The sequence below is a fragment of the Polypterus senegalus genome, chromosome 16 (assembly GCF_016835505.1).
Source record: "Polypterus senegalus isolate Bchr_013 chromosome 16, ASM1683550v1, whole genome shotgun sequence".
In the NCBI taxonomy this organism is placed as follows: domain Eukaryota; kingdom Metazoa; phylum Chordata; class Cladistia; order Polypteriformes; family Polypteridae; genus Polypterus; species Polypterus senegalus.
Genome location: NC_053169.1, coordinates 32,394,349 through 32,461,979, shown reverse-complemented (window position 1 = coordinate 32,461,979; position 67,631 = coordinate 32,394,349). Strand labels below are relative to the sequence as shown.

Genomic DNA, 67,631 nt, shown 5'->3' with positions numbered 1-67,631 from the left:
CAAGCCCCTCATTCCAGGTAATTCATTGCACCATATAATTTGGCATCAGAAATCAGTTTTCTAGTATCAAGTTCAGCGAAAATGCTGTCTCAACAATTTAGGATCAAACAAAACCAGAGACATTTAGCACAAACACTTAAAAAATGCCTCAGTCTTTGATGGGGCTTTGACAAACTATTTCAATAAACCAAAGTTAACGTAAAGCAGTGTCAGCAGGACTTTATCTGGATACACCAAGCTAGGTCTGATAATGCTTTTACCACTTACCTGTAGATTTTTTTCTAGTTGACCATTCCCTCTGAACCCAATGTCAGTTCTTAGCTCACACTTGCCTGCCCCACTCACAGAAGTGGGCTTCTAACAGCTTCAAATACTGGAACTCATCACTGTGTTCAATTCCAGCTATATTCTTATCCCATTATTGAATATTTTTTTTTGCTTTAAACATTTACTTTAATATTAGAAAATGTTAAACTCAAACCATATATCATTAAAACTTTGATGTTTATGGTGGTGCAGTGGCGCAGTGGGTAGCGCTGCTGCCTCGCAGTTAGGAGACCCGGGTCCTCCCTGCGTGGAGTTTGCATGGTCTCCTTGTGTCTGCGTGGGTTTCCATCGGGTACTCCGGTTTCCTCCCACAGTCCAAAGACATGCAGGTTAGCTGCATTGGTGATTCTAAATTGTCCCTAGTGTGTGCTTGGTGTGTGGGTGTGTGTGTGCGCCCTGCGGTGGGCTGGCGTCCTGCCCGGGGTTTGTTCCTGCCTTGTGCCTTGTATTTAAATCGCATATTAATCAGATCACTAGGACAGCATTTTTTCACTTAAGAAACATAGCAAAAGTTAGACCTCTTATGTCACTGAAAGATGCTGAGAAATTAATTCACGCTTTTGTTTTCAGCAGACTAGATTACTGTAACGCACTCCTCTCAGGACTACCCAAAAAAGACATCAATCACTTGCAACGAGTGCAGAATGCAGCTGCTAGAATCCTAACTAGGAAAAGAAAATCCGAACACATTTCTCCAGTTTTGATGTCACTACACTGGTTACCTGTGTCATTCAGAATTGACTTTAAAATACTGCTTATGGTTTATAAAGCCTTAAATAATCTCGCCCCATCTTACATATCGGAATGCCTGACACGTTATATTCCAAATCGTAACCTCAGATCCTCAAATGAGTGTCTCCTTAGAATTCCAAAAGCTAAACTTAAAAGAAGTGGTGAGGCGGCCTTCTGCTGCTATGCACCTAAAATCTGGAATAGCCTGGCAATAGGAATTCGCCAGCCTAGTACAGTAGAGCACTTTAAAAAACTGCTGAAAACATATTACTTTAACATGGCCTTTTTATAACTTTACTTTAACTTAATACTGATACTCTGTATGTTCAATTCATCATAATAACTATTCATAATGGCTCTAAAATCCGTACTGATCCCAACTCTCTCTTCTGTTTCTTTTTCCGGTTTCTGTGTGGTGGCGGCCTGCGCCACCACCACCTACTCAAAGCATCATGATGCACCAACATTGATGGACTGAAAGCCAGAAGTCTACTTGACCATCATCATCAGGTCCTTCCATGAGAACCCTAAATCCAAAGAGGACTGTTTGACTTATGTTAGGTAGATTGCCCAGAGGGGACTGGGCAGTCTCGTGGTCTGGAACCCCTACAGATTTTATTTTTTTTCTCCAGCCTTTGGAGTTTTTTTGTTTTTTCTGTCCACCCTGGCCATCGGACCTTACTCTTATTCTATGTTCATTAATGTTGATTTATTTTTATTTTTTATTGTGTCTTCTATTTTTCTATTCTTCTTTTTGTAAAGCACTTTGAGCTACAATTTTTTTGTATGAAAATGTGCTATATAAATAAATGTTGTTGTTGTTGTTGCCTGGGATTGGCTCCAGCAGACCCCCAAGACCCTGTAGTTAGGATATAGCAGGTTGGATAATGGATGGGTACTGATGTTTAATGCATTATTTGGGTTGGTATGGTGGCGCTGCTTCACAGTAAGGAAAAAAACTTCTTAAAACTTCTACAACAAACTATGTATAAATAAAGAAAAAGAGAATTTGAAACAAGCTTTTTGTGACACTGCATTGAACGCAGCACACTTCTAGAATAAACTAACCAAGTCAAAGGTTCGAAAACATGTGTGTCCCTGTTGGTCTCATTTTTCTCACTTTACCTGAATGGAAAAAAAAAATCTACTCAAAATAAGGTTGTAAGAATGAAAATTTTATTTTAAAAAGCCAAGATTTAGTGTGCGAATAACACTGCATAAAGTGCCATTGAATATAAGAATGAGCCTTACGATTTACGAAAGAGATTAGTCTGAATAAAGAATTCCAAAGTTTATTAGTGCTGTCAGATCACTCTTTTAATTTTAGTACATTTAATCTTTGTTTGTCTACTTGATGCAAGAAGCAGAAGTTGTCAGCGCTGTTGCTCACGAGCATTCTTCTTTCTCAATGGTAATGAGTGGGATCCAAGGGCGAGTCCAAATTTCAAATCTGCAGGTTAGTTTCTAAAGTAAAAATGGAATAGCTTTTAGTGTTACTTATTGCATAAAGTACATTTAATGTTTTACAATAAAAATAACTAAATCCAACCTAATAACCACAAAGTATTGTTCCTACTAAATAGGTTGTAAGTGAGACTGACCTACTAAATTCTTACAGAATGCTAAATGATTGAAACACATTTAAGACCACCCAGGATGAACTGGCTAAACAGGTGAAACAAAGAAAGAAAATATGGATAACTACATTTCCCCCCCATTTACACCCACTTTGTTGTTCTTAATCTTATTCCCAGCAATTACATAATTTACATGTATAGAACTGCCTTCTGTCAACAATGTGCCACCCAACTGCAACTTCACAAGAAGTCACCAGCTCAGTGCGACCTCCTGCAGCGAGGAAACAGAACCACAAAGTAAAGATGCAAGTCCATACGAGCAGGCGACATTACAAATCAGGCAATCCAAAAACATGTTGAGTTTGCAAGTAAGTTATAACACAAGGCAGACATCAAAAAGAGAGGCAAGGACAGAATTGTAAAGGCATACAGGCAGAAATGGGCACGTTGACAAATTGTGTTACCCATTCATACATTAGAAGAAGGAATTTTTTAATTTTTTTTTTTTAAAAGCAAAGACTTCTGGGAACGGTTTCCTACCTAGTGACGTGTTACTGACATGCTGTTTCTCAAAGGGAGGTTTCCTGAAAGACGTCTGCATAGGATGGTATCACCTGACACCCTGGCCAGTGGTTGAAGTTGTTTGCTCCAGCATTTGAAGTCGTATATAGAGCTCATTCTTTTGCACTTCTATTGTACTTTCCTGACTTTGGGCAAGACTTGAAGAAAATGCCTAAACTCTATTTCCTAATATGTAACGTGTGTCAGAGAAGCACACTTTTCTCAGTGCTCAACACAGACAGCTTAGCACGACAAGATATGAACTGCAACATCACACGCTACTGAGTGTATGGCAGCTTGTGGATTTTTACTGTTTTAATCTTGAAGCAGACTACCCTTTTATCCCTTCCATCACTCCACTTATCCTGATGAAGTTTCCAGCAGCAACATGCTAAGCAAAACAGACCGAGTCACTCTATCCCCAACAACTTCTGTAAACTCCTCTTTTAAAGTGCTTAGTGTGCGTTTGTTTTGTTTTTTTTATAAACTATGGGGCTTGATAAATAATGCATGTTTATTTATAAGTCTATCCATCCATTATCCAACCCGCTATATCCTAACTACAGGGTCACGGGGGTCTGCTGGAGCCAATCCCAGCCAACACGGGGCTCAAGGCAGGAAACAAACCCCGGGCAGGGCGCCAGCCCACTGCATTATTTATAAGTCCTTAAATGATAAACAGTTTAACTGTGAAGACAAATCTTTAAGTTTGGATGATCCATACACCAACTAAGGGATACAAAATAACACCATGTGCCACCGTGCCTCCAACCCCTGCCATCTCACTCCCCCACTTCCTACCCAGAAAATCAACTTTAATTGAAAGAGGATTGTAAATAATAAAATCAATCTTAATTACAAACCTTTGCCATCTCGGGAGCATCATGGGTAGCGCATTCATCCAATGTATTTTCTACCATTTCGCTTCCTTTTCTGCAGGTGGTACGTTCAATCTCGGCTTCTATGTAATACTTTAATCCAGCTACCACCTGGAAAACAAGATCAAAGAAATGTTTGGCAAACATTGTTTACTGCAGATTAATTTCATTTAAGGATCAAGGAAATGGTAAATATTATTATAATGTACATTTCAATCATTCAAATTTAGTAGTAAATACACTAAGATATAAAAAAAGTAAACTTACTACAGTATAAGTCGCAATTCTTGCTTATCTACTCTTTATTATTAGACTGCTTTAAGACTGAAGGTGTAAATAATTTCTTAGATTGGGATGTATTTATTCTGCGGGACAAACGGGACTCTGGGCCGGGGCCCTAACGGAAAGGGGCCCCTTCACGCTTGATTTTTTTTGGCATGTGGGGACCCGGGGGAAGGCAGAGGGGCCCACACGTACCCAGTTCTCTGGAGCCCAAATATTTCTGGCGGCGGGCCTGACGACGCACGATTCTATCTTTCCTCAAGTCACTGAAATGGAATTGATGGTGCAAAGGATAAGCAGGTTTATTTATTAAAAGAGTCCCCAAAGCTTTTTAGGACAAAGTCTGCATTTCAACAGAGGCGGTCTGATAAATCTCACTTTCCCTCTGTTTGTCGAGCTAATCATCTGCTCGCTGCAAAACAAAACGTTAAACAGCCTTTCACACATTAATGTGCAGAGAATTACAAATGAAAAGATAACATTTAGAAGTAATAATGGCAAGTTACTACTGCTTTGTTGTCCATAATACAGTTTCAAGCTCCACACTCATCATGGAGAAAGCACAAAATAAAATGTATTTGTATTGTACAAAAAGGCCAACTCCAATGTTAAGACGAAAAGGAGGCGATTAAGCAGATATGAGGATGTAATAATATAAAGAAAAACAAGCACTTGTGACGATTTTTTTGGTTCAGTACAGAGGGAGAACTGTCAGATGATATATACTTTGTTTGTCTTATACAGGTTGATGATTATTATTTTTTTTTTTTTTGAGCAAAGAGAATTGCATCTTAAAAAGGCCATATCGCACAGAAGTAAACATAAACTGATAAGGTTAACATTAGTTTATCCTTTTCATATTTTTTTATGCCCAGCGCTGCCCAGGATGGAATAAATTTTGGCCCAAAAATCAAAATCTAACCAATTAAATCCACCAGGACGAACAGAAAGTCCCCAGAATGACTCCTAGGGGCCCTTCCCTAATACAGCACACATAAGGTCACTAAAGAAATTTCCCCAGGAGAGAACATTTTTTAGAATGAAGCGTAGTCGCTGCTCTTCGTCTCTACAAATATGGAATCTGTGCAAAATCTGGAAATGTTGTGGATCTGCATACAGGACAAGCACATATTCACCTTTACATATTAGAGAAGATGACCAGTTCTAATCTGGACTTTCCCTCCCTGTGTGAAAAACACAAACATTCACATACTGTCAATACGTAAGACTTGCACGTTACAACAATAAATACATATCTAAGTGTGCACATCCTTTATGAAGTTTAAGTCACCAGCAGTCATTGTTACACAATCTTTCACTGTTAAAATATGACACATCAACTCTTCCCATTATGAAAAAAGCTAATGGCTGATCTTTGAAGGTGTGCCTAAACTTTTGCAATACGGCAAAGAGTACCATATCCCTGATCCAGCAAGAGTGCAAAGGAGGTGGTGACTTTTTTTCACACTATAAGAATAAGGCTGCATGCTAGCAAAATATCAAAGGTCATAAAACCAGCCTGCTCTTATGATAATTGTACTGCAATTGGCTGAAGAGCACAGGATACACCCCAAAGAGCCTGGTGTGTTTATTTATTTGGTGTACAGATTATCTACTTCAGGATTAATTTTTTACTAATTTAATTTTGCATATATGCAGGTGATGCAGTAACTCAGACCAAATCAAGAGAGCTATGCGCAAATAGCAGACATGCAAACTCTACGTAATGTAGACATCCAAGCATTTTCTGGTATGTTAAATTCAGATACCTCTTCCATGCATCTCTCATTGTATCTAGATATGGGGAGGGGAACAAGCACATGACACTTTACATTTCAGAGACATCTCGCCTGTTAGTTAAAAGGATGTTCCTTTGACTGGTCAAGTGGTAAGGGGGGCAAAGCAGTCAATTGTGAAAACTAATTTGAAATCACGTGCCTGATTTGCAGGACGTGAAAGAAATGAGTTTTAAAATGTACAGTTTTTCTAGGTATACATGTTGAAATCCATCTCATGTTTTTATTATTATGCTTATGTATAAGTATTTCAGTAACTCAAGACTTGCTAAAAATCATGTAATTGTTGGGACAAATAACTGCATAGTTTGCGTATTTAGTTCATGCAGGTATGTTTTATGGTGTGACATGCCCAAACACTATATTACAAAAATTGTTCTGCCATACAACTCTGATCAATGTCAACGTCAGTTCTCTTAACATCACGTGATGGACTTCCTGATTTGAACTTCCACTCAAGAAGAACAAATTAAAATCCAGATACAGTGTGAGTGTTGAAATTGGAACCTAGATTTCTTGAACTGTGACTCAGTCATTCTAACCACCCTATATGAATCACAAGCGGTTATTCTATCACAATGTCTACATTTACACTATTGCAAGTTGCATTCTCCACTCCTGTACATTATGCAGGTTACCTATTCATTTCTACTATCCTATAAGGTGGCACAGTGGTAATGATGTTTCCTTGCAACAAGGAGACCAGGGTTCAAGTTCTCGAGCTCCATTTGTGGAGTTTGCATGTCCTCCCTGTGTAGAAGTGTGTCCACAGCCTTCCCTGGGTGCTCCAGCTTTTCTGTCAAACACAGGTGGGTTAGGTGGTTCAATGTCTGTGTTCACCCTGCAATGGACTGGTGCCCTTCTTGTTCTGCCTTGTTGCCAGTGCTCTGTATAAGTGGATAGATGGTACTATTCCATAAAGGGATGCAGGAGCAGCCCACTTTTATAAGTATTCTAAACGCAAAAAAAAAAATGGCATTGCAAAGCACCACCTAATATGGGCCAAAAAGTTAACCCTGATATATCGACATTTTCATTACAGCTCTGAGTAGTGTTATTAATTAAATAGAATTGTGTACGATAAACAGAGCGCGTGATTTTTCACTTTCGGAATGTCAGTATAACCCCGAGCTTACACCACGAAAACCAAATTCCACCTCTGACAAGTTACTTCCTCCATTGCTTGTTCCGTTATTTATCCACTATGCGGCCGGACTGTCTAATCAACATTTTCAACTGACTAAAGGGCTACACATCACGGGCTACAAAAAAACTCGGCCACACAGTTATTCTAAGAATGTTTTAAAATACAAACCTGAGTTTGAGCGCTGACAATCCTGGAGACTTTGTGGAAGTACATATCATTGGATTTTTTGTTGTGCTCAGAAACAGCGAAATCCAACATGCTTGCAACTTGTGCATTGTCGGTACTTGCAGGTCTGAGGCCTCCAGTCATCCTCCCGCGTGGAGGCCGAGCAACGTCCCGGGCTGATGCCACAGCAACAATCGCGCACATGAAGCCTAGGAGGCAAGCTACAGTCTTCCACTGTCTGGCCATTTTTCCACAGTGAGTAAAGTGCGAGTCACTGCGCTGTATTATAAACACCGACCTCACCCACGCAAGCTCCGCCCCTCTGAGTCTGCGCGTGGGAGGAATAGGCTGGCAGTCTGGCACCTGATGTGCTGCGCCCAAAACAAAGAACGTTAATGAAGCTTACTTAGCGTCACTGAAATAAACTGAGCATAATCGGGCTAGATTTTCAAGCGTTTTTATCTCTCTAAAGTACCATTATTTATATTTTGTTTTTCTATACTTTTTTTAATATAGATAATTACTTTAATTGTAATTTTAATAATAATTCACTTACACCAACATTAAGTGTATAGTACCAAAGCTATATTACAATGATATGTAATTCCTGAACAGTTTTTATCCTTATACCTTAATAATATGTAACATTATAATGTTTAACAATTTTAGAAAGGTTAATTAAAAGATTCACAATTTCGGTACAGTTTGTAAATTCTTTATCAAATACTATCTTTACTGTTATTGGTGGAATTGGAATAAATGTCACTTTTAAATATGTTCCTTCTACTATAAAAACACAATCTCTCCCCCAAATCCCTGCTGGCAGTCACACATATAACAAAACCCATAAACAAAAACAAACACGATAAACACAAAGTCCAATGCACTGTCCAAATAAACGGCAACCGATGAAGGGAAATGAAGACAAAAAAAAATGACGATCCAGGGAGCTTACTGTAAGTAAGTAAGTAAGTAAGAATCCTGATGAGGTGAGGTCTGGTGAGATTTGGGAGCACTTCCTCCGACGAAGTACAACGACCAGTCCGACTCACGACTCGCACGACAGGCAGGCACAAGCCAGCCCATACATCTATACAGGTGCGATGACCCAGGACAACGCGATAATCCACGGGTGATGGTAATGTTGACAAGGTAGACGGGTGAACTCGGGTACAAAAAAACACCCCGTCCCACACCTTCATAAAAGTGATTAAGTGAAATACGTGCAGTATTTGTTACCTTGTTGAAGATGAAATAAGAGATTCACAAATTAAATTTACATTGTGAAATGAAGATCAGACACTGTTGCTGCTGCCTCCGGTGAGAACAGAAGATCAGTGATTTCTGAATATAATTTACAGCCCCCAATCCCCAAATTCTTAATAAGATACATAAGATGACAGGCTGTGAAATGTGAAATAAAAGATTCATATATATTATAAGGACAGTGAAGACAAGAATTCACCCCTAACTTAATCTTTCAAAAGACATTATGATTCTCAACTCGTATTGCATCTGCAAGCGAAGCACGGGTCACTCTTGGGCAATTTTATTACAAACGCACCATCCCTATACCTTCATAAGGATTTGAGGGGTAAAACATTTGACAAATTAAATATTGTGAAGCCAATAAAGTTAGCATTTCAAAAGGAATAATAACGACGTAGCATATCCAAATCTCCAGTGCCATAAGAAAAGAGGTGTAATACAAAAACTATTTGAAACAAAAAAAAAAATGATATATTAAATGCATGTTGTGATTTAAAGAGCAGGCTCCAAAGTTGCAGTTTTATAAAGAAAATGATAAAGATGAATTCTGTTGACTTGTTAACTTCTACAGCTTGAGAAAAACTAAATACCTGTAAAAGACTTGCAAATTTACTGCAAGTTGTGATTTGATTATCAGGCATCAAAGTTAGATAGATAGATAGATAGATAGATAGATAGATAGATAGATAGATAGATAGATAGATAGATAGATAGATATTAACTTTAGTGTAGTAGGCAGGATAGATAGATAGATAGATAGATAGATAGATAGATAGATAGATAGATAGATAGATAGATAGATAGATAGATAGATAGATAGATAGATAGATAGATAGATAGATAGAAAAGGCACAATGTAATAGATAGATAGTGAGGTGTATATTTGCTGTTTGTGATGAGTCTGTCAAGACAGAATGCAGAAATCTGGTGTCTTTTGCTTGAACATTTAAGGGTCTTATAGATATTTGAGCTGTGAAAGGCACATTTAGCACTGACTTTAAAAAACAGTTTTTGGATTGTGGTCTGTTTTAGCTGCTAAACCAAGACTTGGCATTATTAATAAGATATTAAAAATAATCAGATATACTGTATTCACAAAAATACCAAGGCTGTAAATAAATGTTCAGTATATATTCTACACTTTAGTGAAGATTTTAAGTGTGCATTGTATTAAAATGTGTTGTTTTGAAAGAGACTTTTCATTTTTAAGAAAACAGCAAGATTTCCTAGAGAAAATAATGCTTGTAAATAAATTCATGTTTTGCATTATTATGTTCACACCTTGAATAATTTTATCATGTGGGTCTGGGAGATAACGGATCATCTAACTGCGAATATCAGATGGATATCGAGCGTATATGTTTTATAAAGTATGATTTGTATCACTAAACCTGATCTTCTTCTTCTTCTCGTGATTATTCAGAAGCTGACTGGACTGATCCCATAATTAAAGGTTTTGGCTAAACTTTTAAGGCTCGATTTATCCATGCTTGGGACAGGCCGCAGTTTGGCTGGTTTGCCCCCTTGGCGACTGGATTGTCATTAAACTTGACCAGCTGCAATTGCTGTTGAACTTTGTCCCGCCTCACCTAGAAAATTCATTGACAACATTTGCACAATTCCAGGTCTATCATACCAAGCTGTGGTATTGGTACTCCAAAAGGCTAAACTCTGTTTTTATCACACTTACTTTCACAGACGTTTACGACATGTGGGACTCCTGTGTTAAAGTACAGTTGAGTTTTGCTTGGCCTAACGCGGGTACATATAGCCGAATTCACTGGCTAACTTGGCACACTCTAGTATACATCCATCCATCCATTAGCCAACCCACTATATCCTAACTACAGGGTCACGGGGGTCTGCCGGAGCCAATCCCAGCCAACACAGGGCACAAGGCAGGAAACAAACCCTGGGCAGGGCGCCAGCCCACCGCAGCGCTAATGTACAACACTGGCATAAATAACTGTGATGTGTACTGATCACTCTAAAGCAGGGGTGTCGAACTCCAGTCCTGGAGGGCTGCAGTTGCTGCAGGTTTTCATTCTAACCATCTTCTTAATTGGTGACAAGTTTTGTTGCTAATTGCTTATTTTAATTAACTTGACTCAGGCCCCTTAGTTATTTCTTTTTCCTTAATTAGCAGCCAAACAATAATGAGACACAACACAAGCCTCTACTTGACCAGCTCACCTGTGCCCATCACACAATATCTGAAAATAAAGAAAGGTGAAGGTCTCAGTAAGGCTGATCTCTCAACTCACCAAAACACTTTGACAATGTTTTTATGAAAAACAGAAAATCAACAAATTTGGAAATGTCTGCTGTGGCAGAACGAGAGCAGCAACAAGCCATGGAATTAAATAACGGGTTTAATTAACAGCAACAATCAGCTTCTCATTAAGAAACTGGTTGGAGTTTGAAGCCCCAGTTTAGCTGGTCATCTGTTGGCTTGTTTCATGTCTTATTTCTGTTTGTCTACCATGTAATGAGGAAATGAATCAATTCAGAGGACTGAATCCTTCTAACAGGGCTATTAAAATGAAGGGAAAAAAAAGTGAATTAGCAGTGAAAACTGGGCACTGATTAGGAAAAGGGTTAGAATGAAAACCTGCAGCCACTGCGGACCTCCAGGCCTGGAGTTTGACACCCGTGCTTTAAGGGGTCACTCACATTAAGCCACAGATTCAAGATTTTCGTCAAAATAGATTTGTGTGTTAAACGGTCCGACCTAATTGAGCTCACTCATCAAATGTAAAAAAAAAATTGCATTAGAAAATAATATTTAACAAATACTCTTAAGGGTTGAAAGGAATCTCAGCTTACATGTAACGGTCCTTATTAACACATAATGTAAATACGGGCTGCCGCAGGAGGCCATGAGTTGTTACAATGGTGGGTGGTCGCAGTGGGTCGCATAAAGCCGCGGCTCTGACAATTGTGCTCAATCCCCTAACACATATACACACACCCCAGCTATGACCATCGTCATATAGATTTACAAAGGATGACCCCACACTCCCCATGCTTGCTCGCAAAGACACTTAACATGGGAAAATGTAATTCACAACGTCAAAACCGGTCAAGAAAGACTGTTTTAACATAAACTAATGTTTTTGTTTCACATCACTACCAATGTAACAGTGTATCATGTATGCCAATGAAATTCATAATTGTGTACCCTCTTTTGGCTGGGGGAATATCACCTTCAATTTAGCAGAGGAGCCCCTCTTCGTGAAAAATGTAAAAATAAAAGTGCTCAAATGTGATTAAACTCTTTGAAGCACCCTTCAAATCTTGTAGTTCTTCCTGAACAGTACAGCAGATGTTAGAGCCTGCCAAGTGTGGTAGTGGCGTAAATCCAAAGAGGACTGCTTCATTTATGTTAGGTAGAATGCCCAGAGGGGACTGGGCGGTCTCATGGTCTGGAATCCCTACAGAATTTATTTTTTCTCCAGCCGTCTGGAGTTTTTTTTGTTTTTTCTGTCCCCCTGGCCATTGAACCTTACTCTTATTTGATGTTAATTAATGTTGATTTTTTTTGTTTTATTATTGTGTCTTTTATTTTTCTATTCTTTAAGATGTAAAGCACTTTGAGCTACTGTTTGTATGAAAATGTGCTATATAAATAAATGTTGTTGTTGTTGTTATACCCATGATATCTCAAGGCAGGCATTTCTCATGTTGTGAAATTATGAAAATGAAAAGCAGCCAACTCGATTGAATTGTTTAAAGTTCATAAAAATATTCAAATCCAGCGCTATATACATGGGGGAATGGCAGATGTGTCAATGAGTTTGTAGTCTGCTGCGCTGTCCTGGGCAAAACCGGACCTACAATTTTAGCCCAGGCGTGCATCTGATCACAAATCTGTAAAAAATAATTCTCAGCAGCGACAGTTCCACGACATATTCGGCAGATGTTCGAGTCTGACAACTTTGCCATTGAATTTTATTGGTGTATACTATACTTGCATTCAGCTGAGCGAGTCTAACCTATGGGGTCACCGACCTTGCAGAAAAACTACGATAATAAATGTGGCCGAACCTTTTTATAAGTGCCTTTTACATATAATATAAATTGTTCAGTCCTATTCATGCAGCGGATTGGAGCCTGTGATGTTTGCCGGGCAGTTTAATTAGTTTGCTTGTATCGAGGCTGGCAAATTCACACGCAGGCAAAATATGGACTTTTTATTTTTCAAATTAATAAGCAAGCTTAATGACGCAAATCTACACCTTTTTACAACATCGTTATCTTGTAAAGTCGTACAATGTAAAATACAGACGAGAGAATAACTGGACTGCGAATATGGAGTCTGTAATTAAGTGAATCCTCGTGGTTAACGGCGCTTTTGGCATTGTGTTTTGTGATCGACTAGCGCCCTCTTTACGATAGATTTGTGACTTGCACCCAAGCAAGAATTTAAATGGATAGACAACAATAAAGCTGAAGGACTATGGTTGAATGTCTCGGACAAAAATAATAAATACGGAAAAATAAAGTATTATGGAATGTGCCAATAAATAATTAATAACAACCTGAAACGTTAGTATAAACAATTAAATATTACAAAATATTTTCATAATTAAATATTACAAAATATTTTTGCCACTTACTCATTTTTGTATTTATTTAATTATTTCTTCATGTATTTATTTCACTGACACACACGCACCCTAAAATAAGTCCTGAAACGAAAAAAGATTCGCTCGTCAACGCTGAGAGGGTGGACACTAGCAAGTACTGTTTTTTAATTAGTGAATACCTGTATTCCGTACAAGTAGAGCGGACGTACATAAAGAAATAAGCAACGAAAATACACTTAAACAGTTTAATTTTGCTCATACTGAGAACTCCACTCCTACCACGCCACCGCCCTCTTTTTGAGAGCGTCTCTCCTCTCCTCTACTTCGACATACCCTATCGTTATAGTTTTTATGTTAATACCGAATGACAACTTCAACACAATGAAACACAACACCTGAAAAACGATTCGATATCGTATTCCTGGCAATCCTCAACTCTGGCAGATCAGTTAGGGAAATTGCCTTTTATAGTCAAAAGCCACTTAAAGTCTCATAGGAAGATTCAGTGCCATCAGCCCTTTTAAAGCCGAAGCGAATTTGAGCGCATTTACTGAGACTGCCAGCAGGGGGCACCATTGATTTCGGAGCTCCACATTTCCCTTAACAAGCCAGTTAAAATAGCAGCAGTGTTGTCGCTTAAACTCTTCAAGAAACTATAAAATCACGTTTATTTTTCTTAAATAAGACTAGTTGATCATAAAAAATATAATATGAGCTAATACATTATCTGTAGACAAAATTAGAAAAGACATGCACATGCTGAAATATAGCAAAGTACAGATAGTGGCCCAGAGCCTTGGCCTGCCGCAGAACAATCAGGACAGGCAGACAGCAGAGTTTGCAGAGTCACTATGAGCAGGAGGATGTGAAGATAACGATGTATGCTGTTCATGTCCTTCTCGAAATACTAGAAATCAGCAATGTAAGATGGACAGATGTTTTGAAATATAGCAGTGCTGTACTCACTCATCAAAGAGTGGTGACATGTTGCATGTTGATTGATTATATACAAGTAAGCATTTCATTGTACTCTGTACATGTGACAAAATGTACCTTATAAATCTATAAAATACCTCACTAAACTGTACAAATTCAATCAAAGAACTCTACTGTTTAAATAATACAAAGAAGTTTCAATTTTTATAAGGGGAGTGTGGGAGGGCACCCTACAATTAACCACTGCCCTCACTGAGGTTAGTCCTTGTCTAGCATTCAGTGTTAAGTCAAAGCCCGGATCTGAACCCGAAAAAGTTCTGCATGGACAATTCAACATCAGAGTCTGTTAGACAGTTATAGAAAAATGCCAACTTGGGAGGTAATACTGGGTGTTAGAGACAAGGGTGCACCATTTTTCCATAAATTATTGCAAAGTCATTTTTTTATTGTTATTTTTTAATTACATTATTTTATCTAAAGATACTGTTTAAATGAAGATCAAATCTTGACATGTCCACATATCTTCTTTCCTATGTCTCCATATCATGTGATGTTACTTACTTTTTCACTTGACTTTAGGTTCTTGAGTGGGTTTGAAGTGTGTAGCAAATATAGTCAATAATTAGTATGTGATTTTGATATATTCTTTAAATTTTAATGCAGACAGAGACTATATGTGATTTTGTATTATATTTCCATATTTGCGAAGAGATTTACCTTCCATTTATCTACATATACTAAAGCTTGCACAAGGCCCCTTTGAAATATACACACTTAAAAACAAACAAGGAAACAAGATTAGGGATAAAGGTCACCCACAAATCCTGTCGTATAGGTAAAAATTTGATGGAATACTATCCTTACAGAGAAAAAGGGCCATGTATGGAATTGTATTGTTTATTGGGCTAATGTTGGTAAGTAACATTTAAACTCACAACCCCAGGGATTGAAGTCCAATGGCTTAACCACTACACCACGCTGCCTACCTTTTGTGGATTTCCCTTTGGGATTAATAAAGTATTTATCTATCTATCTGTTGTGGAGACTGGCCCGAACACAGACAGGCGGACACATTCAACTCACCCAAAACACGTTTATTGAACATATTCACAGTGCACATCAACCCCAAAGTCCTGGCCACAACTCAAATGCCTTTCTTTCTCTTCAGGCCGCCTCCTCCCCTCCTCCAGCAAGCTCAGTCCACTCCGCTCCCGACTCTCGCCATTGTCTGAAGGGAGGCGGCCCCTTTTATAGCACCCGGATGTGCTTCAGGTGGTTCCGGAAATCTTCCACGGACACGCCCCCATGTGGTGGGAGTCCCGGCTGCATCCCCGGAAGCACTCCGGGTGTCCCCTCTCTTCTCCCCCCCAGCACTTCCGGGTGTGGCGGAAGTGCTGAGGTTCAGGGCTCCAAAGGCATTAGGCGCCCCCTGGCGGTGACCACGGGCCCCTTCAGGGTTGAGCTTCAAAGCTCTGTACCCGTGGCCCCCAAGGAACTAGGGCAGTCGCCCCCACATGGTCTGGGGAAAGCGTAATCCCTCCTCTGGTCTTTCTAGGCGTCCCGGCCAGGTCGCCTCCCCAGCCATCTCTGACGCTATCTATCTATCTATCTATCTATCTATCTATCTATCTATCTATCTATCTATCTATCTATCTATCTATCTATCTTTTGTTCAAAATAACAGCACCAGCCATTTCCATTGTTTTTTGCAATCGCATATTATTACATCCTATTGCAATGGCAGTGTTCGTCCCTTTAGTTATTTAGTTAAAATTAACTTGCTTTTAAAGAATGCCACTTAGACTGTGTGTCCCTCACTAAAAGTATGGTCCCAAGGCAGCCACCTGTATAATTTATTCTACAGTGCCACATATCCCATAAATTTTGGTTATTTTTATTTTATAACAGGACTTATTATATGCTGTAATTCTGTAAAAATAAGTGAAAAAATATCGTGAAGAGTTGGGGAGTAATTGAGTACCCCGTTTAAAAAAATGAAGTCAAACAAAATAAAATAAATACAACAATAAAGACATCCTGAGCCCTTGTGAGTCGCAGTCAGAAAATGGTTCTCCATCACAAAGTTTGTAATTCTAAGAGAGTGTGGCCTAAATTGGGGCCAATTTCTGGTACCTTCAATGTTTAAGTAGCTCCCAGACCTCCAGAGTCATACTGCAAGTGAGATTACAGTCCATCTTGGGGCTCGTCCTCTAGTGTGGGGAAGAGAGAAGAGTTGGTTAGCAATCACGTTTGCTCCATTCCTGTGGTCAAATGTTTTGCTTTGAAAGAGCCACTTAGATATTCAGAAAAAAGGTAGCTTTGCCTATGCAGTAATCTTCTGCCATCACTGTTCTGTACTTCATTCCTGTTTACCGATCAGACATGCTAACATGCTTTTGTTAGGTTATATAGCGCCCTGATGTGTGGAGTACAAGTCCAAGGAGATTCTGCTCAACCTTTATAATGCACTGGTGAGGCCTCATCTTGAGTACTGTGTGCAGTTTTGGTCTCCAGGCTACACAAAGGACATAGCAGCACAAGAAAAGGTCCAGAGAAGAGTGACTAGGCTGATTCCAGGTCTACAGGGGTTGAATTATGAGGAAAGATTAAAAGAGCTGAGCCTTTACAGTTTAAACAAAAGAAGATTAAGAGGTGACATGATTGAAGTGTTTAAAATTATGAAGGGAATTAGTACAGTGGATCGAGACTGTTATTTTAAAATGAGTTCATCAAAAACACAGGGACACAGTTGGATACTTGTTAAGGGTAAATTTCACACAAAGATTAGGACGTTTTTCTTTACACAAAGAATAATAGACACTTGGAATAAGCTACCAAGTAGTGTGATAGACAGTAAGACGTTAGGGACTTTCAAAAGTCGATGTTTTTTTGGAAAAAGTAAGTGGATAGGACTGGCAAGCTTTGTTGGGCTGAATGGCCTTTTCTCGTCTCGAGTGTTCTAATGTTCTAACCATGTTGCTGCCTGAGATGCTATGTGAAAGACTGATTAAGACATTTTTCCAACACTCTAGTAGAGTGACTGGACATTGTAAAGGTACTTTATTACAAATACTTGAGTGAATGTCTTTAAGAGTTCTTTTAAAAACAGGTCCACAATGAAGAACATCCCCTAATCAGTTAAACCTCAGCTGCTCAAAATTTACTGTGTCTGCTCTGATTGCACTTCATGAAGATCCTCCCTGAGGCCAGTCACTTGCAGCTGTTGGTGATGGAAGAGGACCAAAGCAGGTTGTCAAAGGCCAAACTGGTCTCCTCTAAGTTGTGGTTGTAGCCAGGAAGGGTATGGGTGTCTTTGTTTCATATCACTTGATTGTAAATGTGAAAGACTAAATCAAAAACGGCTCCTGTGGGGTCATCTCATGTCTCAATGTTCTTAAGGTCATGATTTCTCCGAATGTGTTTTTCTCTTGTGTGCTTGAGGTTTAAGTGAAAACCAAGGTTTGATCTCATCAAGACTTTTATTTAGAGTGATTTATACTGAACAAAACCCTTTGGTCACAAACTAGGCCACACAAAAGATCATGCGGTCACAGAAAAGTGATTTGTGGTTACACATCAGCAAGACACAAACAATTCCTGAAAGTGTTTGCTGCTGACGCCACATCTTAGTCAGAGCCACATGTGTGAGCTCCTCAAGTGCTGTTGGCAGACTTAAAATCGCCATGACACTGCCAAAAGCCATAGCGCCACTGTTGCTAATGTGCTCTCAGTTTAAAGTTCTTAATGCTACCATTAATCGTTTTTGCAATTGTTAAAGAAAAGTATGTCATTTTTTGGATCCTGTTTCCTGATAGACCCAGCTGTCTCGGTTCAAATTCTATGCCAACTGGTTAGAGTCTGCATGTTGTCCCAATATCTGGGTCTACTCCCATTTTCATCTGTGACAGATAGGTGGTGCTGTTGTTAACTTGAACCCATGGATCAAACGCCAGACACCAGATAAAAGTCCAATAATTATTCGTACAATACAGTGCACAAAGCACCCTCCACTCCACAATACTCATAAACAATAAATCAGTACAATAATTCAATAAACCTCCACTCCCAGAAGCGTTGTCACCCTTCCTCCCGACTCAGCTTAACCCGCTGGGGTTTCCCATAGTCCTTTTATATCTCTTAACCCGGAAGTGATTCAGATCCCTCAGTCCACGTGATTCCCCAGCACTTCCGGGTCAGGTGAAAAGTCCTCTTTTTTCTTCAACCCAGAAGTACGTCATTTCCTCTGTTCTTGTGACTAGTACGTACTTCTGGGTTATAGGGGAAATGTAAGTCTTTGAGCCTCCCTGTAGCGTCCCCTGGCGGCCCCCATGTTATCCAGCAGGGCTGTGATGAAAGACTCCAATTTCCATGACTCCCTGCTGGAATTCGGAGCCCCTCCATGTTGCAGGGATGGCTCCACCTGGCGGCCTGGGGGTATTGGCCAGGATGAACGGCCAACCATATGCCACACATCCTATTTACAAAAGTCATGCCCTGAATCAGAGGAAGCAATAGGGTAGGAGGAGGCTGCAGTGGCTACAGGGCTTTGTTTCAACACAATGTCTTTGTTAAAAGCAACTTTTGCTCAAGTATTTTATCATGTTAGTGCATCAACAGTGGTGTTCACCGGATATTCAAGGTCCCAATATAAACTCTTAGGTTCTTTTCTTAATGGGGAATATAGAAAGCAATGTCAAAAACAACTTTAAAACTGTTTGTTATAACCTCTTACCTGTTTGGTCATCTGTATTGTACCCCTCAAATTCAACTCTAGAGACCACTAATAGCAGGGTACTCTGACTGAGATTATTTTCACTCCTTTACTTTATCCCGGTAGAGGACTACGGTACACAAAGCAACCTTCATGCCCTTTAGGGTCCGCGGCTAGACAAGTTAAGATCAGTGCAGCAATCAGCATCGCTAATAATCAATAATTGGACAGACACATTGAGTTTAAGAGTTACTTAAAAAGATATATTTATTTGCATAACAACCATCCATCCATCCATTATCCAACCCGCTATATCCTAACTACAGGGTCACGGGGGTCTGCTGGAGCCAATCCCAGCCAACACAGGGCACAAGGCAGGAAACAAACCCCGGGCAGGCCACCAGCCCACCGCAAGGCATACATACACACACACACACCAAGCACACACTAGGGACAATTTAGAATCGCCAATGCACTTAACCTGCGTGTCTTTGGACTGTAGGAGGAAACCCACACAGACACAGGGAGAATATGCAAACTCCACGCAGGGAGGACATGGGAAGCAAACCCGGGTCTCCTAACTGCGAAGCAGCAGCGCTACCCACTGCGCCACCGTGCCACCCCACATAACAACCAATAGAAGCAAATATAAGTAATACAAATAATTATAAAACATGGGTGGGTTCATGAGTCTTCTTCAGTACCAGATGATAGTTCCCAGATTTAATTATTGATTATATGTCCTTAATCAAAAAAATGAAAAGAACGTTTTCATTCCGGAGACAGAGATCTTTTTCAAGGGTCCAGCAGATAATTAGATAGTAAGCTCCATTTAAATGCTTGTGGCTCCTCTCAAAGTGTCAGAAAGGCAGTAACTGAATCTCTTTATTTTTGCGAAAAAACACAAACTAAACTAAAAAATAAACTAAAAAACTCTTTTTGAAAAACGTTCTAATGAAAGGCAGTCACACTCTCTCCCCACTTCTTGCACAAATTAAGCACACACGGTGATACAGCATGTCCGGCATCTGTGATGGATCAGAGAAGTGCAGGATTTGTTTTAAAAATAGTGCAGACCAATGGTGGGGCAATCGCTGTGGCTTTTCAACGACAGATCAGCCCTGGTGAGCTGCAGAACATAAGCAATCATGGGTTCCAGGGGTCCAGAGAGCTGACACAAAGGGTGACCCAGGCTCAATGTGTCCCTGCAGGCACAGAAGGAGGTGGCTATGATGGGAGTTGGATTAACAATCATGTTCATCAATGTCTCAGTTTGGATGAGCAATCCTCAAGTGTAAGCAGGGGAGATGAGAGGGAGACAGAGAGGGAGTGGGAGAGGGGAGCACTGGGGACAAGATGGAAGGTAGCAGATTAAGAGTACTTCTGGTGCCAGGTCATTGTCCATAGGAAGTACTTCTGGGTCAGGTGAAAGCCCCACAAAGTAGAGATTATGAATCCCGGCAGCACCCCCTGGCAACATCCACAGAACACAACAAGGCTCCCCCATGGGACTTTATGGGACTACTGCCAGCAGCCATACCACATGCACTTCAGAAGAGGTCATCCACTTGAAGCTAATCATGTTTCGACCTGGCCAGTACTTGGATTGGAGATTATCTAGGAAAAAAGCTTGGGATGCTGCTGTAGGAGGTGTTGGTGAGGCCAGCAGGGGGTGCAATGTGGATCCCAATGCCCCAGTGCAGTGACGGGGACACTGTGCTGTTAAAATGGCGCCGTCCTGCAGATGAGATGTAAAACCGAAGTCGGGACTCTCTGTGGTCATAAAAGATCCCTGGGCATCCTTTGCAAAAAGAAGGGTGTATCCCAATGTCAAGGCAGAATAGTCTTCCATGGCTTAGTCACTCTGGTCCCCTAATCATCCCCTGTTTTTAATTGGCTATCTCTCTCTAACCACTTCACCACCTACAGTAATACCTAATGTGTGGAGAGTGTACTGGTGCAAACATGGTTGGCGTTGCATCATCCAGGTGGATGCTACACATTAGTAGTGGTTGAAGTTGCCCCACGCTCACTATGAATAGAAAGAATTATTATTATTATTATTAATACTGTTCCCAGCCTGCCCTGTGAGTATCCATATAAGTATCAGGGATGCTTCCATTTAGAGTGCCAGAGGAGTAAACAGTCTGAGTAGGTTGTCTTTCCCTGTACCTCCATTATACTGGCCTCCTGGCCAGGTAAGAATCCTGGAATCATCCCAGCAAAGATGGCAGCACATCCACTTCTGTATGGACACCAGAAGCAGAGCATTTTCTGCTTTTTTTCTTGCCCCTTCAGTAGCTTGGCCTACCAGCCAGGTAAGATATCTTGACCTATCCTAGCTGGGATGTCTGCCCAGGCTTGCTGATCATTACAATATACATACAGAGTAGGACCAACATCTTGCATAGTATCCTGATTTGTCGTCTTTGTCAACTACATACATTTCTTATACTGTATACTCGCTGGAGTCCGGACAGCCTTTGTAATCTATTGCCAAAATGAACCAGGTAACAACAGGAATTTAGTATGAAGCATTTTTTTTTCCCTAACAAGACCATTACAGATCAGATGTTAATGCTGTACATGTGGGGACTTCAGCCATATTTAACTCACATTTTTCAATCTTCCATATGAATTCCAGCTCCATCTGTTTTCCAAGTCTGTTTTCTTTACCTATGTCTCTTCGGTGTAAATCAGGCAGCTTTTTTTTTTGCTGTTACACATTTTTGAGCCAAATTTGAAGTATGCTATTTAACCCTAATCAACCATAACCTGGTCAAACTCACCCAGGGGTGTTAGGGGTCTGAGCCAATCAGAGCTGGCAGTACAGAACACCAGTTCAAGGCAGGGTCCATTCATACACACTGGGACCAGTTACAGTTGTTAAGTAAGCTTACCTACGCATAGCTTTGTGGTTGTGAGAGGAAAGACAGCACAAACTCCACAAGGATATGGGATTTGAACCTATAATGCTGGATCCATGAGGAAGTCAAACTACACACTGTGTCACAGCCCAGCTACTGTTTAGTTTCTCATTTTATTATTCAAAGCAATATTCAATACATCCATCTTTAACCCGCCAATCGAGTTTGTGATCTCCAGTGTCTATTTCAACAGAACTGGCACAGTGCAAATAAAATTTGGTGTGTAAAATATAAGTTGTATTTTCTCAGCTGCCTTCCAATACTCTTTGTGCTCCTGTTTAATGAGCTGCAGACAGATGCCACTCCAATTTTGCTGTTGCGATATCGGGTGTCAGATTTGTGGTTAATCACTTTTCCTTTGTCAGCTGTAACAGATTCAGTGTTGTGCTCTCTCGTCTGTCATTATCGCTTTCTTCAATGTTTGTCTGGAAGATAGCACACCTAAATATGGGACCTCACAGATTCCCTTAGGACCACTTGAACCTTAATTGCTTCAGAGTCTGATCTAAGTTAAAGAGAGGGATCTTCAGGTCACTTTGCCATGTTGAGACCGATCAAAGCAGAGCTCATCTTGTCAGACGTACGTCTGCTTACGAGTAGCGAAAGGAGCTTCCTCATCTCACAGCATGATGGAAAGAGCATTAAGGATAATTGGTTTAAGTCAGCTTTAGCATTACTCTTGTTTTTGTTGGTTTTTTTTTATCTAGAAGCAGAATACAGAGTGGGGCACATTTTTAACTTCAATTTACAAATAAAAAAGTGAATAAATGTATCTAATCATCCCTAACCTAATCTAGTTTTTAGGGTCACAAGGAGCTGCTGCCTATCCAGACAACATCATCATCATTCTGGATCAGAATGAGGCACCAAGCAGATCACAGTGTACTGTCTGCAATTTATTTCTTTTTAAAGAAGAATGTTTTCTAGTTCTTTTTTACCTAATCTCTGATTGCATACATAACATTTTTTTTATTTTTTATTTATTAATCAGACCTTACATTTTGTATTTAATTTAATTCCTAATGAACACCAACATCCCTAAAGTTGTATTAAGTGAGTTCATTAAACAAATTGTGAAGGGAATGACAAATAGCCAACAGTCTCTTTTGTAGAACCTGGTACAACTGAGTTATAAATAGCACAAGGTGGCACAGTGGTCATCCTTCCTAACCCACAGGTTCAATGCCCCGTCACTCTCATTGCCAATGTACAGTTTTCATGTTCTACCTATTTTGTCTTAAAATTCCAGAATCTTCCCACATCCCAAAGAAGTGCATGTACGATTAATTGATTGAACCCAACTGGTAGAGGACAAACAAATGACAGTATGTATGCAAGACTAACTTGTGATGGATTGGCATCCCATTCATCTCGTTTCTAATTTGTATACTCTGTTATCTGTATCTTATACAGAAAGTGAATATGCATTGTGAACTAATGCCAGGAGGAAAGGAAAATGATGAAATCTAGATCTTGGGCTATTTTCATTTCCCTTATCCCCTCAAATTAATATTATAATCAATGCCATAGAATTTTCATAATGACTATAAGTGGCACATAAAGAATGGCACAGCAGTGCTAGGTTTTGATGGCTCTTAATCTACTTCAGCCTGGGGCCCTGTCATTATGGAGTCTTCACTCTCCTATGGTATTTCCTCTTTCTATTCATACCCTAAAGATGTGCAGTTATGTTAACTGATGTTTTAAAATTGGCCCTGTATTAATAAGTGTGTATACGAGCTGGTGCTCCATCTAGATGGTTCCCACCTAACTGTGATTGATGGATGTCTGAGGGGTTGGAAATTAAAATCGAAAGTTTATAAGTGATATGATATTCATGTCTATAAGAGTAAAAAATCAAAGCAAGTTATGTAGAAATGTTTGAAAGATGGCTAGTAACATTTTATGCTACGGTGACTAAATGTGTACTCACTATTTCTGTTACGCTGAAAACAACCTCACAGAGGCATGATGGAAACATTAGATAGATAGATAGATAGATAGATAGATAGATAGATAGATAGATAGATAGATAGATAGATAGATAGATAGATAGATAGATAGATAGATACTTTATTAATCCCAAGGGGTAATTCATTATAATGATTCAGTACTTTTCTGACACTACAGTCACCTACAATGGTCCACTATCTATGACATTTGGATGCACCCAACAATTTTAGCTGAGGACAGTTCAACTGCAGTTAGCCCCAGAAACTCCACGTCCAGCAACAACTAACAATAGCACATGAATCTTTTCAATACTTAAGTAGGAATTTCAGGAACATAAAATGGTATTAAACATTTTATATACACTACTAGTACATGTAAATACATTCAATTATCAGGGTTATTTTTGAATATAACTCACTGCTACAAAAATATGTAGTAAACAAAATCGTAATAACAAATGTTTCGATGAAGTGACAAGTCTGTCAGTACTTGGATGGGAGACCATCTAGGAAAAGCTTGGGTTGCTGAAGGAAGAGGTGATGGTGAGACCAACAGGGGGCGCTTACTCTTTGGTCTGTATGTGGATCCCAATGCCCCAGTGCAGTGATGAGGGCACTGTGCTGTAAATATGGTGCCATCCTTCATATGAGATGTAAAACCAAGGACCTGACTCTACATGATGGTCATTAAAGATCTTAAAGGGCATCTTTCTTACAGAGTAGGGTGTACCCCAATGTCACGGCTATATTGCCATCCATGGCTTAGTCATTCTGGCCCCTAATCATCCCCCGTCTCTAACTGGCTACTTCTCTCTCACCACTTCAATACCTTATAGCTCATGTGTGGCGCAATAATGGCTGGGTGGGTGCTACACCTTGGTGGTGGTTGAAGTGGTTCCCCATTCACTAAAGCACTTTTAGTAGCGAGAAAAGTGCTATATAAATGTAAAGAATTATTATTATTATTGTTATCTCTCTAAATGTATACAGTTTCTAGAATTTGGAATATAAAGCTTCCTTATTTCATTACATAGCACCTTTCCATTTATATTGACTCAGAGTGACGTACAGATTAGAGAAGGAGTGCCCAACTCCAGCTCTTGAGGGTCACAGTGGCTACAGGTTTTCATTCTAACCATTTTCTTAATTAGTGACCATTTTTGCTGAAAATTAACTTCATTTAATTGATTTGCTATTTAAGACTTAGACCCTTTAAATCAGGGGTGAGCAATGTCAGTCCTGGCGGGCAGCAGTGGCTGCAGGTTTTCAGTCTAACCATCTTCTTAATTAGTGAGTCCTCTTTGCTGCTGACTGACTTGTTTTGCCTTAGTTTTAATTGACGTGACTCAGATCCCTTATTTGTTTCTTTTTCCTCAATGAGCAGCCAAACAATAATGAGGCACAAAACAAGCCACCACATGACCATTGACATTGCAGAGCTGAAACACTAACAGGTCATGATATTAAATAAGACCTGTTATTGGCAGGCATTGGTTTCTAATTAAGGATCTAGGTTGGAACAAACACCGGCAGCCACTGCGGCCCTCCAGGACAAATGCCAATCACCTTTGTATAAAAGGATGCAATGCAACTAAATTATAAGTCAAAAATGTATTACAAAAAATGAAATCATTTCAAATCCAAATGTATGTTTGCCTGCGGTGGGCTGGCCCCCTGCCCGGGATTTATTCCTGCCTTGCGCTCTGTGTTGGCTGGGATTGGCTCCAGCAGACCCCCGTGACCCAGTGTTAGGATATAGCGGGTTGGATAATGACTGACTGACTGATGTATGTTTACACATGGTTATTAAGTTTTAAAACTAAGGCCTCTATTTTAATTTGTAAAAAGCACTCTGTGGAAACAAATTGTAAAGGGAGTCATAAGAAAGGGCAATCAAATGAATGCCAGATATACAGTAGAGTGCAAGACTAATTTAATACAATGACTGTATTCTTTAATGCCAGTGCCAGCAGTGATTTCGACAACAAAGGTTTCTCTAAAATATCCATAAAGAAGAGTCAATCAGTTAGCTGTGAATTGAGAAGTTGTGTTTATTTTAGTGTGTTACATGAATAATTTGCACTACAGTATATGACAGAAAATACATTACCTAAAAGCTTATTTTAAGAAAAAAAATATTAGCACCTCATAAACTGGCCCTTTAATATTTAGTTGCAGGGCACTTTAATTTTAGTGACGATAGAATTGTTGCTTCATTATTGGACAGGGCAGACCTCCATCTTGTTAATTAATTAGGCACATTCATTCTTTAAGAGCTGGGTATCTTTAATCCAGGGGCGGGACCAGATTTCAAAAGTGCAGGTATATGTCTGTTGGAAAAGACAAAGAGAGAAGGAAATCTTTATATATTGCATTTCAGAATAAGCATCATTAGGAAGCATTTTATAAAACATCAATAACAGAATCACACGTGCAAGTAAAAAAAATATATATTGTGAATAAAGAAAGCATGGCAGGTCCTGTCATCTTTTCAATTCACTCTGTGCACATTGGACTATAAGTGTAACACCAGGGGGCGGCACGGTGGCGCAGTGGTAGCACTGCTGCCTCACAGTTAGGGGACCTGGGTTCGCTTCCCGGGTCTCCTCTGCGTGGAGTTTGCATGTTCTCCCCGTGTCTGCGTGGGTTTCCTTCCAAAGACATGCTGATTAGGTGGATTGGCGATTCTAAATTGGCCCGTTTGTGTGTGTCCTGTGGTGGGTTGGCACCCTGCCCAGGATTGGTTCCTGTGTTGGCTGGGATTGGCTCCAGCGGACCCCTGTGTTCAGATTCAGCGGGTTGGAAAATGGATGGATGTAACACCAGGTCATGTCACCTGTGGAATTTCTCAGATGATTCTGCACAAGTTCGGTGTATTAACAAGGGTGATGAGACAGAGTACAGGAGTCAGGTTGAGAATTGTCTGCAACTTTTAACTCATCATCAGCAAAACCAAGGAACTGCTTAAGGACTTTCATAGGACCAAAGAGCCTCTATGCTCAGTCACTATTCAGAGAGTTGATGTGGCGGTGGTTCATTGCTACAAGTACTTCTGGATCCATATCAATGACAAGCTGAACTGGTCTTGTAACACTGAGGAACTATGTAAGGAAGGGCAGAGTAGTCTTTTTTCTCACAAGACAGCATTCCTTTCCTTTACACGCTCTATAACTCTGTGACAGCCAGTGCAGTTTTACATAAATAAATACATAGACAGTAGTTTATTTATCGCAAGGAGAAATTATTTTTTACAAAAGCTCAATGAATATAAAACTATTATAACAAACAACAACTATCTTTACAACCACACAAGAAAATATAAAAAATAAGAAAAAAAAAGGCTTTCTACACTGTTGTGTGCTGGAGCTAGTGACATTGTTTCAAGAGAGGTCCACCAAATCCACAAACTAATTAAGAAGGCAGGTTCAATCACAGGATGCACTCTCGATCCCCTGGTCGTAGCAGGGAAGGAAAGAAACAAAGCAATAATAAACTAATTGTCTCTGTTCTTAACTCAATTTTATTTTTTTTTTTCAATTTTTTTTTTTTGTAAAATCTTGATTGCTTTGTATGGATTGTAATAAAATTAATAAAAAAAAAAAAAAAAAAATAAAATAAATAAATAAATAAATAAATAAACTAATTGCCATTATGAACAAGCTGCACATCCTAGCACACACTAGCACTGAGGACTTTTAGCCAATGAATTATTCAGCACAAGTACAGTCATATGAAAAAGTTTGGGAACCCCTCTCAGCCTGCATAATAATTTACTCTACTTTCAACAAAAAAGATAACAGTGGTATGTCTTTCATTTCCTAAGAACACCTGAGTACTGGGGGGTGTTTTCCAAACAAAGATTTTTAGTGAAGCAGTATTTAGTTGTATGAAATTAAATCAAATGTGAAAAACTGGCTGTACAAAAATGTGGGTCCCCTTGTAATTTTGCTGATTTTAATGCATGTAACTACTCAATACTGATTACTTGCAACACCAAATTGGTTGGATTAGCTTGTTAACGTAATAGACAGGTGTGTCCAATCATGAGAAAAGGTATTTAAGGTGGCCAATTGCAAGTTGTGCTTCCCTTTGACTCTCCTCTGAAGAGTGACAGACAGCATGGCATCCTCAAAGCAACTCTCAAAAGATCTGAAAACAAAGATTGTTCAGTCTCATGGTTTAGGGGAAGGCTACAAAAAGCTATCTCAGAGGTTTCAACTGTCAGTTTCAACTGTAAGGAATGGAATCAGGAAATGGAAGGCCACAGGCACAATTGCTATTAAACCTCAGGTCTGGCAGGCCAAGAAAAATACAGGAGCGGCGCATGCGCAGGATTGTGAGAATGGTTACAGACAACCCACAGATCACCTCCAAAGACCTGCAAGAACATCTTGCTGCAGATGGTGTATCTGTACATCGTTCTACAATTCAGCACAATTTGCATAAAGAACATCTGTATGGCAGGGTGATGAGAAAGAAGCCCTTTCTGCACTCACACCACAAACAAAGTCACTTGTTATATGCAAATGCTCATTCAGACAAGCCAGATTCATTTTGGAACAAAGTGCTTTGGACTGATGAGACACAAATTGAGTTATTTGGTCATAACAAAAAGCGTTTTGCATGGCGAAAGAAGAACACCGCATTCCACCGCATAGTGGAGGTTCCATCATGCTGTGAGGCTAGTTCAGGGACTGGGGCCCTTGTTAAAGTCGAGGGTCTGATGAATTCAACCCAATATCAACAAATTCTTCAGGATAGTGTTCAAGCATCAGTCACAAAGTTGAAGTTACGCAGGGGTTGGATATTCCAACAAGACAATGACTCAAAACACAGTTCAAAATCTACAAGGGCATTCATGCAGAGGCAGAAGTACAATGTACTGGAATGGCCGCCACAGTCCCCTGACTTGAATATCATCGAAAATGTATGGGATGATTTGAAGCAGGCTGTCCATGCTCGGCAGGCATCATATGTAACTGAACCGGAGAGATTTTGTATGGAAGAATGGTCAAAAAATACCTCCATCCAGAATCCAGACACTCATCAAAGGCTATAGGAGGCATCTAGAGGCTGTTAGATTAGCAAAAGGAGGCTCAACTAAGTATTGATTTAATATCTCTGTTGGGGTGCCCAAATTTATGCACCTGTCAAATTTTGTTATGATGTATATTGCATATTTTCTGTTAATCCAATAAATTTAATGTCACTGTTGAAATACTACTGTTTCCATAAGCCATGTCATTTATTAAAAGGAAGTTGCTACTTTGAAAGCTCAGCCAATGATAAACAAAAATCCAAAGAATTAAGAGGGGTTCTCAAACCTTTTCACATGACTGTATGTCAAGAAATGGTGCTAGGGCTTCTTCTTGCTTACAGTACACCTTTCAAACGCCTCATTGTAGGTGCTCTCTTAACATTTTAATTCATTTTTATATATATAAATATTTATATAATATGTAGGTATTTTATATATTGCTGCATGTGTGCTAGCAGTGAGCTTCCACAGGTCTAGAGTGAGGTAAGCCTCCCATCCTCAGTATGTGAGGAAACACAGTCGCTAACACCTTTCCAGACCTGAGGATGAGTCCCAAGGACATGACAACATGTCCAGTTTTATCTGACTTGGGAATTTGCTCCTGAAGAGTACAGAACTACAAAGAAGAGTATTATTTGCTGACTAAGTCTGATAGTCTTAGAGCCACAGGCAAGCCCAGGCTGCGCTCAATATGAGACATACACAATATTTCTTATTTTGTCTTCAATAAATGAGGTACCCAGTTAGTCCCCAACTCTTTACATTTTCTTTCAATTGCTCCCTTTACTATATATACAAAATATATATGCTGTGTGTGTATATATATACATATATAGTATAGTATAAAAGTAATTCTTTATGCACAACAAAAAGTAGTAATAGACCCAGGGATTTAAAAGCTCCCTCTGCTCAACAGACCATCTAGTTGTGTGCTGGGAGTAAAAGTGGCTACTGTGGAAGAGGTAAAGGAGTGCCTGTGAGTGTTTTTGTGTGGAAACATGGACCAGCTACTACATAGTGCTGCATTAGCTAGACCTAGAGAGTTTCCAGCCTTTATACCTTTGTGTATTTTGGTATTATTGTCACTCCTTATATTCTACCTAACCCTTACATTTCTGAGTCCAGCTAACAGGGAACTTTAACCTTTCATGTTATATCATACATTCATTCTAAGAACTCCATGGCTACTATTTATGAATGACATATGATAAGAGGAATAATGATGACATTCTGTCATTGTACTAATAAGGAACCCTTGTATGGGCATAAAATACAACTGTCATCCTATGCTCATCATTAGCAGTGTTTTGGCCCAATCAATCCCAGATTGATGCAGTGCCAGCAAGTCTAAAGCGTGCTCTTACCTTCGCTTTTGGATTCTGGTAGAAAGCGCAGTTCTCCAGGCCCTCTGTTTCACCTTTTTTGCAGGATGTTTGACTCATTTCTGCAGTCACAAAGTACTTTAATCCAGAAACCACCTATAAAGGATTAAATTGAATAACAAGACAAATAAATGTGGGCTGGATTTGAATGACTTCAGTCTGTAATGCAAAACCTCATATAAACATGTATGATGGTTCCTTTCTTGCAACCCGATGCTAGTGAAAAACGCTTCATCCCTCCTGGCCCTAAACTGTATTAATCAGGTCTGAGAATAGATGGATGGATGGTACAGACTGTGATAACAGTTTATTACAAGAGATCTCTCGTTTGAGGTTTGGACTCCAGGGTTCTCAGGCTGCACAGCTGAATGGCAGAGGTGGCTTTTTTAAGGATTATTCTGTGTCCTAATCGAAATCTTTCTCTGAATAAGCTTTGTGTCCTGTCTCATCAGGTTCTTTCCATTGTTTTTTATTTAAATCTTCATTATTCCTTTCAGTGTTGCCAATCTTTGGTATGAAGGCACAGGACCACATGGCAAGACATCTTGAACACCAGCAGTTCATGTGAAGTGCCTGTCATTACTCTTCAGGAGAAGTTTAATTTTGTATAACTATTGCAGCATTGCTGAAGAGAAAGTCACCTCACATTCAGCACAGCACCGGGTATGAGACCATTTAAAATATCTTATAAAGAAATTCAGTGTCTCCAAGTAGGTTCAGAAATGGGGAAGTAAGAAGGAGAAATAAAAACATTCTTCAATGAAAGATGCAAACTGAGTCTTGTTAAAGCGACTGGCTACAAAGAAATCCTGAAGATGCTTCATCCCTGAGTAGACTGAGTCTGACACCCTAACCTTAAAGCCACCTAATGAGCCGAGTAAAAGAGAAACAAGAAGTTGAATTAAGGAAGGCTCTGATTATACACTCAGCTGCTGTGGCCATCCAGAAGTCAAATTTGAAACATTCACTGCATAGCTTCACCTGGACTGATATTTCAGACTGAACAATTCATTATTCTTTTCCTTTTCCTTTTTTTTTGCAGGTCACTAGCCTTTTAAATAGCACATTTTATCGACTCACCTGGAGCTGAGCACTGATGACCTTGGACATCCTATGGAAGTAGTCATCATGACTGACCTTGTTGTGCTGGGACACTGCAAATTGCATAACTTTGTCCACCCGCTCTTCATTCAAGTCAGCATCCACTTTATGGCTCACCCGGACACCAGATTTTTCATGTCCACTTCCTGACGCTGCTGCAAAAAGCAGAACCAGAGAAGCAAAAACACTTTTCCAGACTGCATCCATTTCTCAGCTTGTCACTTGCACAATGAGCTTGGGACGTTACGGCCACAGGTAATAAATACTGGAATAATTAAACGGATGATTCACTTCTCCTGCCACTGTTTACGTGTGCGGCCTAAATCTAATTAAACATTTGCTACCTGTTTGGGTTTCACAGGCATGACCACAATTAAAGGTGCTCCTAAGCCAAGCCATGTAGTCTTGGCCTGGCACCTGCTCTCATGCAATTTGACAGAACCCTGTGTTTGGATAAATATCAGCTCGTACCTTAAATGGAATACAAGGTGCATGTCAACAAACGTCATATGGATAAATCAAAAAAATATTGTCTGGTTCAACCAATAGTAAAAACAGAAACAATGCTGCATTGGTGTTAGTGGTAGGATAGTGACAGGAAGAGCCAAAAAGAAATGTATCAACTTGTCCCTACAAGAGGAAATCATCTTCAACACTCCTAGAGGTAGGTTGCCAAGACAGCAGGTGAGAGAAGATGTTCTACTTAAGTGTCCTGCAAGTGTATAATGTATTTAAAGTCTATAGTGGGAAAATCTATTTCTTATCACATCTGCAAAAGATCAGGATTATGGGGCTTTCAATTAGAGGTTTGAACAAAGAGTTAAAGAGAATCACCAGCATAACCAGCTAAGCAAAGAAGGACAGGTGAGAGGTGAAGAGCCCTCAAGAGTTCACCTGGTCCCTCACCCCATGCCAGGAGAACATATCTTCTGCCATATTTCAAGCAATATGGCTGGTTCAGAGGTCCAAAAGATCCAGGCATTCACATAACTGGCATTCTACCACATTCAAAAGAATGGAAGGCCCAGATAGCTGCTATGGTGAGGTGTGAGCCAGAGATCATTACAATTAGGTCATGCTGGTCACATGTTGGAATGCCATGACTATCAGTTAAGGAGCAGCTAGTTCATTAACATGGCTTTGGTCCATATTGCTGATCCTTTGCATCACATAAAAATACTATAATCACTTTGGCTGGGCAAGATATTGCCCACAGAATCTTTAATTATTTGGGTGTGCATGCTCCTTTGAAAAGTTTTCTTTAAAAACCTCAGCTTTACTCTCACTGCATTTCATCCATGGTGCCCAGGGCAAAAATAATAAGACAAGGAAATATTACATAACAGAAAAGTGAGATATCTATGTAAAAATAAACTGAAATCAAATAATACATTGAGATTACCCTTAATATCAGTTTTTCGCCACTCTATTCTAGCTGTACATCTGTCCTAAAATGGTGTGGATCATAATTGAGCTGGTAGAAATGCCACCACTCTGTAGATGCTATGGTAGTCTTTAGAATAATATTTTACACATCTGGTAATACATGAAATTTTGTATATATATATATTATATATATATATATATATATATATATATATATATATATATATATATATATATATATATATATATATATATATATATATATATATATATATATATATATATATATATATATATATATATATATATACAGTATATATATATATATATATACACACACATACTAGGGGTCCCCATGCCACGCGCCAGCCACTTTGCATCTCTACTGCTCCTCCTACCATGCTGTGTGTTCTGCTTCTCACACTATATATAATTGTGATGAATTGACAAATGTTAAATATCTTGTCCACTGGACAAGCAAGAATCCAAATCTAAACTATGTCATGCAGGCAAAAGGAGAATCAGACAGAAAAACTAAGAAGATTAAAACCAAACACGATTTTTCTGTTTTTAATTGCAATCTAACAGGAAGGGGAGTAGTGTTATTTTTCATTTTGGTCAAAACATTGTTCTTAGCTCTATTTCTTTTTTCAATTAATTGTTTTATTGCTTAAAATATGGCACAATTGGGCAGATTCTTTCCTCCATTCTTAATGACAACACATACTAGTATGCTGTTCACATATTTATATGGAAAATACGGCAATACCCTTGACATTCACAATCCAGCAGACAGGGACATGTGGTGTCATGATTGTGGGTGCAGAATGTTATTCTGTCTGTATACATTTTATTATTTTGGATTTGTTCTTGAGATTTGTTCTTGAGATTTAAAATCAGGATAATCAGTATCCACAATGGCCCGTTCGTAAGAAAAACAATATGGTGCCATAGGAGAATACTGCTGATTTCACGTGCTATTGGAGGGATAGTAAATATAAGTTTCTGAACTGGAAATTCCACTTGCTGAACAGAGCTGCAAGTTGGACAATCTGGAAAAATCACATTTACCCAAATTCTCTGAGCTGTGACATAACGCTGTCCTTTCATCTTAATCAATTGTATAAAATAAAACAACATCAACTGGTTAGCGTGACCTGCCCTTTTTTAGATCAAACTGCATTTGAAGTGAAGCAATACACATTTAATAAGTTTAGTTTGTTCTTTATTTACACAAAAAATATACAGTTTATCGTGAATTGCCTTTTTTTACAGATCAAGTAACAAAACAAACTGCAACATTGCATTTCTAAAAATAGTCTGACTGGAAATTCAGTTGAAAACATTGAAATGAAAGGTTAAATGTCTCAACTTTGACCTTTGAATACTCTTATAGTATGTGAATGCAGCATATGACTTATTTTTAACAATGTTTAGCACAGGGAAACAAAAATGAATATAACCACTAAATTTCTAGGCCTCAGAACACAAAATATACTCAAATAATGTAGGCAAAGGAAATATTGAAAGAAAAAAAAAAAATCATAGCCCAGCTCACGACTGGATGTTTCTAAAAGGAATTTGCATCATTTGAGGTCAGCAGGTCACCATTATTTAAGATGGTGGTATGCTTTTTACATTGACCAAGATTTCAGATTGTGATTAAAAATTTTGTGGTGTTAATGAGTGATTATTAAAGAGGACATGAAGGGTTATGACTTTCTTTAGTCAGACATTTCTGACTTTGCATTTTGGTTAATGTATTTGGCTTCTTTTTGTTTGTTTTTCGCTGGCAATGTATGTACTTATAGACTGTGGCCTATAGGAGGCGTAGCAGAGCCTAAAAACCCAAAAACTACTGGACCAAAAACAGCCACAGATGCAAAAGATTTCTTTATTTTTAACAAAATACCATATTGCCGGTTTCTAGTCCTCACAAGAACAAATTATTTTCTCCTTTCTTCCTACAAACCTCCACTCCTTCTCCTCTGCTTTCTCCAACTCTCCCAAGTAATGTGGAGCAGCTGCTTTTGTGCGAGATCCAGTAGTACTTCATGTGGCAGAGCATTGCATTTCATAAGCAATTCTGGGTCAGGCAGAACTGTAATCAACAAGGGAGCCACCATTGAGGTGGTCATTAAGGAACCCAACAAGCCTGCTCTGCAGAACTATGGAGTCATACCAGAGGCACACCACCATCTTCAGTTTTAGAGGAGCATCTGTCTTTGAAAGACCATCTTCCTTTGTCCATCCAGCATTCCTGCTATCCAACTGAGTTAGGGGCAGCATTCACACTGGACAGGACACATGTCCATCCCTAGTTCTGGCCACCCAGCCAAGGAAATTCAAGCATCCAGTAGCTCAAACATATCAGTAAAACGTATTACAAATTATTATAAAAGCAGGGAGAACAAAAACAAACAAAGAAATTAAAAAAATAAGGAACAAAAGAAATAGTAAAAAAAAAAAACTGGGTCAGTTGTTACAGTGTTGAAGGTAAAGTGGTGATCAGGTCATGGATCCCTTGTATTAACAACAGCATTATAAATTCTCACGGCAGTAGGAACAAATGATCTTCTACTGCATTCTGTTATACAGCACAGTGAGAGAAGACCACTGTTACGTTTACTTCTCTGACCCACCAAAATGCTGTGGAGAGGGTGACTGCTATTGTCAAGAATGACCTTTACCTTCTTTCCCATACTGTATACCTTTCCACCACAGTTCCTAGTGAGTCCACAGTCCTAGCCAACTCCGAGCCAGCCTTCTTCCCCAGCTTGTCCAGCCTCTTAGTGTTCTTATCTGTCATACTGCCTCCCCAACAAATGCCAGCAAAAAACAGCACACTGGCAACAACTGTCTGATAGAACACAAACAGCATTTCACTACATACATTGAATGATCTAAGTCTTCTATGGAAAAAGAGGCTGCTCTAAGGACATCTGTGTTCACAGACCAATCAGGTCTGTCATCAAGGTGGGCACCTAGATAATTATAAGTCTGCACCACCTCAATGTCCTCCCTTTTGGATGATGACAGGCTAAAGTGGGGCTTAGACCTGGAGAAATCCACAATCTCCTTGGTCATTGTTGTGTTCAGAACCAGGCAGTTCTTATTGCTCCAGTCACTGAAAGCTCCAATCAGATCCCTATATTCCCCTTCCTGTCGGTTCCTTATACATGTCACCACAGCTGTATCCTCAGAGTACTTCTAAATGTGTCAAAAGTCTGACTCATATTTAAAACTGTGTATAATGTGAACAGGAATGGGGCCAGAACAGTTCCTCGTGGGGCCCCAACGTTGCTCACTACCATTCCGGATACACAGTTCACAATCTGAGAAACTGCAGTCGTCCAGTCAGGTAGTTATGAATCCCGGAGTTGAAGGTAGAATTTATCCCCATCCTCTCAAGTTTATCTTTATGAATGGAGGGCTGGAAGGTGTTGAATGCACTTGAAAAATCAAAAAGTATAATCCTTACATAACTCCCTGGTTCATCCAAAAAGGAGTGGGTCTGGTGTAGCCTGCAGAGGATTGCATCCTCAACACCAGTGTGCTCCTGTTATCCAAACTGCAGGGGATCGAATGCATGTTGAACTTGTGATCTGAAGTGACATAGAAGCAGCCGCTCCAGTGTCTTCATGATGTGTGATGTGAGGGCCACAGGTCTGTAGTCATCTACCTCAGTCGGCCACTCAACTTTGGGAACCAGCACAAGGCATGATGTGTTCCATCATGATGTGTTGTGAAGACTCAGGTTGAACACTATCTGTAGGGGCCCAGCAACCTGATCTACACACTGCTTAAGCATTCTGGGACACATACCAACCTGAACAGTTGCCTTCCCAAGGCATAGTCTCCTCATCTCTGCCCTCATCTCATCTGCTGTGAAGAGCAGGGGAGTGGGACCCCATGTAGCACATGTTTCAGCAATGGTGTCAGGAGAGCAGCAATGGAGTAGCAAAGTCTGTCTCTACAATGGCTGGAGAGGGAACAGGTGCCCCATTTGGCAGCACTGAGCTATTGCTGAACGACATGTCAAACCTGTTGTAAAACAGGTTAATTTCATTGGCCTTGTCCTCATACAGTGTGTTGAGGAAGTTCGACAGGCAGGGACATCACTAAAGGGCGAAAAGAAATTCAGACGGTGAAGAAAAAAGTAACACTCCCCTAGGACCCTATAGAGTAGACCCATTAGGGGCCAAAGATGTCTGACCCTCAAAATAGAAAGAGAGGTCACATGATGTTGACAGGAAGTCACAACACCCCATGGCACTTAGGGGGCAGTCAACCATCCTAGCGCAAAGGAATTGAGAAAAAACCAATTACACACTGCTAAACATTTTCCTAGAGTCCATTAGATGGCCAGTTGGAGGGAGCAGGGCCATGCTGTACTTTAAGAGAGCCAGGCTAGAAGCTGCCTGAGAAAGCAGGCCATTCATAGGCTTTTAAAGTTTTCCTAAGTGCAGGGATATGAGGGGCTACAAGGGTTTAAGGGTTCCCAGGTGGAAAAAAGAGATTCCAGAATTTCAAAAGTGAGAGAAAAGCAACAAGAAATGAAATGCTTACTGGTACTTCTGAGGTAGGTAACTGGGTGAGCTGCCTTACCTGAGAGTCGGGAGTGCAACACCAATTTTAAAAGGCCTACTCTTGTGGGAGAATTTTTTTTTTATCTTTGTTTATTTTCATTTTTATTCTCTTTCTCTTTGTTTCTCTTTCTTTATTCCTTCAGTGTCTGTTTTACTCTAAATAAAAACATAATATATCTGACCTCTTTTGGCATTAAAGTACTTGTATGTATAGGATTGTTAAAAGGGAGCCTCTGTTTAACATATATGTCCATAGTTGCTAGTCCACTAAGAGTTTAGGGGTCACATCCTTCCACGAACGTGAATTAATTATAAACCGCGTGCTGCTAAGGGCCAGACGCAATTGTTTAGTCTGCCTGTGATCTGTGTAAGAGTAGGCTGGATGTGGACTTCAGCACTGAGTCTTCTTATTGTTAAAAGCTTTGTCTGTCCATAACTCTTGGCTCAGTGATACTGCTTATTGTGGTTTTTGTTGATTTTATACTGGAAGATGACAGCGTATTTTGTGGTTATGCATCAGCAAGTTACAAAACAATGAAGTCTGTGATTCTCAAGTTGGGGAGACAACTTTATAATAACCATTTTCTTTCTCTTTATACTTTATGAAGGGGTCCCAGCTGTGACCAGGTTTGCAAACACTTTAGCATTATTCAGGAGAGGAGCCAAGTCTAAAATGCACTGACTGAGAGACCATTAGCATTAGCAACATATACTGTATGACTATGCTAATGGAAAATGGAACAGGACTGTCAACATCGGTGAGTGTTATCTTATATATAAACGTCTATACATGAAAGTGTGTGTGTCTGTCCGGCCCGGAAGTGAGAGGTGGAGTCGGGGTAAGGGCTCCACCTCTGAGGAAACAGAAAGCTCGCCTAGCTGCTAATAACACAAGCGAAGCCGGCAATGCGAGCACATTGGCAAAACGAATCCTCAAGGAGAGAGATCCTTTCAATTACTTGACATCTCTACATTTCAATTTTTTTTCCGATGATTTCAATAGTTTCTAGGACCCTGGGGTTTTTACAGCACGGGTTTAGACAGCTAGTACCTCATAATTATGTAGAGTAGCACCACTATGTGTTATCCTTACACAGAAAGTGGGACGACCAAGAGAGAAAATACAGTATAACCAAGCAGAAATTTGAAACCAAAGGTCTGTTTTATTGAATGAAAATGCCCAAATCTATACCCAAGAATCATTCCAAGTGAAACAAAAGCAAAAGTCGAGAATGGGGAAATCTTAAAAGCACAACTATTACACTGTTATGTTTTAGCCAGGGTTCATGGCTAATATGCATAGTGAAGCGGGGGCCCAAAATAAATACAGTGATTAGGCTCCCCAAAAAGCTAGAAATGGTGCAGGCTGTGAGTCAGTCGTGTTGTTTACTGTTTCATCCCTTAACAATTACATATATTAATAATCTGAGTTGTAAAGTTTGCTAAGCTTTTTCTAAATGGTTTTAATTTCTCATTATTTCCTAACTTCATATTCTGGTAGGGCGGCACGGTGGAGCAGTGGGTAGCGCTGCTGCCTCGCAGTTAGGAGACCCGGGCTCGCTTCCCAGGTTCTCCCTGCATGGAGTTTGCATGTTCTCCCCGTGTCTGCGTGGGTTTCCTCCCACAGTCCAAAGACATGCAGGTTAGATGCATTGGCGGTCCTAAATTGTCCCTAGGGAGTGCTTGGTGTATGGGTGTGTGTGTGTGCGCCCTGCAGTGGGCTGGCGCCCTGCCCAAGGTTTGTTTCCTGCCTTGCGCCCTGTGTTGGCTGGGATTGGCTCCAGCAGACCCCCGTGACCCTGTAGTTAGGATATAGCGGGTCGGATAATGGACGGATGGAATAATCTGAATTAACCTTGTGGTATGTTAAGGGATACTGAAAGAAATTTAAATAAAATATTTTCAATCCTTAATTTCTTTTCTCTCATTTCTAGCTGCTCTATAAGCCTTTCTCAAGTGCAGCAATTTTCTCCTGACAGGGAATTTCCAAGCCACCTATACAGAAGGGTCCATTACAGAAAACAACACATGACCAGGAAGTTGGTTTGTGGGATTGGGATAGCAGCTGCTGGCTTCAGATGTTGCTACAGAGATGGGGGGGCTGAATGTGAAATTCCTTTCACAGAAGGCTTGGCAGTGATCAGTCCTCAGTACGCCAAAGGTAAGAGTACATCCATAACTGCATTGCAGCATTAATGTGAGGACAGATGTTAGGACTAAGTTAAAAAGGTCTGGGTGTCGGTCTTTGAAATGAGTGCATTTTATGTAGTGTGATTCCAGCACAACATTATTAAAGTGTTTATTGAAGGAATGAAGTACCCTGAGTGAGGTATGAAATTATCCAAAACAGTAGACACACTTGGCTAAATGTAGATGTGTTTTATAGATCATTTTCATAGCCAGCAGCACCCCAAAGCTCCATACAGCTACATTATTATTCTACATTTTATAATGTGAGCACTAGGCAGGTTAGGTGACTCGCTGGGTGTCACACATATGACACAGTGGTGGGGACCAAACTGAAAGCCTTGAGGTTGACAGTCTAAAACCAGAAAGCTAATGCTAGTCAACAAATCAAATGGTTTGAGTCTATGAAGTACCGTTCAAGATGACATTAATCTGATGCACTTACTTGTACAAAATGTGCTAAGATACATACTATAAAATTTGAACATGAGGAAATACAAAATTTTGAGGAAATTGTCACAGGTGGCTGGGGGTTTTACCCAGCCCGGATGCCCCGGAGGACCAGAGGAGGCCTTACGCCTCCCCCAGACCATGTGGGGGCGACCACCTTGGTGGCTTTGGGGACCACGGGAACTGAGCTTGGAAGCTCATCCCTATAGAGGCCAGTGGTCACCGCCAGGGGGCTCCCCAATACCTTTGGAGCCCTGGCCCTCAGCACTTCCGCCACACCCAGAAGTACTGGGGGGAAGAAGACCAGGGACACCTGGATTGCTTGCGGGTGCGCAGCCGGTACTTCCGCCACACTGGGGTTTGCCAGCTGAAGATAGTCGGGAGGCACCTGGAGCACGTCTGTGTGGGGATAAAAGGGGCCGCCTCCCTCCATTCGATGGCTGGAGTCGGGTGGAAGTGGACAGAGCATTGCGAGAAAAGGCCTGGACTTTTGGGGGAGTTTGGGGTTATGTGCTTCACTGTAAATAGAGTATGTATAATAAACGTGTCTGGGTGTTTGAACCATCGGTGTCCGCCTGTCTGTGTCCGGGCTGTCTTCCACACAGTGTATATAAAAACGATTCACTCAATTAGTTAATCATTTGACATAATTTAATTGAACAAGTTTAGTTTTCTACAATGCCTTTGAATTTTCCAAAGCACGTTACTCATATTGTGACTTACAGTTTACCAGGATGCATATTCTAAAATCTGATGGACAGGAAGAAAACATACTTGATCATATACTTGAATTAGCCTTAAATAGGATGCTGCACTTAATCAATAAATGTTTGCTTCATATAGTTAATTTCATAGGCAACAATGTCCTATTTACTTTAAACAGGATACCACACCTAATCAATTACTGTCAGCTCACATGATGGCATTCATAATAGTAAGAAATGTACCAATGACTTTAAACAAAAAGAAGAATATAATAAATGAATCAGTAACTTTTAGCATTATGTAGTGCCTTTAATAGTAACAATGCCACACACCACTTTACTCTTATATTGCCACATTGCCAGGGCGTATACTGTATTTTAAAATTTGAATCATATGCAAATAAAGTATATTGTTTCAAGTTACAGAGTGAGCCAATAGGAAGACTAAACCTGCCCCCTTTAACCTTTAATACGTGCCCGTACCACTTTAATCTTCTTTCCTGTATTATCTTAAGAGATTTCCCCACTTTAACTTTACCTCTGATTCTGTCATTCCCGATCTCATACAGTTTTTTACCCCACACATCCATCACAATATATTCATTCCTGTAACATTCATTTTCCTTCCATGCACCTTTTTAACTGTCCAGGTTTCTGATCGAGACGACAGTGCTAGTCTGACCACTGTTTTATATATTGTACCCTCCACTCATGCACTAATTCTTTGAAGTCATATCATTCCCGAAAGCAATTTTTCCAACCTGATTGCATTCAATGGTTTATTTCTATATCTAACTCACCGCCCTCTGTTATTGTTGATCCTCACTCAATATTTGAACTTTTCCACTCTTTTAAGCCTTCCCTCATGTAGACTACGTTTTCCATCTTGTTCTTTCCCTTAAGCCTTATACAGTATATTCTTTCTTACTAATCCTAAGGCTTCTGTCATCCATAACTGTTCTCCACTCCTCTAATTTCCTTTCAAGATAATCAAATTAGGTTCTAAACACTAGATTCATAAGACAGGCAGGAGATGAGAAAGCCATTGTTTTATTTGATATTTAGGAGGTGGATAAGTGACCAAGCCACTCCACAAGGCATACAGGACAAGAGCTACATACAGTACAGTACATCAAATCAGGGGCTGTGTTTTTGTTTGTGTTATAATTTGTGTCCCTCTCTGTGTTTTTTTGTTTTTTTTTGTTCTTTATTTCGCCTGATTAAATTTCTTGTATTAGGAATTTGTTAGTTTTCTCATACCACTTGAGGTCAGAGAACAGGGTCATTGGAGCAAATGCAGGTTAAGGGCCTTGCTCAAGGGCCTAACAGAGTAGGATCTCTTTTGGCAGTAACAGTGAATCGAACCAGCAATCTTCTGGATACCAGTGCAGATCTTTAGCCTCAGAGCCACCATTCCAAACTCGTTTATGTACAAACATTTATAAAACAAGCCTACTATTTTTCATATCTGTGGTTACATTTGCATTATCGTGGAGTCTAAGCTTAAAGGCATTCTTCCACTTTACTAAATGTAATATTTTGAAGTAATAGGACTGCAATGTATTAAGAGTTTCCCATTGCCCTTTTTCATTCATTTTGGCTTATAGTTGTTTTTGGAAGAGTTCTATTTCAAGACAGTTTGCTACAGTTGTCTGTCTCTACATTAGATCAATTTATTAGCTCACACTGTAATTTGTCCTCATTGTCATCCATGGTCACTCTAAAATTCAGAAAGTACTCCAAGATTAGCTGTTAGGGCAGGGGTGGGCAAAGTCAGTCCTGGAGGGCCACAGTGGCTGCAGGTTTTTGTTCCAGCTCGGTTGCTTAATTAGAAAACAGTCCTTGTCAATAATTTAATTTAATGGTGTGTTACTGCTTTAACTCTGCTATGTTGGGTAATTCTCATATCCTAGATTTTTTTCCCCTTTCTAAGGATACCATCCAAATGATTTGAAGGCTAAAATGGATGAGCAATACTCAATATTTCACTTTTTTCTCTTCACTTTCCTTCCAAGTATTTAATTAAACCCAATAGTGTGTGATAAACACACACAGGTGTAAATGGAAACAAGCTAAATGGAGAGATGCTGGTCCCTTTTGTCATTTGCATGTTATTGCTAATAAGGAGCCATTAAAAACCAAGAATACAGCTGTTTAAGACTAAAATAAGCAATAAGAGTTCAAAATCGTAATGAGCGAGACCATTAAAGTGAAGAAGAAGTGTTACTTGAGCAATACGTGCTTCTTATTAGGCCATTGGGTTGGAATAAAAACCTGCAGCCACTGCGGCCCTCCAGGAATGACTTTGCCCAACCCGTGTGTTAGGGTATGGCGAGGAATTTGAACAGAAAAAAAAGTGTGCTACCATTGATTTCCTTAGAGACACTGTGCAGTGGAGATATTCGCTAACTAGAACTATTCTGTTATGGTTCATACTGCCCCAGACTTATGTTAATTTTCTTGCATATTTAAAATTTTGTTATTATCTATATTAGTTTGTTTTGTATTTTGTGTTTTCTATTTTCTTACATCAAAAATGTGTTTCTCTGATCTTACTTTAAATATTTAATGTATAAATAGTATGCTTCTATGTGTGAACAGATGTTTTCCTATGTCTCTTGTATTTTGTGGGCGGGGCCACCCTGACATCACCTCTTCTGAGCCTCCCTCTGGCTACTTAGCTCAGAGCTGGGAGAGCTCAGGTGTGGTGCTTTATAGTTTGTTTGGTGTCTCTGTAAGTATTGTGCTTCTTTGTTGGACTTTCTGGTTTTAATCTTTTTCTGCTTGGCTTTTTGGATTATATATTAGGTCTTGGGCATTCAGGATTGCCTTTTGGCAACTCCTTACTGCTTCTTTTTGAGCCTTTGTGGCATTTTCACTATTTTATTTACAAATATTTGCTTTGTGATTGTCTCTTCAACCAAATTTGTTTCAGCATAAGACAACAATTAATAAGTTTGGGCATACTGTTTGTTTAAAATATGGTAGTGATGCAATAAGGGAATTATACAAATGTTGCAGAGCATGTCAAGTGCTTGTCATGCTCTTTATGTTTGTGAGCAGTGAGGTCTGTTATACCTGTTTCAATTTTTGTTGTCACAGATTCTTTTAAAATCAAACAAAACAAAATGTAAAATCCTTCTTCCTTTTAGAGATATCACAGTACACAAACTGAAAAGGGGTTTAGGAATGCAAAAGAGATGACTTAATCATTTTTTCCATTTCTCCTGCAGTGAGTTGAAGTATTCAGGCTAGATGTTACCCCACACTATGCGACTCTTCAATTCCACCTGGGGGGGTAAACGTTAATATTATACAAAGTTAATGTCTGTTTTACCTGCATTTTTATCACTCTTTAATTTAATATTGTTTTTTATCAGTATGCTGCTGTTGGAGTATGTGAATTTCCCCTTGGGATTAATAAAGTTTCTATCTATCTATCTATCTATCTATCTATCTATCTATCTATCTATCTATCTATCTATCTATCTATCTATCTATCTGGATGTTTCTTTCTAACTGTGAAATTAAAGGTTCCTAATGCGTGCTAAAACAGAAGTGGCAAGTGGACAAAAAAAACTACAGCATGCCACCTGTTTGTTTTGCCTTTTAATAACAACCAGCCAAGCTTAAATGCAATGAATATAATAGATTACCATCGTATAGCCCATTTCCTTCTGAAAAATGACTATCCTATTGCAGTCTAAAAATCCTAGTCCTTACAAACTCAACAGTAAAACAAAGTGATCTTTAAAATTTGAAAGAAAAAATTGGACTTGTGGAGATTAAAGGTTCAATGTGGGCCAAATCAGAAATGTTGGGTTATGAAAGATATAATCTTACAGTCTTGATAAAATGAAACTGATTATTCCATAAATTCCATAAATACCTACATTTGGAATTAATAAGAAATTAAAAAAAAAACCTGCAGTGGGTTAATAAAGAGTTAAAAAAGAAGCTGCAAAGGTAAAAACAGTTGTATAAAGTAAATAAGACTAATAATTCCAAAGTGAATTGTAGGGCATATTAGAACATGGGGGCAACCATTAACAAGGATATTAGGGAGGCTTAAAGACAGCTGGAGAGGAATATAGCAGATAAAATGAAAGACAACCTAAAGAGATTCTTTCAGTATTTTAGTAGTAAACAAACAGTCAAGGAGAAGGTGAAGTGTATCAGAAATAGTAAAGGGGAATTAAAAGATACAGACAGTGAAATAGCAGACGCTGTAAACTTGAATTTTTCTGCGGTCTTCACAAGTGAGCAAGTGGTTAACCTCCCAGATGTAAATGGATGTACTAGGGAGGTTCTGAGTGATTTGGAAATTGTAGAGGGAGAAGTGCTGCTCGGATAAAATAGGCTGAAATCAAACAAATCACCAGAATCAGATAATATTTACCCTCGAGTTCTTAAGGAGGCTAGCGAGTTTATATATAAACCCTTAACACATATTTTTAGGAAGTCACTGAGCACTGGAGAGATTCCGAATGATTGGAAAATGGCAAAAATTATCCCATTATATAAAAAGGGTGACCAGGCAGATCCAAGCAACTATAGGCCAGTTAGCTTAACGTGCATCACAGGAAAATTAATGGAAGTAATGATTATGGATAAGATTGAGCAGCAGATGGCAAAGACAGGAGTTATTCTGAACAGTCAGCATGAGCTCAGAAGAGGGCGGTCGTGTTTTATTAACATGCTGGTATTCTATGAGGAAGCAACAAAAGGATACGATCAAAGTGGAGCTTATAATATCGTTTATCTTGACTTTCAGAAAGCATTTGATAAGGTGCCACATGAGAGGTTGGGCATCAAACTAAAAGAAGTGGGAGTTCAGAGTGATGTTTTTAGATGGGTGCAGAATTGGCTCAGATACAGGAAGCAGAAGGTGATGATGCGAGGAACCTTTTAGAATTGGCCGATGTTAATAGTGGTGTCTCTCAGGGGTCAGTGCTAGGGCTGCTGCTATTTTAAATATATGAATGATTTTGATAGTAATAAAAGGAACAAGCTGGTTAAGTTTGCAGATGATACCAAGACAGGTGGATTGGCAGATAATTTACAATCCATTATATCATTACAGAAGGACAGGCTTGGGCAGATTTATTGCAGATGAAATTTAATGTCAATAAAGTATTACACAAATGTTAGGTTGGAATACACAATGGGAGGTCTGAAAATTGAGAGTACACCTTGTGAGAAGGATTTAAGAGTCACAGTGGACTCTAAGCTATCAACTTCCCAACAGTGTTCCGAAGCCATTAAGAAGGCTAACAGAATGTTAGGTTATATAGCACGATGTGTGGAGTACAAGGAGGTTCTGTTCAAACTTTATAATGCACTAGTGAGGCCTCATCTCGAATACTGTGTGCAATTAAACAAATGATGCAGAAACATTATACTTGTTCATTTATTTATTGAGAACAATTATTCAATGTTACATACAGTGGAACCTCGGGTCACAAATGTCTCAGACCACATACAAATCGGGTTATGACCAAAAAGGTCACCAAACTTTTGCATTTGTTCACGACCACACACTCGGGTGACGAACAAGCCAGTTTCCCTTCCGGTTCGTACGCGCTGATGATTTCTGCACGCCATGTGCAGCGAGCGAGCGAGAGAGAGAGTGTGAGAAGGCAGTTAAAGAATGCACCGGGCTTGTTTTTAAAGAGACTGCTTCGAGCATTGTTTTAATCTCGTTGTATTTAATGAAGACTTTTTTCTATTGGATTTTAACCTCCACTTCACTTCTGTTTTTATGGGATCATTTATTTAATGAAGGATTCTGAAAGCACTGCACTTTATTTAATTTGGACTTTTTTTTGTTGATTTTAGTAAAAGCACTCGGCACTTTTTGCACCATCCGATTGCTCCATTGTAGTGCCTCACTGTCGTGCTCATTGGCAACATTAGTGACGGTGACGGGTTTAAGGGCTCCAGGAAAGCGAGATTGGAGCATGCAGCGAACCCGCATCATCACAGACTTTACCTCAAACCTGTAATCTCCTCTCCACCCAGTTCCTCCTCACTTCGTTCATGCCAGAACTTGACTCATGCAAGGTTAGTTTTCTTGGATGTTTATGGTTAGTTTTGTATAAATTACAGATTTTTCAAATGTTCATTTTTTTCTCTGTGCTTAAAACTCATTAAAAAATTTTTACAGAGAACTCTTCTCAATGTTTTTATATTTAGTTTACTATTACACTGTGCATTCTATGGTATAATTAACTATTTTTGTGCTATATCTTTAAAAATATATATTTACATACAGCTCGTACAGTCCGGAACGGATTAATTGTATTTACATACAATCCTATGGGAGAAATTACTTCAAGTCACGACCAAACCGGGTTGCGACCAGAGTTTTGAAACGAATTATGGTCGTGTCCCGAGGTTCCACTGTATTGTATTTATGTGTGAAAAACTATATGAATCTTTGCTTTCAGTAAGTGGTGTCACCTCTTGTGCAGCAACAATTTGAAATGAACATTTCCAGTAATTGTTGATCAGCTCTGCATGTTGGCTTGAAGGAGTTTCAGCCCATTGATCCTTGCAGAATTCCTTCAACTAAGGGATTCTTACGCATGGCCTTTCATGAACTGCTTGCTTTAAGGTCCTTCTACAACATTTCTATAGGATAGAACTTTGACTCAGCCATTCTAAAACATGAAATTTCATATGCTTGAATTGTGTGTTTAGTATTATTGCAATGCATCCTGACCCACTTTCTCTTAAACTTCAAGTCATGGATGGTTGCCCCGACATTTTCCTGTAGATTCTGTTGGAACAATTCAGAATTTATTATTCTACCAATGATGGCAAGCTGCCCATGTCCAGATGCAGCAAACCAGGCCCAAATCGTGATACTGCTACCACATTTCACAGATATACTATAATAGGTTTCTCTTGCTAGAACACAGAGTTTGTTTTCCGCCAAACGTAATACTTCATTTGGACCCATCTGTCCACAGAATATTCTTCCCATAGCCTTCTGGCTTATCGACCTGGTCTTCAGCAAACTTTAGACAAGCAGCAATGTTCTTCTTAAAGAGTAGTGGCATCATCTTTGCACCCCTGCCTTGCACACCATTGTTGTTCAGTCTGTTCTCCTGAAGATGGACTCATAAACAATGACAGTTGCCAATGACGGAGAGGCTTTTATATCCTTAGGTATTACCCTGGAGCTCTTCATGATCTCCTGGAATATTACATGCCTTGCTGTTAGAGTGGTCTTTGTTGCTCAACCATTCCTGGTCAGGATAGAAATGTTTTTGAATTCCCTCCATTTGTACACAATCTGCCAGACAGTGAGAGGACTGGTGGAGTCCAACTTTTTTAAAAGTAGTTGTGTATCCTTTCCCAGCCGGCTGAACATCAACAAGGTTTTTCTGAGATCCTTAGAAATCGTTGATTGTGGCATAACACAAACTGGTATAGTGAAGATCAGACTTTTAAAATGGACACCCAGATTTATATTCTTTTAATTAGGGCCCCAACTTACACCTGATTGTCGTCCCATTGATTGGAACACCTGACTCAAATTTCCCCTTCAACTTAACCAATAATCCTAGAGGTTCACTTACTTTTACACACACAAATGTGCAATAGTGGATAATTTTCATCAATAAATAAACAAAGCATAATGTTTCCGTGCCATTTGTTTAATTGGGTTCTCTTTATCTAGTTTTAGGACTTATGTAAAAATCTGATTATGTTGTTAAGACATTTTAATGCAGAAATAGAGAACACTTGAAAGAGTTCACAAATTTTCGAGCACCACGATAGATACCAAGCAAAGGGGAAGGTGACAACTCAAATAAAATGTGCAAGTTCTGATCTCTGCTCTCCAGCAGACTCTGTCCCCTCAGGTATTAGGCCATTTTGACATTAGTTTAACCTGCAATAATTAGGCATTGTAGGCTTAAATCAGTCTTGTCAACAGCTTATCACACACCATCTGTAAGTAAAGCTTCTTAACACGGAAGAAGTGGATTTTAACAGCAACTAATTCCTTTTATCAAACAGGTCATGAAAGACTGACAAAGTAATTTCAGCTACTAGGGTTTACTTTATAAAGTTCAATGCATTGTGGTTTGACAAAAGGTAATGCATATCATCAATATGCTGGTAAATTAGCCTCATTTTTTTACAGTAAACTGTACCTTAGTTTGAACATTACACAACCTTTGAGTAGCCTGCCTCCTTACAGAAGGTTGAAACACATAAAGCAACAGTGTATTCAATCTTCAGTAATCTGCTGATTTATATATATTGCTAGCTGTTACCCACGGCTCCACCCACATAGTAGTGAAACAAAAATTTTCAAAAATGTAATTATTTGTATTGTACCATGTAAAACACACATAGCTGTGATCTTTCACTCTCAAAAACGTCAAACGTTACTCTTTAACAATCCCTAGATGATCATGTCTGCTGAACAAACAGGTATTGCTAGCTAAACAGAGGCAAGGTACGCTCCAACACGTGTCGAGAGGTAGACCGACTCAAACAGAGGCTGACGCGTGAGTGAGGAGGGCCCCGCCCAGCTCCCTACTCCTGAGGTCCCGCCTTCCCCTCCCCTCAGCCTGCAGCCCATCTCTCAGATTCGCACAAGCAAATCGGTGCTGCAACCTAAGTATGAGAGAAGTTGCAAAATCAACCGGAAAGCTCAAGCAAATTATAGAAAAAAACCCGATCTAAATCCATTAAGTAGTTCGTAAAAAGCAGACAGACATTCAGACACACAGACAGACGTTGGATTTTATATATATAGAGATATATCATGTCTCTATCTTGCAAAAAAAAAAAATGTTTTAATGAAAGGTTATATTGAAGACACCATTATTCAAAGGATGCAAAAATAAAGACAATATACAAACCTTGGAAGGCTCTGATATAGAGTGTATGTTGCATACTGTATGGTGTGCTTTGGAGATGGTGGAAGTATATTATTGCCTGATTACGGTGCGATTGACACTGGTAGCATATTCCAGGCTAGAGTTAAACCACCCAAATGGAGTAAGTTGATGTTATTTAAATATATTGCTTTTAAATAATGCAATATTAAACATGACTTGAATGCCTAGAAAATCTCTGTGACCATGAAAGCTGAAGACATTTTCTTTGCAGAAACTTTAATAATAGTGAAAGTAGCTCAACTGAATTAGGAGAATATTTAGAAAAAGTGTGAATACAGTGACTTGAGTCTGTTCGATTACGGTGGGTATCTTTTCAGGTTTTATAATTTCACAACTGGCATTATGAAAAGCCAGCCTTAAACTCGGATCGTGTACTCATGTTTTGGGTCTCATACTCTTAGGAAGAGAAGAAACTCCTTCAAAGATGCCTGGATTTCTTCACTGCCTTCATTTTATTTTCCTGGTGGCTGCCATCACTGTCGAAGCACAGCAGTATAGAAAGCCAGTCGATACCAGCAATGAGAATGTGAAGAAAGCAGCTAACTTTGCAACCAGTATTTACAACCAGCAGTCTGGGAACGAGTTTGCTTTTAAAGTGATCAAAATTGACTTGGCCAGCGTTGAGGTAAGGCCTTCTTTAAACTACAGAATCAGTAACAATTGTTTCCAGTCATGGTGACTCAATGGTGTTAAGTGGCTATAAACTGATAACTAGGATTTAGCAAGATATCCTCAGTTGGGGAGCCAAATGATTGTTGTTACTTTGATTTACATTTTCCATTCAACACAAGTAAGACAACATGGGAAAAATAATTACGCCTTCTAAGGAAGCCATTTCTGTCCTTAGTAATGGGTTTATTAAAGGTTGCAGCAACCTCAGATATGTTTTGCTGATATTGAAGTTTTACAATTAATACAGCAAATTTTCATACCCCTGTCTAGAATAATAATAATAAACAGAAGTTACACTCCCTGCCTAAAGATGAGCAGCCCATCACCTTGATCATGCCTCCGCATCAAAGCTTTCACTATTCCTATCTACTATACTGACTAGTGTCCCTGCTTCAGAAGAATATTATTGTCTGAAAGGAAAAAAAAAAACAATGCAACTCTTTATTTTGCACAATATTATATCAGAACTGTAGCTACTATTCAGCAACTGTGTGGGGGTACAATTGTTTTTTTTTTTTTTTTCTCCTGAACAGTAACTCCTCTACCGGGCAACAACTACTTTTATCGGAGCAATTACGGAAATAAGCATGTGGCCAGGCAGACAAGATTAGAATTCAGAAATGTGAAACTGCAAACCAGCAATTATTGTTCAGATGACTGAAGCAGCACATGATACTGAGACGCCAGGAAAAGCATGGAGCTGTTCCACAACACACACAGAACACTGAAACAAGCAGTTGTGAAAACTGCCATCATCAACCTGCAATTCAGTATTGGGGGTTCCAATTACTGTTTTCTGGTGCTGTCCTGACTTGCTCACCAGCCACCACCCCATCACATGTGATTTAATTCCTGTTTGTATTTACAATATTATACTTGACAGGGCCTCCTTTTCAGAATTACCCATAGCCTTTAGCACATTGCCTCTTCGTTTAAGTGCATACAAATAGTAGTCACTGCTCCCTTTAGATTTTTCGCATTTTACTAAATTACATTATGCAAGTTTGGGCCGCACAGTAGATAATCCTGTTGCTTCACAGAACTAGCTTCTACAAAGTAGGTTTGAATTGTGCTCCCAGTCTTTCTCCACATAAAGTTTGCATGTTCTTCTTGTATCTCTGTGGGTTTTCCTTCCACTTCACCAAAAACGTGCATTTTAGGTTGACTAGCAATTCCAGATTTTGAGTGTTTATATGCGTGTGTGCATGAGCAGACCCAATGATGGATGGGCACCCACTTCAGAGTCAGTTCCTGCATTTTGTCTTGAATAGACTCTGGCTCACTATGACCCTGAACTGGATTAAAGAGGGTTTGAGACTGTTATGTTACTTTATGCAATTTTAATGTATTTAATTGCTTTTTTTTTTGGTAACTCTCTTAACATTTATTTTTTTTATCCAAATCATCCATTCCAAAAGGCATTGCAGTCAAAGCCTATCCTGGCAATATTGGCACACAATAGGAACCAACCTTAAATGGGATGATTTTTCATCGTAGGGAACACATGCACATTCATTCAACCTGGCAAATGAATAGTTGCCAACCAATGTAGCCTGTACGTCTTCAGAATATGGAAGAAAAGAAGACTAACTGGAGAAAACCTGCACAGACATAAAGTTCTATACTGTAGCTATTTTAAATGTAGTTGTCAGTCATTGTCCAACCCGCTATATCCTAACACAGGGTCACGGGGGTCTGCTGGAGCCAATCCCAGCCAACACAGGGTGCAAGGCAGGAACAAACCCCAGGCAGGGCGCCAGCCCACCGCAGGGCACACACTAGGGACAATTTCAGATCGCTAATGCACCTAACCTGCATGTCTTTGGACTGTGGGAGGGAACCGGAGCACTAAATGTAGTAAAAAAATACAGGAAATGATTGATCCCTTACATATTCAATTGTTTGTGACCAATGTATTAATGACTCCAGGAATTTAATACACAAGTAAAAATGATCAAGTGAAAATGGAAAAAACTACAATGGATTCAGAAAATATTCAGACCTCTTCACTTTTTTCACACTTTTGCTATGTTGTTTCCATCTATCCATTCTCAAATGTGTTTATTTCAAGCAGGATCATTGGGAAGCTGGAGCCTATCCCAGAAAGCACTGGGCACAAGACAGGAGCAACCCCTGGACAGGGCAACAGCCCATTACAGAGTGAACACACACACACTCTCGGACCAATTTAGCCATGTCAACTCACCTAACCTGCCTTTGTTGCACCCTTGTGTTAAAATTATTTAAATGTATAATTTCCTTCATCAATCAACACTCAATACTCCAGAATGGCAAAGCAAAACTAGAATTTTAGAAATGTATTAAAAATAAAAAAATGAACTATCCCACTGACACAAGTTTTAAGACACTTTATTCCATACTTAGTTGAAGTACCTTTAGCAGAGACTACAGCCTGGGGTCTTCTTGGGTATGACACAGCAAACTTTGCACACTTTGATTTAGGGATTTTTCTGCCATTCTTCTCAGCAAATCCTTTCAGAATCCATCAGGTCGGATGGGGATTGTTGTTGAACAGCTATCAGGACTCTGAAGAATCAATGTTCGATCGGGTTCAAGTCCAGGCTCTGGCTGAGCCTGGAGTTGTTGCCAGACTTAACAGAGTCTTTGAATTGCCCTTCCCAGGATGTCTTCCTATATTTCATGCAGAGTTTTATTTTTATTTTTTTTTTTTGTCTTCTTAGAGACCAAGTGGCTGTCAATTAAACAGGGTCAGTTAAATCCCATTGAGACATTCTTTGTGTTATTTGGGCAATACAAAACTAAACCACTTGTGTGTTATCTTTGCTTTGTGCTTGGGTTATTGACTTGTTGAATGGTGAATCTTCAGCCCAGTCTAAGGTTGATTACACTCTGCAGCAGAATTTTGTTAATGATATCTCTGTGCTTTGCTCCAGTCAGCTTTCACTCAACCCTGTCTAGTCTACCATTCCATGTTGCTGAAAAACAACACCACAGCATGATGCCACCACCACCACCTTGTTTCACTGTTGGAATGGTTTTGAACAGGTGATGAGAAGTGCCTGGTGTCCTCCAGACATGATACTAATCTTACTTTCATCAGACCTGAGAATCTTGTTTCTCACACTCTCATGGTGCCGTCTTAAGACAGCGAGTAGTGCTGAAACATATAGCAGAAGATGTCAGGTAAAACAAGAGAATATAAATGACAAAGTGAATTAGGAGAAACAGATCAATGAGAAAACGTTTATGGGGAGTAGGTAAAGTGTTTGAATTATTTTAAGTTGTATAAATTGCTAGTTAGGGTTCCTGGAGTCAAATCTGACAACATTCTTAAAGATATTTTGCATGAAGAATAGAGCAAGATCAGAGGACCATTGTGAGATTAAAAGAAGAGGTTTGAAAGTTGATTTACAGAGTCAAGAAGAATAGTACAGAGTTGAGACAGGCATGAACCCAGACTGGAGTTGCAAATAAAATGAAGATTGAAAATGAGATTGGAAAGACTTGAATGTCATAAGACCCAAAATATCAAACATCATCCAGTTGGCTGACTCAGTGTTGCTGCCAGAGAGATAACAACACACCTTGCCACCAACTGAGAGGGCAAGGTTGCAAAAGACGGGAGTCCAGGTATACCATTTTATAATAGATGCTAAGAGTTTCTAGGAAAAATACAATAAATCAAAGGTATAACACAGCTGTGACCTTAAAGACAACCATGATGTTTTTGGCAATATTAAAGAAGAATTGTACGCAATCAAAATGTATTGCTCTGTAACAATCTGCCATATTTGATTTTGACACACTGAATTAAACCCTGATTAACATGTATGCAACAAATTATAGTGTTAACCCTTAAGTTTTTTCCAGATTTTGGCTCATAGGGAAATAAAGAAATGTACCATAACTGTGGTGTCAGCCATTAACAGTGATATGCTTCAGAGATGGTTTAGAATGCAGGGTTAATATGTAATGCATTTTCAGTATTTGAACGATTTAAAAACACAGAGTTCCTTTTCAGATTGGTTTAGAATATATGTTCTTGGGATACTGAATAATCAGCTTTTGAAAGTTTTCAGCTCTATTTGAATCACCCTGTACAATACACCTAAATGTCTGTGCACAACCACAGTTTTTCCAGTGATACTACGTAGCATCTAAATTGCCTAAATCTTCCGCCCCCGATCCAAAACCTCAGACCACATCCATGATGCAAGGTCATACTGGTTACAACTAAGCAATAGAAAATTGGCCAATTAGTGCAACAAAAATAGTAAGCAATTTAGAAAGAGAACACACCCAGTCAGAGTGAGACCCACTCTTCATGATGGCCAACATGAGCTCAAACCACAAAATATACAAGGCGCCAATGGGAAGAAATACAGCAAATATTGAAATCTGCTGAGTGAAGATAACATAAACCTGACAGATACATTTAGTTTGGTTAGATTTTAGGAAAAAAAATAATTTTTTTTGTCAAAAATTAACCATCATTAATTGAAACTCGCCTTTTCAGTACAGAATGAGACAGAGTGAATTCTCAACAACCAAAGGTGTAATTCAGCAACTACACTAGTTTAAAGAAAAGGTGCTATTGTAGTATCTCTCCTTAGCCTGAATGATGCCAAGGTGTCACACACTTTAAAAATGGTGTATTTAGTAAAATAAACAAAATACAAGATGAAGAATACAAAACACTGAAAGGTTAGATGCTAAATAAAACCATACCGTGTCCCTGTCTTTTAGATGGAGTGGCACAATCATTTATACACTTGTCTAAAGTTGGTGTCACATTACACAACTTCTAGTCAGAAGGGATGTCAACTTGAAATCTGCAGCTGCTGCTAATCTCGTCACCAGAGGATATCAATCTACATGAATAGAAATCATAGGGTATGTCAAACTAGACAACACATAATGATTTTCCAGCACAGCTCCACATTTTGAAAACATCAGAAGCTCATCCCTTTTTCTGACAGCCAGTAACGTCCTGCCTGACAGAACCAGTAACTGTGCAAAGGGTTTACAGATAGGGCCACCATAATCTGTGCCTTTTTTTTTTCCTTTTTGCTATACAGTTGTGGAATGTAAAACATGCAATATCAGACAGATGTGTGTCTCTCTCTTCTGTTTGTCAGGTCCTAAACACCTATGTTCCTTGTTGCTCGTCACTGCATTATATGCAGTGCACTTGTGGATGAGCACTCACTGGTTGTGAGCTCTCATGCACACAGAGGAATCCCTTGTGACTTAAGAAAAAGGTGAATCACAGACTATTTGGAGCAAGTTGCTGGGTATGTCACACTTCACGACTAAAAGTCACAGAAGTGTGCCATGACTACCCCCTGAAGATTATGCAAAGGAGGTCTGTGACTAAAAATCCCAGGAAAAGCTGTCAAATGTGACTTGGCATTCAGATTACCAAAGTACTCTCCCTTCTCATATCCAGTCAGTCTTAGCCTCATTTTTTATCCCATGACCCTTCATTTCAGGTGATTTTAAACCTGCTCTGTGGTTCAATTGTCAGATCAAGCAATGGGACAACTTCTGGGATCTTGTGTGACCTCCTAACTGCAAGAAAAAAATGTGTGTGCTTGCTTTGTTGGCTGCTGGTTGTTCTGCAGATCTGAGTGCTATGTTGTAGTCCTTAAAAGGCAATGCACAAAGGGAAAAAGTGCACATACCTTATAAGTATTTGTAACTTAAGCATTATTCTAGACTGCCTATGAGTGAGTGCCTGTTACAGTTTTGCCAATTTTGATCACATTCTTCTGTTTTCCAATGTTTTTACTTTGTTTGAGTATTTTGTTTTACTAACTTTTTCCCCAGATGTTTTCTGCTTTCTGTGATGTCATTCAATGGACATGGATAATATGTTTCCAATAATATGGTGGCCATGGATATGGTGTAATTCATGTGAAGGCCACCATACTTCTTAATTTGGCAAGAAAGCATTTTTTGCTCAATGGTACTTTGTTTTTGGCTTTCAGTTTCCAAGGCCTGCAGGGCCTTATCAAGTTCTGCAGGAAATATTTAGTGCTTTGTTTTGAGACCTTTTGTGTTAGTGTCTGTCTTGAGAGCCCATTAGCAGCTGCTGAGTTCTGTACATTCAGCCAATTCCTGTCAGATTCATTCATTTTTCTTATTCTTTGTGCCCAGTTAGCCATGTCTTCATCTATTGATGGCTGGCCCGTCCTGATTTCTGTGTGCAGCTGGTCCACCCAGCAAAAAGTGAGCCACATGTGTGTGTGTGTATGCATAGTCAGTTGGCATTGTGCATGTGACTTTCTTAATTTCATTAAGATTTCTGGTTCGGAAGTCTCTGTTTATGACTGTGGTGTTCCCTTCCCTCTATAAAGTCCTCTGAGCCATGCTTGCTTTCCTTGACAAAGAGACCTTTTCTCCCCCTGAAAAAATATATCTATACAAATATATTTTCTTATCATGCTTTATTACTCATCCTTGTAAACTGATCCTATAAACCTATAAGTATGTGACCTGGGCCTGCTCCAGAATGAGAGATTAGATAAGCCAGGATGTCAGAACAAATTCCAGCTTGCTATAGTGTGATTTCACATCAGTAGATTAATCACTCCTAAAACACTAAATTGGAGCAGGTTACACACTCCTAAAAAGGTTGATATAGAATCACACACGTTCAATGCAAAATTATACAAGCCCTTCCTTATGAGTCGGGCACTGAACAGCCGATCAATCATGGACTAAACATCTGAGAAATAGAGGGCAACAGAGTAAGAGTTGCAGGTTGAAGTGCATTGGATTATCAGCATATCCTCCAAAATAGCCACAAATACAGCAGTAATGACTGTTAAAGAAAGGGAGAAGGCGTGGATGAGTTTCACTGGTAGAGTGAATACATAAAACAGTCAATCAGTGAAATTCTTGTAAACTTTGTGTAGTGAATTACTGTGCAAAAAGTAGCCCAGATGATACTACCTTTCTTGAAACGTTATATGCCCTGAAATAGGCATTGAATTGCATTTTTACAATATTAATGATACCAAAAAAGTGTAAGTGTAAGCGTTAAGTGTTCAGCATAAAAAGAGTTGTTCTAGTCATTAAAGTAATACAGTGAAAGATGTCGAATGTTATCCTGTCTGTACTGAACCCTGTATTGTCCTATAATTACATACCAAAAGAGACCAAAGGTTCATTACTTTCCTGTGAAAATTTTCAAAAGAAGACTTAGAACAACACCAACTGTTTGAATGGTAACAACCTGTTGAAACTTGAGACCCCAGGTATTTGGCCACAGCATCTCAAATTATGTGCTTGGTGTCTAATATTACCTTAAAAATGGAAAAGGAGACGCATTGATAATTGCATGGGATATTTGACATACATACTCGGTGCTTCTTTCTGTACTCCACATTGATGTAGTAAAAGGATTTCCAGTTCATATTATCAGAATATTATCAGAATATTCAGTCTACCAACTAATGTAATTAGCCTACTAACAAAGTATACATAATAACCAAGTTAGTCAGTTCATGTGTGTTCTGCAGTAGTGACTTTTACACGGGGCTTATAGATTAAAAATGATCATGTGAAATCAATAAAGAAGCCCAACATAAATAAAGATCACGTTGACAGTTTCATCCCAATTCTTTTGTTTGTGCTGTATAAAACAGAATAACACAATTGTCTACATTATTCATGCCCAGTGCTTTGATAAGGATGTGTGTTCCATCTACACAGCCATTTACAATGAGAAACCCTGTAATACATTTATTCATTTAGCAGAGGGGTGAAATAAAGTTGAGTAACACTCTGTCAAAATTAGTATGGCTGCAAGTGCCACATAGCAAGATACCTAAACAAGTAAAAGCAAGAGAAAAAACAGGAGCTAAGCTATATGATATAGACAATCATCTCCAGGCAGAGGAGTAGCTTCAGTAACAGACTTTTGTCACCGTCCTGCTCCACTGACAGACTGAGGAGATCGTTCCTCCCCACACTATGCGACTCTTCAATTCCACCCGGGAGTAAATGCTAACATTAATTTTATTTTAATTTTTTTCATTTTTATTACTATTTAATTTAATATTGTTTCTTTGTATCAGTATACTGCTGCTGGATTATGTGAATTTCCCCTTGGGATTAATAAAGTATCTATCTATCTATCTATCTATCTATCTATCTATCTATCTATCTATCTATCTATCTATCTATCTATCTATCTATCCATCCATCCATCCATCCATCCATCCATCCATCCCAATAGTAAAAGCCATTAGTCAAATGAAATACAATACAACACAGAAGTAATATTGTTGCCTTATTCCATTTCAGAACCCCAAATCAAAAGTGTATTAATAACCATATAGGTTAGAAGAGGAGAGTCTTCAGAGATGTTTCTTTAAAATAGGAGGGACTCTGCAGAATGGATAAAGTTGGGCAGCGCATTCCACCAGTGAGTCCATTATCAGTTATTATTGCTCTGAAATGCCACAGTCATTTGAATTTGATTGCCCTACCTGCAACTCTGTGAAATTCCTTTTTGATGGTAGTTATTTGTTTCTGTTTCTGGAAGACAGCCTCTAAGTATGTCTGCAGACAGGCTTCAAAGTTTTGTGATCACTGTTGTGATCATTTGCTAATGTGTGTGGGATCTACAATGTTGTGCAGAAAGCTGCTGTTAGCAAAAAAAAAAATCATGGGAAATGTATGTGATCTGCATCGATGTCAGCTGGCGCATGTTAGCCACAAGGTGTTACACTGAAAATGTTAGGTTTTAGAAGTTTGTTCAGAGGTATTAAAGTCTTTGTTATGTTCAGAATGTCTGAATGATTTCTGCTTAACTATCTCTGCGTGATATTTAACAAAGAAGTTGTGCTCTTAAGTCAATTTTTTGTTCAGACAGTAGCAGGACATTTTAAGTGTTTCATAAGCCTTTTCCTACTTCTTAAGTAGTGCAACTGGCATAACCATTTCTGATAGGAAATTTTCAACATTTCAACTTATATTAGATTATCTACTTTAATCCTTCACATTAAACCTGCTCTTTTGCAGGTTAGTTTCAGGGTATTGGTTGCCTCAGTAACAGAGCTGGACTTCATCAAATCTTTCTTTCCGAAACAGGCATTGACTGAGCCAGTTCCAGAAAGCAGGTGTAGCAAATTGTCCAGATCTCTGGCTTAAAGGATCACATTATTTTGACCTGTCCCAGAAACACATGTATGGCTATATCAGTTTTTTAAAAATGTAATTAGCCTGTTTTCCATACCTCCTAACTTACTTTGGCCACATTTCGCACTAATATTCCCTTTTAGAACAGACCCTTGTTCTACTCATGAAAATAAATGAGCCATTGAACATTAATCAAAAATAAATTTTCTTGTTGCTTTTTTATATTGATTGAATGGATCATTTCATCTTATCAGACTTTTATCTAATGTCTTGAAACAGTACTCAGCTTCTTCGTGGTGTCACACACGTGCGCTTAGGTGCCCTAAGGTGAGTGATATTACAAGAGATGAAGGGTTCATTGTATGTACTAATGCCTCTCTCTCTATCAACAGAGTCAAAGAAGAAAAACCATAACTCACCCACAATACTTCTGGCACCCCAAAATGGCTACTATCCAACAATCCCTTCTCTGAATTCCATCGGTGACATCACTTCCGGCTCCAACTTATGACATCACTTCCGGCCCTCAATGATGATGTCAATTCCGTCTGTCTGCTTTTGATGTAATTTCCTGTGTAGATAATTTCCTCGGTGGCGCAGTGGGTAGCGCTGCTGCCTTGCAGTTAGGAGACCCGGGTTCGCTTCCCGGGTCCTCCCTGCATAGAGTTTGCATGTTCTCGTTGTGTATGTGTGGGTTTCCTGCCACATTCCAAAGACATGCAGGTTAGGTACATTGGCGATTCTAAATTGTCCCTAGTGTGTGCTTGGGGTGTGTGTGTGTATGTGTGTGTGCCCTGCAGTGGGTTGGCGCCCTGCCCAGGGTTTGTTTCCTGTGTTGGCTGGGATTGGCTCCAGCAGACCCCCATGACCCTGTAGATAGGATATAGATAATGGATGTATGGATCATTTCCTGCCACCAATTTCTATATAAACCCCGTGTAACCATTACCAAATGGTTAAATGCTCTTGCTTATTGACCAATATTGTGTCCTACGGACATTATACGGGGTCATTCCCCAACTCTTCTTGGAGTTTTCCAGCATCTTTATTTTTATTACAGTGGGAATACTCTGGCTTTTCCAGGACAGGTCCTTGGTCTGTTGGTAGAGCTCTATAGAAACGTAACACAAGTAGCATTCAGCAGTCATATTGCTGCTTGTGGATTTCTTGTTCTCATATCAACGTGAATCCATGATCAAGTATCCCGGGATAGGCTTCCTTTTGGAAGCTAAGAACTGAGATTGTTACTGCTCCCATTTTTAAAAATAGGGACTAACACACAAGCTTATCCACACATTCCATATAAAATTAAAGAGGTCTTTCATTCGAAACACTCCAAGAATATCTAGTTCTTTCAGTGTTTCTAATTTTGCTTCATCCACTCCTGTGAGATTGTGTCTTAAAAAAGATTTTAACCATTACGCTGGCCTAAACCATGCAATCTAATCCAAACAGAAGTCTTCTCTAAAGCAGACTTATCCAGCAGGTTTATGAGCTTCTTTCACCTCAATGATATTCCCGGTCAATGTCACTGTTTCCCTAAACTTGCATTTATCCAAATAGTAAGGCTTTAGTTTATTTTTTGTTTGTCCTGTACAATCTAAAGACTAATGTAGGGTTATATAATGAAACATATGCATGAAATATTTTCTTTAAGCAGTATGACATAGCAGAGTCTTCTTTACTTCTGAAACTGAGGTTTTATATTTTCCCAAAACTTTGTGATTGTTACTGTCATTTTAATTGGTGACCATTTTAAGTAATATTGTGTTAACTAAAGACATGTACCCCAAAAAAAAAAAAAGCTAAAATTTACTTCAAAAAATATTCCACAGTATATCTGTGCTTGTTTATTGCCAAAATGTTTTGTATACTTCTGGTGAAATTTTCCTGTCTTGGTTTGAACTTAATTAATTCCAGTTAACATTTCACTACAAGAACATGTTATGAGGAGGTTTTGCTTTAACCTCCTACTATATCTAGTGACGGTGATTGCCCCTGTATTTGTCATTTCCAAACCCTGTTTTGGACACATCTAAATCATCATGTGTGAAGCATATTTAACTTTTAAGTGTCTTTTTTGTCTTATAGATCTTCCCTCCAAGCCGGGTTAAGTACATAATGACAGTTGACATTGGAAAAACTCATTGCAAGAATGAAGACAGTCTGAATATGGACAGTTGTGTACTGCAGACCGACACGGATGCAAAGGTAATAAAAAGTTCAGTATGCTGCATATATACTGCTCAAAAGAATTAAAGGAACACTTTTTAATCAGAGTATAGCATAAAGTCAATGAAACTTATGGGATATTAATCTGGTCAGTTAAGTAGCAGAGGGGGTTGTTAATCAGTTTCAGCTGCTGTGGTGTTAATGAAATTAACAACAGATGCACTAGAGGGGCAACAATGAGATGACCCCCAAAACAGGAATGGTTTAACAGGTGGAGGCCACTGACATTTTCCCTCCTCATCTTTTCTGACTGTTTCTTCACTAGTTTTGCATTTGGCTACAGTCAGTGTCACTACTGGTAGCATGAGGCGATACCTGGACCCTACAGAGGTTGCACAGGTAGTCCAACTTCTCCAGGATGGCACATCAATACGTGTCATTGCCAGAAGGTTTGCTGTGTCTCCCTGCACAGTCTCAAGGGCATGGAGGAGATTCTAGGAGACAAGCAGTTACTCTAGGAGAGCTGGAGAGGGCCATAGAAGGTCCATAACCCATCAGCAGGACCAGTATCTGCTCCTTTGGGCAAGGAGGAACAGGATGAGCACTGCCAGAGCCCTACAAAATGACCTCCAGCAGGCCACTGGTGTGAATGTCTCTGACCAAACAACCAGAAAGACTTCATGAGGGTGACCCAAGGGCCCCATGTCCTCTAATGGGCCCTGAGCTCACTGCCCAGCAGCATGCAGTTCGATTGGCATTCGCCATAGAATACCAGAATTGGCAGATGCACCACTGGTGCCCTGTGCTTTTACAGATGAGAGCAGGTTCACCCTGAGCACGTGACAGAAGTGAAAGGGTCTGGAGAAGCCATGGAGAACATTATGCTGCCTGTAACATCATTCAGCATGAGCAGTTTGGTGGTGGGTTAATGATTGTCTGGGGAGGCATATCCATGGAGGGTCACACAGACCGCTACAGGCTTGACAAAGGCACCTTGGCTGCCATTAGGTATCAGGATGAAATCCTTGGACCCATTGTCAGACCCTATGCTGGTACAGTGGCTCCTGGTGCACGACAATTCCTGGCCTCATGTGGTGAGAGTATGCAGGCAGTTCCTGGAGGATGAAGGAATTGATACCATTGACTGGCCACCACACTTTCCTGACCTAAATCCAATAGAACACCTCTGGGACATTATGTTTTGGTCCATCCAATGCCACCAGGTTGCACCTCAGACTGTCCAGGACCTCAGTGATGCCCTGGTCCAGATCTGGGAGGAGATCCCCCACAACACCATCTGTCATCTCATTAGAAGCATGCACTGATGTTGTCAGGCATGTATACAAGAACACAGGGGCCATACAAAGTGCTGCGTACAATTTTGAGTTGCTGCAATTAAATTTTGGCAAAATGGACTAGCCTGCCACATAATTTTTTCACTCTGATTTTTGGGGCGTCTTTGAATTCAGGGCTCTGTAGGTTGATCATTTTCATTTCCATCAAACGATGTGGCATCCTTTCGTTCCTAACACATTACCCAGTCTATATCAGTATAGATATCCAGGAGGATTTCTTTTTCCCATTGAGATCTGATGTGTTTTCAAAGTGTTCCTTTAATTTTTTTGAGCAGTTTATTTTGCAATACCCTAATATAAGGGGATGTAAACTTGAATGCAGTGACAACCATTCATCCATTTTTAAACTCTTATTAAACTCTTATTTCACTTATAGCCTTGTGGAGGGAGACAGTCTATCCTAAAAGCATCATGTGTAAGGCATAAGCCAGCTTTGGACAGGACAGCAATCTATCAAAGGACACATTCAAAGACGCAACCACGTTCAGTCATATTAGGCTAATTTAGAATTACGAATACCTAATACACACATATTTGGGATGAAGGAGAAAACTATGCACGATTTTTATGGTTAATTAGTTTTTCTGAAAATGTATTTGACATTAAATCATTGTTAGTAAAGAGATCTTATTAAAGTTGAAAATAAGGTCTGAAAAAGTCTGGCTTGATTTTAACCTTCAACAAAAGTTAAACTTTCAGTAAGGGTGTATAGACTTTTCACCATACCAACCCTGTGTCTGTGTGGGATTGTTTGGGTTTTATAGGTTTTCTTAAGACAGGGAAAAATTCTTGATCCTTGATCCCCGGTTCACTTTTTCAATAGAATACAAAGTCTCTCAGAACTCCAGCCAACTGTATAAGAAATTTATATAACAAAGATGCCTCTGGGGCATGCCAAGCAAGAGGTTTTTCTTGCCTTGTAATCACAGATACTGTAACAATTCTTTGTTTGCACAAAGCATTTACAGATATAAATATAGAAGGTCATGTTTAGCATACAGCTGAAATGTGCAAATTATTGGCAAATACATTTATTTAATATGGTAAAGGTGGATGATCTAAACATGAATAATGGAATACATTCTTGTTGCTGAGACTCAAGGTCAGTGGCTGCCGTTTAGAGAACCGTGTGCATACTTTAAAGCAGATACACAAAAGTCATTATAAAGCACCTTTGTTATATTGCTAATTTTATGGCATTCTTTCAAGGATCAGTTAAGCATTTCATCAGCTGCACATTCATGCTGCAAATCTCCTGTTCCACCACAGCTGAAAGGTGTTCTACTGGATACATATCCCGTGACTGGGAAGGCTACTCAAGAACACTGAACTCTTTGTCATATTCATAAACCCATTTTGAGATAACTTTTGCTTTTTGACATAGTGCTTGTTGGAAGTAGCCTTTAGAAGTTGAGTAAAATGTGGCTATGAAGTGATGCACAAGGTGAGCAGCAATATTCAAATAGGCCATGAAATTCAAGCAATAATTGATTGGTATTAATGTGCCCAATGTGTGCCAAGAAAACATTCCACACAACATTATACTTCCACCACCAGCCTGGACTATTGACACAAGGTAGGTTGGGTATATGAATTCATGATTTTCTCACCAAACTCTGACCCTACCATCTCTGTGCCTCAGCTGAAATTGAGATTCATCAGACCAGACTATGTATTTTCAATCTTCATTTGTCCAGTTTTGGTGAACCTGTGGCGACTGCAGCCTCTGCTTTATGTTCTTGGCTGACAGGAGTTGAACTTGATGTGGTCTTCTGTTGTTGTAGCCCATCTGCCTCAAGGTTCAATATTTTATGCATTATGAGATGCTTTTCTGCTCACCACAGCTGTACAGAGTGATTATCTGAGTCATTATAGCCTTTCTGTTTGAACCAGTCTTGTCATTCTGCTCCAACTTCTCTCATCAACCAAGTGTTTCCATCCACAGAACTGCCACTCACTGGATGTTTTTTGTTTGTCCCACCATTCTGAATAAACTTTAGAAATAGTTGTGTGTGAAAACCTCAGGAGATGAGCCGATACATAGATACTGTGTGGCAACAGCAATCATGTCACAGTCAAAATGACTACGATCACATTTTTACCACATTCTTGTGTTTGATGTGAACATTAAATGAAGCTCCTGATCGGTATCTGAATGATTGTATGCATAGTGCTGCTGTCACATGTTTAGCAGATTAGATAATTACATGGAGAAGTAGGTGTAAAGGTGTTCATGCTCCGTGAGTGTACATCTGGTGGTCCATTCAGGATCCCAGTGCTGTTAGGACAATGAAATTGTATTAATTAGTAAATAAACCGGAGATGGATGCATCTACACAAGGATTTGACTTAAATATTCTTGGTTCTTAGTCACTAGGTTGCAGTTCCTACCCTTAGGATGCCACCAACAGATGTAAATCATGAGATAAATTAAACAGAATGTAAATGGAAAAAATACAATTAATGCCAAATTTTAAATTACCTTAGCTTTGAACTCATATTAAAATACTTTAATCATAGTTAAAGTTGGAAAAATGTTTCTGGGTATGAGCAGTAGAATACATTGTGACACAATAGAGATATAGAGAACAAACAAAAGGGGAATAGAGTGCTGGAAAAATTTAATCTGCCAATATGGCTTAGTGATTGATTCACTCTCCTCCAGTTATCCTGAACAAGTCATCTATTCATATTATGTCTGAGAATCACCTTGAGATCATGTTTAGTATTGGAATGTACTAAATACATTAAATTATCTCTGCTGAGCTGTCCTATTATTTTTCATCCCCAGCTGAAGACTAGATTTCTGCAAGTAGCTGGGAGTCTTTACCATAGAATTGAGAAGTCAAGTAAAATGACACCTTCTATTGGCCAACTAAAAAGATTACAATATGCAAGCTTTCAAGGCAACTTAGGCCCCTTCTTCAGGCAGTTTGCTTGAATTTTCATTGCATCTACAATGAAACACAGTACAACACCCTGCCCTACCCTACCATAGACACAACTATTCTCAATCTGGACAGGGCGTTTTCTTAAAATACTTTAGCAGAATTACTTATATACTGGCATTCAGCGAAACTGTATTGCCTTGCACAAATGACTGGTGCTGTTTGCTTATTCTGTTCTGCCCTGGCCTGCCACTCTAAATACTGATATAACCAGTTCTACAGCAGAGAACCCAAAGAGACATTAAGTAACAAACACATAGTCCTCCTATTGTGAGTCATTACAGAGCTGTGTTCTCAGGACCTATAAGGACACAAAGCATGTCAATCTTGTCTAGATCAACCACAAACACCACTAAAATTAGAAAAAGTGTGAATACTTTTCAGGCAAAATTCATACTACTATACTTGTAACTATTTAGCTATCAAATCACCAGAAGCTGTTTATTGAAGCAGTGATCCAAAGCCTTCAACTTCATATTAAAGAAGCAGCCCTTAGACAGTATTATGTTTAGCATTATTGCATTAAAAATATTTTTTTATAACAGTCAAATAAATTACACGTAATGTATAGTAACATGTTCATATGTCTTCTTTTACAGCTAATGAAATGTCTTTTTGTGGTTCTGGGTGTTCCAAATTCCAACATGCCAAGCTACCTGTTGGACAGCAGCTGTAATTAACTTCAGCGTAGGCATGTCGGTGCCTTCTTTGCTTCTGCCTATTATTTAAGTGGATTGATGTGGAGCAGCCAAAAGAAGAAGATTGATTTTTTTTCTTTCATAATTTACAACTGTATTTGCATGGGAGGACTGTAACTGGATTACCACATTGTGTGGATCAAGACACTCTAAATCTGCTATAAACCACACAATGTGGCTTTACTCTGAAGTTTCAAATAAATATTTTGTCATTGTGGCTTCATTGTTAAATATTTGCCTCTTTATGTCAATCACTGTAAACTCTGTGGATGAAATAACCATCCTTCATTTTCTGTTATATTGTGTGACCTTTCAGGGTTAAGGCCCTGAACTTTAAAATATAAGGATGCTGCACAGTCTCCAGGGGCCTCATGTATAAACGGTGCGTATGCATAAAAATGTTGCGTAAGCCTGTTTCCACATTTAAATCGTGATGTATAAAACCTAAACTTGGCGTAAAGCCACACACATTTTCACGGTAGCTCATACCCTGACATACGCAAGTTCTGCGCTCGGTTTTGCAGACTGGCGGCACCCAGCGTCAAAGCAGTGCTACTGTTCCAGTGTGATTTCCCTTTCTTTTTTTAGATCCACATCCCTGACGCTGCTTTATAAATACACTAAAATTAACCGCATATTATTATTAGTTTAATGCATCTTATTGTAATTAACCTGTAATAATATAATGGTCCACAGAATGGTCAAACTATTCTAAATACCATAGCTGCTTTAGTGTTGTTACTCTCACTGTACCTTCTTTTTCTTCTTTCAGCTGCTCCTGTTAGGGGTTGCCACAGCGGATCATCTTTTTCCATATTACTCTTGCTGCACCACTCGGAATATTTATATCACTGTATCTGAGTGGGGAATCACAGCTCTACAGCAGCTGATCGGAAAGAGAATTATTGGTATACTGCCTGCCCAGGATTGGTTCCTGCCTTGTGCCCTGTGTTGGCTGGGATTGGCTCCAGCAGACCCCCGTGACCCTATTCGGATTCAGCGGGTTAGAAAATGGATGGATGGATGCATCAAGCACACGCTGCTACA

The 67,631-nt window shown here is 39.3% G+C and overlaps 3 protein-coding genes and 1 long non-coding RNA gene across 5 annotated transcripts; 2 read left to right on the top strand and 2 right to left on the bottom strand.

Annotated features, from left to right (window-relative positions):
• Nucleotides 1-2,213: 2,213 nt before the first annotated feature.
• On the bottom strand, nucleotides 2,214-7,765 carry LOC120516676 (cystatin-2-like). The gene is made up of 3 exons (XM_039738529.1): nucleotides 7,469-7,765; nucleotides 4,061-4,186; nucleotides 2,214-2,523 (listed from the first exon to the last, which is right to left on the bottom strand). Exons 1-3 carry the CDS (start codon nucleotides 7,709-7,711, stop codon nucleotides 2,446-2,448), a joined length of 447 nt encoding a protein of 148 aa, XP_039594463.1. The 5' UTR covers nucleotides 7,712-7,765; the 3' UTR covers nucleotides 2,214-2,445.
• Nucleotides 7,766-25,880: 18,115 nt separating this feature from the next.
• On the bottom strand, nucleotides 25,881-31,614 carry LOC120516560 (cystatin-like). Its single transcript, XM_039738320.1, has 3 exons — nucleotides 31,350-31,614; nucleotides 30,252-30,365; nucleotides 25,881-26,179 (listed from the first exon to the last, which is right to left on the bottom strand). The coding sequence occupies exons 1-3, from the start codon at nucleotides 31,575-31,577 to the stop codon at nucleotides 26,102-26,104; spliced, it is 420 nt and encodes a 139-aa protein (XP_039594254.1). The 5' UTR covers nucleotides 31,578-31,614; the 3' UTR covers nucleotides 25,881-26,101.
• A 6,451-nt stretch (nucleotides 31,615-38,065) lies between these two features.
• Nucleotides 38,066-66,807, top strand: zgc:194981 (uncharacterized protein LOC561073 homolog). Of its 2 annotated transcripts, none has more exons than XM_039738549.1 (5): nucleotides 38,066-38,103; nucleotides 39,325-39,506; nucleotides 50,009-50,232; nucleotides 61,503-61,622; nucleotides 66,486-66,807. In XM_039738549.1, exons 1-5 carry the CDS (start codon nucleotides 38,081-38,083, stop codon nucleotides 66,564-66,566), a joined length of 630 nt encoding a protein of 209 aa, XP_039594483.1. In that variant the 5' UTR covers nucleotides 38,066-38,080; the 3' UTR covers nucleotides 66,567-66,807. The 2 variants fall into 2 exon arrangements, with proteins under 2 accessions (XP_039594483.1, XP_039594482.1); XM_039738548.1 differs by having other exon boundaries at nucleotides 39,280-39,506.
• Nucleotides 43,379-46,562, top strand: LOC120516686. Its single transcript, XR_005630888.1, has 3 exons — nucleotides 43,379-43,420; nucleotides 43,920-43,984; nucleotides 46,525-46,562. It is a non-coding gene; the product is annotated as an uncharacterized LOC120516686 (long non-coding RNA).
• Nucleotides 66,808-67,631: the final 824 nt, after the last annotated feature.

Bases quoted from the DNA above. Each gene is read 5' to 3' on its own strand.
- zgc:194981 (XM_039738548.1), top strand. From the start codon at position 38,081: ATGGAACAGGACTGTCAACATCG. The intron at 38,104-39,279 runs GTGAGTGTTATC...TCTCATTTCTAG, and splicing joins GAACAGGACTGTCAACATCG to CTGCTCTATAAGCCTTTCTC. The intron at 39,507-50,008 runs GTAAGAGTACAT...TCATACTCTTAG, and splicing joins CAGTCCTCAGTACGCCAAAG to GAAGAGAAGAAACTCCTTCA.
- LOC120516560 (XM_039738320.1), bottom strand. From the start codon at position 31,577: ATGGATGCAGTCTGGAAAAGTGTTTTTGCTTCTCTGGTTCTGCTTTTT. The intron at 30,366-31,349 runs GTGAGTCGATAA...AATCCTTTATAG, and splicing joins TCATCAGTGCTCAGCTCCAG to GTGGTTTCTGGATTAAAGTA. The intron at 26,180-30,251 runs GTAAGAGCACGC...CTTTTCCAACAG, and splicing joins ACCAGAATCCAAAAGCGAAG to ACATATACCTGCACTTTTGA.
- LOC120516676 (XM_039738529.1), bottom strand. From the start codon at position 7,711: ATGGCCAGACAGTGGAAGACTGTAGCTTGCCTCCTAGGCTTCATGTGC. The intron at 4,187-7,468 runs GTTTGTATTTTA...CTTGTTTTCCAG, and splicing joins TTGTCAGCGCTCAAACTCAG to GTGGTAGCTGGATTAAAGTA. The intron at 2,524-4,060 runs GTTTGTAATTAA...TTTTTACTTTAG, and splicing joins ATGCTCCCGAGATGGCAAAG to AAACTAACCTGCAGATTTGA.